The sequence below is a fragment of the Miscanthus floridulus genome, chromosome 7 (genome assembly GCF_019320115.1).
Source record: "Miscanthus floridulus cultivar M001 chromosome 7, ASM1932011v1, whole genome shotgun sequence".
NCBI classification, from domain to species: domain Eukaryota; kingdom Viridiplantae; phylum Streptophyta; class Magnoliopsida; order Poales; family Poaceae; genus Miscanthus; species Miscanthus floridulus.
This window is the reverse complement of record NC_089586.1, coordinates 19,477,303-19,548,407: the sequence shown is the minus strand read 5'-3', so window position 1 is coordinate 19,548,407 and position 71,105 is coordinate 19,477,303. Positions and strand designations below refer to the sequence as shown.

Below are 71,105 nucleotides of genomic sequence, written 5' to 3'. Positions count from 1 at the left end.
ATGACTTGGTCGACGACGAGCTAGGAATCTCCTCGAACGTCGAGGCGTCGGATGCCCAACTTGATGGTAGTGCGTAGGCCATTGATGAGCACCATATATTTGGCCACATTGTTGTTGGAGGGGAAATGGAGACGGACCATGTACCTCATGCGTACCCCGAGGGGCGACACAAAAACTAGCCCTACATTGGTGCCTTTCTTCATCAGTGACCTGTCAAAGTACATCATCCAGTACTCTTGATCGACGACTGCTGGTGGCATTTGGACCTCGGTCCATTCCGCGATGAAATCAGCCAACACCTAGGACTTGATGGCCATTCGAGAGGCATACATAATGCCTTGACCTATCAGCTTGAGTGCCCATTTCATGGTTCTTCCCATGGCATCCTGGTTTTGGATGACCTTACCAAGGGGGAAGGACATCACGACTGTCACCGGATGTGACTCGAAGTAGTGGCATAGCTTCCTCTTGGTGATGAGGACGGCGTACAAAAGCTTCTAGATTTGGGGGTAGCGGGTCTTTGAGTCGGATAGGACCTCGCTGATGAAGTACATAGGGCGCTGTACTTTGAGGGCATGCCCTACTTCCTCCCGCTCCACTACCAAGGTAGCGCTGACCACTTGCGTGGTGGCCGCAATGTAGAGCCGGAGTTCTCTATTGGTAGGAGGAACTAGGATCGGGGCCTTTGTTAGAAGCAGCTTGACCATGTCAAGTGCCACCTGGGCCTCAGATGTCCATTCGAAGTGGTCAGCCTTCTTCAGAAATCGATAAAGGGGGAGACCTCATTCACTGAGGCATGAGATGAATCGGCTGAGTGCGGTGAGGCACCCTGTAACTCACTGTACTCCCTTTATGTTCTGAATCGGGCCCATTCTAGTGATGGCTAAGATCTTCTCTGGGTTGGCCTCAATGCCTCGCTTGGAGACAATAAAACCAAGCAGCATGCCTCTTAGGACCACGAAAACACACTTCTTGGGATTGAGTTTGATGTCGTTTACTCGGAGTTTTGCAAAGGTCTGCTCAAGATCGGCTACGAGGTGATCAGCCCATTTGGATTTGACCATGATGTCATCAACGTAGGTCTCAATGGTCTGCCCGATGAGGTCTCCAAAATACTTGAGCATACAATGCTGGTATGTAGCCCTAGCATTTTTAAGACCGAACGACATTGTGACGTAGTAGAACGATTCGAAGGGGGTGATGAAAGATGTCGCAAGCTGGTTGGATTCTTTTATCATGATTTGGTGGTACCCGGAGTATGTGTCAAGGAAGCAGAGGGTTTCACACCCTGAGGTAGTGTCAACTATTTGGTCTATGTGCAGTAAAGGAAATGAATCCTTTGGGCACGCCTGGTTGAGACCCGTGTAGTCAACACACATCCTCCATTTCCCACTCTTCTTTTTGTACAAGAATGGGATTGGCTAGCCACTTTGGGTGGTACACTTCTTTGATGAATCCGGCCATCAAAAGCTTTGTGATTTCCTCGCCGATGGTCCTATGTTTCCCCTCGTCGAAGCAATGCAGGTGCTGTTTCACTGGCTTGGAGCCTAGGTGGATCTTCAAGGCATGCTCGGCGACTTCCCTCATAATGCCTAGTATGTCCAAGGGCTTCCATGAAAAGATGTCTTTATTAGTGTGGAGGAAGTCGACGAGTGCGCTTTCCTATTTAGAGGAAAGCGTGGTGCCAATGCGCACCACCTTGCCCTTAGGACTGCCAGGATCTATGAGGGCCTTCTTGGAGCCTTCTGCTAGCTTGAAAGACTCGGTCAACCTCTTAGGGTCAGGCGCTTCTTTCCTGATGTCCATGAGCTCCCTGGAGGCAACGATTGCCACGGCATGATCGCAGCACTCGACCACGCACTCATAGGCGCGCTGGAAGGAGGTGCCGACAGTGATGACCCCGCTGGGGCCTAGCATCTTTAGCTTGAGGTAGGTGTAGTTGGGGATGGCCATGAACTTTGCATAGAATGGTTGTCCTAGGATGGCGTGGTAAGTTCCATGGAACCCAACCACTTCAAAGGTGAGGGTCTCCGTCCTGTAGTTGGATGGGCCCCCAAAGGTGATGAGTAGATCAATCTGCCCAAGTGGCATGACCTGCTTTCTAGGCACGATGCCATGAAAGGGCACTCCGATTGGCCGGATGTGTGCTCGGTCAATGCTCATAGCATCAAGCGTCTTGGCATACATGATGTTGAGGCCATTGCGTCCATCCATCAGTACTTTGGTGATCCACTTCATGTCGACGATCAGGTCGACCATGAGCCAGTATCTCCCTGGCTGCGGGACGCTCTCCGGGTGGTCGATCCAATCAAAGGTTATAGCAGACTCTGACCACTGGAGGAAGGCAGGTGTGGCTGGTTCGGTCATATAGACCTCGTGGCGCGCAATCTTCTGGCGGCGCTTGGAGTCATAGGCCTTCGATCCTCCAAAGATCATGAGGCAGCCATCCGGTGTTGGAAAGCCATTGTCCTTCCCCTCGGTGTCATCTATGGTAGGGTCAGGGTCCTTCCCATGCTCCCCTTTGCTAGAGCCTTCGGATAAGAACCGCTTCATGAGGGTGCAGTCCTTGTACAGATGCTTAACGGGGAAAGCATGGTTTGGGCACAGCCCCTCAAGTAGTTTTTTGAAGTGGTTCAGAGTGCCCTCTGTGGGCTTCCAACCACCCCTGCGGTCAGCAGCGGCCATGAGCGAGCCCTCATGCCATTGCTTCTTGTTCTTCTTTTTGGTAGGACGATTGGAGGTGCCTTTGCCAGCATCCTCGTGACTGCCTCGCCTTGCCATTGAGGTGATCGAAGATCGCTCTGACTGCTTCTTCGCTCGAGGCGTGGCTGGTGGTGATGTTAAGGAATTCCTTGGTGGTTTGCAGGCCCTTGCGTCTAAGCTTGTGAACTAGGGACTCACAGGTGGTCCCGGATAGGAAAGCTCCTATAACATCGATGTCGGCGATGTTAGGTAGTTCGTTGCATTACCAAGAGAAGCGCTGGATGGACCCACAGAGGGTTTCTCTGGCCTTCTACCAGCAGTTCTTTAGGTCCCACAGGTTTCTAGGGTGCTTGTATGTGCCCTAGAAGTTTCCCAAGAAGATCTCCTTCAGGTTCGTCCAACTTTGGATTCTATTGGACGGAAGGTGTTCCAACCATGTTGGGGCCGAATTGGCCAAGAATAATGGAAAATTGCGGATAATAAAGTCATCATTATCCGCTCCACTGGCTTGGCAGACAAGCCGGTAATCCTCAAGCCATAGTCCAGGGTTCATTTTCCTAGAGTATTTTGGGATGGTGGTTGCTGGTTGGTACCTTGGCGGGAAGGCAGCGTTGAGGATGTGTCGGCCAAAGGCCTGAGGCCCCAGTAGGTCAGGGCTCAGGCTTCGGTCCTCACCGTTGTCGTAGCGTCCACCATGACGAGGGTGATAGCTGTGGCTAGCTCCCTCTCTTGAGCCATCATAGGTATGCCTATGGGCATTGAGGGTGTTGTGTGCATCATAGTTGTGGCCGAGACACTGACGTACCAGGACCGCAGTGCGCTGCCCATGGCCTTATGGCTCCTGGTGGACCAATGCATCCCTACCGGGGTGCTTTGAGGGCGTGCGCTGGCTGGTGTCGAGCTCGCATCGCCGAGACAACGAGCTTTTGGCCTACTGTGCTACCACACGCTCGAGCAGCGTGTGAATCTCATGGTGGGCTCGACGATCCTTGGGAGTCGTGGCCTCTGGAAGACCATGGAGCAAGGGCGTCGCAGCGGCGATGTTCTGGCTCACCCGGGCGAAGCGAGGGAGGGCTTCATCATTGGCGATGATCCTTCGATTCACATCATGGGCCATGGCACATGCGCACCCACTATCTCCATGGTGCTCGATCTCCTAATCGAGCTCCGTGCATTCCTGCTCGAGCTAGAGTCACACTTCCTTGATCTCTCAGTGTCGGGCTTTTAGCTGCTCCACCCTCATGCGAGGTGGGGCCACTGTCTCCCCCTTGGCCTCGTCGTCGAGGTCATTCGCCGGTGTAGCCTCCTCCTCGGGGATGCTTTCGACATGTCCCTCGAGGGTACCCGTCATGAAGCATTCACGAGAGGGGTGATGGCTCCCCCTACTAGAGTCAGAGCTAGAGGGCGACTCTGGCTCCTCTACGAGGAGGTCATGGAAAGATTCCATGATGTGTTCGATCACCTTCACAAACTTGTTATTCATGGGGGATGGGATCGTGCGATGTGCCACAAGGTGGCCAACGGTCTCTACGACGTTCTAGAGACCAAACGGGAGCATCATCGGGGCGCTCCGGGTGAGGTATTTTGGGGAGAATGGTTCTCCCTGGTAAGCCACAGCTCCTCGAGCATCTCGGTGATCTCGTCGAGGCCAGCGGAGTGGAAGGGTTGAACGACGACGGGCGCTCGTGCCAGTTCTTCCTCCACTATGATGATAAAGTCTAGGTCCTTGAAGCGTAGGTGTGCACCCGAGACCTAGCTAATTCCATGGCTAGCCAACCATGGCCTGAAGTTAATGTTAGAACATGCAAAGTCCCCTACCTAGTGCGCTAACTATCGGTGTTTTAAGTAAACACCAATGAGTAAATTTGTGTTATTGCATGTCTGACCCAGATGGTGTACTAAAAGGCGCAAGGTTTATACTAGTTCAGGCAGAATGTCCCTATGTCTAGTTTGTGGCTGCTGCTCATGTTATTAGCACTAAAAAGTTCATAGTAGGGGTTACAAACGGGTGAGAGAGGGATAGGTCCCAAGTCTCTGATGGAAAGGTCGAATGGGTGCCGAGAGCTTGGTTACTGCTCAACTATGTGGCGTGATGTGTGATCAATCGATCCCATTAGTGGGGTTCCTTGCTTTCCCTTTTATAGGCCAAGGGAGAGTAGGGATTATAGATAGGAGAAAATAAGGAAAGTGAGAGGTAAAAGAAGTCCTTCGAGGACGCTGAGTCTTCCTTTACCTCTGTGTGGGCCCCACTAACATGGCAGGCGACGACAAGGATAGCCCTATGCTGGGTGTCTGTCCTCTAACAATGCCAAGTTCTGGCATGGCCAGCGGGTTGTCATGTCCCATCCTGCCTCGGCGGGCGGCCCGGTGGACCAGCGTGCTGATTAGCGGCCATATAGGGAGCAGGCAGCACAGCGACTGTATGTCTGTTACTATGGGTGATGTGAGTTTCCTCTCTAGACCATAGTGGTTGTAGTGAGCCTCTGTAAGGGTTCGTTCCTAAGGGCAAATGATGGTGCCCACATCACTGTGAAGCAAGTGTCGGTGCCTACAACACTGTTGGGGCTCTAACATGCCTGGAAGGTTGCAAAGCACCCCTCTGACATGGTATGATGATACTGTCCTACAGGTGTATAGGATATGGTCCTCGGTATTGGGGTTGACTTGAGCATCTTGCCTTATTTGCTCTGCCCGATTCCTAGGTCGGTATTGCGGTAATGTCATCATAGGCGTTGGGCGAGGCGGAGCCAGCCCTCAGACGTCGAGCGAGGTGAAGCCAGTCCTCAGACATCAGGCAAGGCAGAGTCTGCCCTCAGATGTTGAGCGAGGCAGAGCCAGCCCTCAGACATCGGGCGAGGTGAAGCCAGCTCTCAAACGTCAGGCGAGGCAGAGCTAGCCCTCAGATGTCGAGCGAGATGGAGCCAGTCCTTGGGGGTTGGATGAGGCAGAGCCAACCCTCGGGGGTCGGACGAGGCAGAGCCAACCCTCGAGGGTCGAACGAGATAGAGTTAACCCTCGGACGTTGGGCAAGGTGTGTAGTCGCGTTCTTGTCTGTTCAAAAGAATCAACGTTGATGGTTATTAGCTCCTCCTCTTTGGGTATCCTAGTATTTGGTCCCTAACAACCTGAAAGGTCCTTGTTTGGTTTTGGTAATTGAGTGACAACTTAGGTGGACTAATTGTGTTTATGTGAGATACATAGGTGATTAGTCCACAGGTACATGTGTGTGAGCAACATATGCCATGAAGGTGAAAATGGCTTGGAGATGTTGCAAAGCTCACACATGTGATTATGAAGGAGCTTAAATGCACATGAGACATGACATTGAGTCATGTGATCAAGGTGGAGAAGATCAAGACAAGACTTGGCCTGATGGACCGGTTGCAAGCGTGAAGGGCAAGTCAAAGGCTTTGGAGTGATGGACCACGTGGCGGTGAAGCTTGAGCAAGACTTGGCACCGATGGACGATGGCAATGGTGAAGAGCAAGTGAAGTTAAGATCAATGAACCAATATGATCATGTGATGATATGAAGTGGATCAGATCATTGTTGATCATGTTGGTGCATGTGTTGCATCGACGTTGGAGGAAATGGAATGGAATGCGCAAGGCAAAGGTATAACCTAGGGCATTTCATTTCACTGGTCATAGGTGTGTAGAGAAGTTTATGACCGGGTTTAGGATAGATGGCCGTACTATCAAGAGGAGCAAACTTATTTGCATATCGGTCATCTAGTGCCACTCGAGTGATCTAACTTTGCATCGTCGCTAGGGTTGAGTGGCGTGGCAAGTTGAGTGGCTAACAACCTTTGGGAAATGATTGTGAAAAGCTAACACACATACACATGGTGGTGTTGGCACATTTACAAAGGAGATGAAGTTGGAGTTGATGTGGATCAACTTGGCAAAGAAAAGGAGTGAGTCGCGCTGGTCAGAGAGTGACCGGACGTGTCCGGTATGGTGATCGGACACGTCCGGTATTAACTGGCGACTCAGCGACCGGACGCGTCTGGTCGCCACACCGGACATGTCCGGTGTGAATCTGTGTGGTCGACGTTCTGTGAAAGGTCGATCGGACGCATCCAGTCGGACCTGGGTGCTTACTGGACTCGACCGGACATAGCGGCTCAGCGTCCGGTCATGTCTGCTTCTGTGTCCGGTGTGAGCGTTCGGTCGGACATGACAGAGAGCCATTGTGGCAACGGCTAGTTTGAATGGGACACGTGGCGATCTATGAGCGACCGAACACGTCTGGTATAGCGACCGGACGCATTCGGTATGCACGTTCGGTGCGTCAGGTGCTGCGTCCGGTGCAGCATCCGGTCAGCCCGAAAAACACCCAGTGAAGGGGTAACGGCTAGTTTAGCCCTTGGGGCTATAAATAGAAGTGGCCCTCAGCCATGACTAGTGCTGAGCACTTCGGGGGACTTTGTGTCCATGCTTGAGAGTGCTTAGGAGCCCTCCATCTCACACATACTTGATAGCGATCATCCGATTGTGTGAGTGAGCGATTCTAGTGCAATTGCATCGTGAGGTTGCATCGAGTGGCACTAGGTGATCGAGTTGCAAGCCGGTGGTGCTTGTTACTCTTGGAGGTTGCCACCTCCTAGATGGCTTGGTGGTGGTCTCTGTCGAAGCCCGCAAGAAGTTTGTGCGGCGCTCTGAAGAAGTGCTTGTAAGGGGCATTGTGCTCGCCCCACGAGAGCCGCGAAGAGCAACTCTAGTAAAGTGTGTCATTGAGCTACCCTCACTCAAGGGGTAGGTTCTTGCGGCGACCGACGTGCGGGCTTAGCGGGTGATGCTAATTAGCCGCCGAACCACCAAGTGAGCGGTCGACACAACGGGGACTAGCGTGTTGGCAAACACGTGAACCTCGGGAGAAAAATCATCCTGTCAACCTTGTTCTTCCCGTTGGTTTGCATCCCTATTACACAAGCTTGCAATTACTTTTATACATATTAAGCTTGTGTAGTTGCTCTTGTAATTAGATAGCTTGTGTAGCTTGCTAATTACCTTCTTGCTTGTGTAGCATAGAAGTAGCTCCCTTGCGTGGCTAATTTGGTTTTAGTAACCTTGTTAGTCACATTGCTTAGTTTGTATAGCTAAGTATTTGCGCTCTCTAATTAGGCATTGGTTGCCTTGTTATTGAGCATTGCTAGTGAGCTTAGTTAGCTTTATGCTTTTGCTTACTAGCATGTGTAGGAGCTCCCTTGTTGCTTAAAGTACTAGTGGCATAGGTTTGTGTAACCTTGCTCCTAGAATTGTTTAGGAGATCTCTAGCTAGCCCGGCACCTTAGTTGCATAATTAGTATCTTTGCAAGGTGCTAGTGAACATATATAGAGGGGTGTAGTCTTGTCTAAACCGATTGTTTTAATTTCGCATTTATATTGGTTAGCCGACGTGATTAAGTTTTAGAAAAGACTATTCACCCCCCCTCTAGTCGCCATCTCGACCCTTCAATTGGTATCAGAGCACGGTCTCTCATTTGTGGTCTTCACCGACCCGAGAGGATGACGTCTAATGGGCTAGATGTTTGTGAGGCACATATTTTTTATGGCACAAACTTTGCACTTTGGAAAAATCACATGCTTGATCATTTTCGTGCAAAGGGACCTAAATTTTGGTGGGTTGTCACTAGTGGTCTCACCCATGTCTTGGATCATAGAACTCTAACCAAAGCTCAAAGAGTCCTCTATGAATTTGATGCACATGCTTGTTGTTTTCTATTGGATGCTTTATATTTTGATTTAATGAAGCAAGTAAACTACAAGGGGACCGCTCATGAGATATGGGAGTCCATTAAGGAAACCTTCGGTGATTCCTCCATATGGGATGATGGCAAATTCAAGAAGGAGGATGGGCCCAAGAAGGAGGTGCATGAGGGTGTCGAGCATGATCACAATTTGGTAATTGTGAAAGATTGCTCCACCTCATGGTCAAGTGATGATGATGATGATCGATCTACTACAAGTTCACTTCACGACGTTGGTGATGATGCCACAAGTGTTGCAAGTGATGATGCTACCCCATGCACACTTGATGGTGATGATGGTTCATGCTCAAGCCATGATGATGCTACTACAAGCCCAACCACCACACCACATTGTCTCATGTCACAAGGTGACACTAAGGTATCAAATGATGATGTGGTTGATCATGTTGATTCATATGATGAGCTTGTTAGTAGACTTGCTAGCATGACCATGTCTTTAGAAAATGAGAAAGCTAAAACATTGAAATTAGAAAATAAAAACTCATTTCTAAAGAACTCTTGTGAAGAACATAAGAAATTACTTGATGCATATAAATCTTCACTTGATGAGCTTAAATTGAATCATGAGACACTACTTGCATCTCATGATGAATTAATAGAACAACATGCTTCTCTCATTAAAGTATTTACAAAGAAACTTAAAAACAATGAGAGTTCATCACATGGGTCAATTGATCAATCACATACTATTGCTAACCCTTGTGATGTAGGCAAGAAGCATGTATCCACCTCTTATGATGATTTATTAGATATGCCATGCTCTTCACAAATAGATGCTTGTTCTACTTCTATATCTTGTGAGACTAACCTTTTGAAGGAGAACAATGAGCTCAAAAGTGAAGTGAAGAAATTGAGCAGTAAGTTAGAGAGGTGCTACAACTCAAAAGTCACTTTTGAGCACATATTGAAGACTCAAAGAAACTATGGTGACAAGTGTGGCCTTGGCTTCAAGAAGAAGATGACAAAGGGCGAAAGAAAGAGAGAAAGAAAGATGAAGAAGCTACAACAAAGAAAGCTCTCTCATACCATGTGCTACCGGTGTCATGAAACGGGACACCTTGCAAATGGTTGCCCAAACATTGAGAAGCTTAAGAATATAAAAGAACAAGAGAGGCTAAAGCATGTCAAGTGCTTCAAGTGCCGCACTTGGGGTCATCTTACCTCAATGTGCCCAACCAAGCAATTGGTGAAGCAACAAGTGAAGCCTCAACCAAAGCCACAAGTTGAGCAAGAGAAGACACCCCAAGAGCAAATCAAGATCAATCATGAAGATGGTGATTTGATGATAAATAAGAAGAAAACAAGGAGTGGAAAGACAAGGCATCAAATGCAAGCTCAAGATGCCAAGATGATGAGCAAGAATGAAGATGAGAAGAAAGATTATGCTCACATCAAATGCTTCAAGTGTGGAAATATAGGACACTTTGCCTCTAAGTGTCCTACCAAGCTTGAGAAGAAGGCTCAAGCAATCCATGAGAGGCAAGGCAATGAGAAGCACCACATGAGCAAAGAAGAGAAGGCTCAAGCAAAAAGAAAGTGCTACTCATGCCGAGAAAGGGGACACATGGCACATTCATGTCCCCTAGGTGACATTTCTAAGCCTATTTCAATTATTGATAATAATATGCTTAGAAAAAATGGTAATGGTACCTCTATGGTTGCTATAGTAAAGTATCCCGCTACTCATACTAAGGCGTTGCCTAAGTATGTTGCTCCTAACTTGAGAGGACCCAAACTAGGTTGGGTACCATCAAAAAGTGGATGATTGATTGTAAGTACCATCGACATTGGAGACTTGATTCAATTGATCTCACATTGTTCATCATATGTTGAATCAAGTTATGAAGCTTAGTGCACATCCAAACCCAATGCTAAGAGAAAATTGAATGAAGTCCAAATGTGCTACAACATACAAGTGTAAATTTCAAGTTAGTGGTGATTCATTGGATATATTTGATGACTTGCAAATAATTGAGTTGAAGCTTGCTAGTTGGATGATCATGAGCTAACCAAGGTATATCTCTTGTTGATCATTTCATTTGGGTGCATATGAGTTGATTGAATTGGATAAATATGCAAAGTTGCTTGCTATAAGTTGATTGAATGGATAATTGCTTAGTAATCAATTTTGGATTAATTTGTGTTGGATAAATTCATGAGATGACATTTAGTAAGTGATTTGAATGGATATATGTCTTATGGAAGTATTCAAACAAGTTAGCTTCAAGTTTGATTCATATTTGATGAAGAATAGCTCAAGTGTTGAAATCTGTCCTATATTGCAAAATCTAAGCTAGCTGTGAACTTAGCCATGTTTGAGTATTGAAAAATTATAGGATTGGTATAAAAATCGGTGTACATGCTCTAGACTTATGGTATAAGATGCTGTACAAATTTCATAAGAATCGGATAAGAAATGCTTCGGTTTTGGAGTAGTTCTTATCAGCTATAGTGCAACTATCTTCAGCATATAGCAGTGGTGGAAGAATTGAAATTTGGCAGCAATCTAGAAGTCAAATGAAGCTCAAATTTTTACAGTTGCTAGATAACTTAGTAAAGAATATCTCCACCAAAATTTTGTGGTATTTGGATTTGTACTTTGGTGGATATGCTTATTTCTTTGAAAGGTACAAAATCTATCAGAAAAGTGACAAATGTTGGATTGATCTGGAGTTACTTTGATTGAAAGGTCCTCAAGTTGGAAACATGTTTACAAGTGTTTGAGGTACCTAAGTTTGGTTTTGAGATGATCTAGAAGCATGACAAGAAAAGAGTACACGGCCATTTGATTATGGAGTGTATTTTGCACATATTTGGTACTCAAATTGGAAGATCAAGATCAAACTCAAGATGAAGTGGAAGGTTAAGTTCTAGTGACTATTGGAAATCTTTTGGTAGAAAGAAAAGAACTTAAACAAGAAGAAAGAAAAGGACTTAAAGAAGGAATTAAGGTTACTCATCAAGTTAAGTCCATCACTTGGATCAATCAAATCATGTTATTTCAAGTGAGTGTCAAGAATGGTTCTTGGAGAGAGGTCACTTCTCCCTAGTGTAGGGACTTGCCGCCTATGTGTAGGTAAACCAAGTGTGGTACTTGGAAGGCTAACATGGAAGTGGTGATCCAAGGAACATTTGAGATGCTTAGTTAAAGCAATCAAAAGGGTTGATCAAGAAAAGCAAGCAACACCCAAAAGAGAGCTAATCATGATATTTCAAGTGGTATTCTCAAATTGATACTCTCATGCAAGGAAAGATCAAAAGATAAAGCAAGTCAACCACAACAAGAAAGTACACTTGATCATAAGTGGTTTTCATTTCATATGGGTGAAGAATGAAATTCAACATGGTATCTATTGGTCTTCACCAAGCTTATAATTGGACTTCACATTGCTATTGGAGTAATGAATTGGAATCTATGTGACTATCCTCTACTCCAACATAGCAAAGGTATCATTGTAATGTGCATGATCATTTCATCTCTTACTAGTATGCGGTTAGTGCATATAGTACATGCTTCATAGGATCATGCATAACAAATGAAATGCTTAAATTCATAGCCTACCACTATTATTTGAATGATTACTTGATCTAGTGGTTAGTATATGAATTTGTTCATGAGCTAGTGAACCTAAGTACTTGACTTAATTTGGATTGCTAACAAGTGACAAGTACAACATTGGCAAGATAACCCTTGCAAGAGGTGTGAAGAAGCTTGTCATTGGTTCAAACCGGACTTGGAAGCTTAGGCAAATCAATTTAGTTCAAGTCAATCATAGAAGCTCATGATAGTGATAAGAGTACAAGCACAAGACAACAATGCAAATGGATATCTAGTTTGTATGTTTCTACTCACAAGTGATATCCTATAAGTGGTACTCATGAAGATAGCAAATGTTCAAGAAATGGTCTTTATTGATAAATCAAACAAGTGGTTCCATACTAGAAGATTCTTTCAAATGATATTCACTTCCTACAAGTGGTATCTATACATAGTATCAATCATGCAAGATGATGGTTCCACAAGTGATCCTCAACTTTAAGTGATCATCAAATGAAGAATGCATCCCTCAACTACAAGAGCTCAAGTATATCAAATGGATGACCCATGCTATCACATAGGGGGAGGTGTCCCACAAAATGACATCAAGATCAAAGATCCTATGTATGGTATCTCAAGAAGCGCTACATAAGATACAAGGGGTACAAGTTACAAGTGGTATATACAAATGGTGTCATTCCAACAATCAAGTGATGTCCATAAAAATGCAAGATTCAAGCCTCAACCATCTACCCCAAACATATACCTTTGCATCAATAAGAAGCTTACCTTTTATGGAAATTGATGACAAAGGAGGAGAGATTGTACAAAGATATGAAAGCTTGATTGAATGGGGAGAGATTGTACAATGGGAGAGATGAGATATAAGAAATAGAGGTTGGACATGAACATGGACAAAGAGGGGGCAACATTGGAGAAAAGAGAAGATATAAGAAATAGAGGTTGGACATGAACATGGACAAAGAGGGAGAAACATTGGAGAAAAGAGATGGATCAAAATTCTTGGACAAGAGAAGCACACAAGTAGGGGGAGCAAGCTCATGAACTTGGATTGATTGCATTTGAAATGTGCATATTAATGTGCTTGCTTGCATTGCATAAGCTTTCAAATTCAATATGCATGCTTATGTGGTGTATGCTAGTTGTAGAACTTGAATGATGATTTGATAACTAGCATGCATAGGATGATAGCTGGATACTTGGTATGCTTTTCAAGTAATGCTAGTACCTTGCTCTTAATGTTGATCTCACAAGGTATCTAGTGTTTTTATTGCCAAGTGATATCTAGCTAACCATGGTGCTAAGGATGAACTTCAAGGTGCAACTCTGATTGGTACACGCTTCAAAGGTTTATTCTATACACCTTAGCATCACTTTGTAGTAATTACTCTCCCACAATTTCAATCTATGCATTTGTGCAAGCTTCATATTAAATACTCTAGCACATATGTAGGGAGAGCTAATACTACCATCTCGGGTTTGTGGTACTTATCCAAAATTATTTTCATGTGGTAAAATTGCTTGGGCAAGCAACATGAATCCAAAAGAGCTTAATTTCCATATCTTTGTAGAGTTGTCATCAATTACCAAAAAGGGGGAGATTGAAAGGCCTTGTTTGGTTTTGGTAATTGAGTGACAACTTAGGTGGACTAATTGTGTTTATATGAGATACACAGGTGATTAGTCCACAGGTACATGTGTGTGAGCAACATATGCCATGAAGGTGAAAATGGCTTGGAGATGTTGTAAAGCTCACACATGTGATGATGAAGGAGCTTAAATGCACATGAGACATGACATTAAGTCATGTGATCAAGGTGGAGAAGATCAAGACAAGACTTGGCTTGATGGACCGGTTGCAAGCGTGAAGGGCAAGTCGAAGGCTTTGGAGTGATGGACCGCATGGCGGTGAAGCTTGAGCAAGACTTGGCACCGATGGACGATGGCAACGGTGAAGAGCAAGTGAAGTCAAGATCAATGAACCAATATGATCACGTGATGATATGAAGTGGATTATATCATTGTTGATCGTGTTGGTGCATGTGTTGCATCGACGTTGGAGGAAATGGAATGGAATGCGCAAGGCAAAGGTATAACCTAGGGCATTTCATTTCACCGGTCATAGGTGTGTAGAGAAGTTTATGACCGAGTTTAGGATAGATGGCCATACTATCAAGAGGAGCAAACTTGTTTGCATATCGGTCATCTAGTGTCACTCGAGTGATCTAACTTTGCATCATCGCTAGGATCGAGTGGCGTGGCAAGTTGAGTGGCTAACATCCTTTGGGAAATGATTGTGAAAAGCTAACACACATACACATGGTGGTGTACACTTGGTGGTGTTGGCACATTTACAAAGGAGATGAAGTTGGAGTTGATGTGGATCAACTTGGCGAAGAAAAGGAGTGAGTCGCGCTGGTCAGAGAGTGACCGGACACGTCCTGTATGGTGAGCGGACATGTCCGGTATTAACTGGCAACTCAGCGACCGGACATGTCCGGTCGCCACACCGGACGTGTCCGGTGTGAATCCGCGTGGTCGACGTTCTATGAAAGGTCGACCGGACGCGTCCGGTCGGACCTGGGTGCTTACTGGACTCGACCGGATGTAGCGGCTTAACGTCCGGTCATGTCTGCTTCTGTGTCCGGTGTGAGCGTCTGATCGGACATGACAGAGAGCCGTTGTGGCAACGGCTAGTTTGAATGGGACACGTGGCGGTCTATGAGCGACCGGACACGTCCAGTATAGCGACCAGACGCGTCCGGTATGCACGTCCGGTGCGTTCGGTGCTGCGTCCGGTGTTGCGTCCGGTCAGCCCGAAAAACACCCAGTGAAGGGGTAATGGCTAGTTTAGCCCTTGTGACTATAAATAGAAGTGGCCCTCGGCCATGGCTGGTGTGAGCACTTCAGGGGACTTTGTGTCCATGCTTGAGAGTGCTTAGGAGCCCTCCATCCCACACATACTTGATAGTGATCATCCGATTGTGTGAGTGAGCGATTCTAGTGCGATTGCATCATGAGGTTGCATCGAGTGGCACTAGATGATCAAGTTGCAAGCCGGTGGTGCTTGTTACTCTTGGAGGTTGCCACCTCCTAGACGGCTTGGTGGTGGTCTCCGTCGAAGCCCGCAAGAAGCTTGTGCGGCGCTCCGGAGAAGTGCTTGTGAGGGGCATTATGCTCGCCCCGCAGGAGCCACGAAGAGCAACTCGAGTAAAGCGTGAAATTGAGCTACCCTCACTCAAGGGATAGGTTCTTGCGGCGCCCGACGTGTGGGCTTAGCGGGTGATGCTAATTAGCCACCGAACCACCAAGTGAGCGGTCGACACAACGGGGACTAGCGTGTTGGCAAACACGTGAACCTCGGGAGAAAAATCATCGTGTCAACCTTGTTCTTCCCTTTGGTTTGTATCCCCATTACACAAGCTTGTAATTACTTTTATACATATTAAGCTTGTGTAGTTGCTCTTGTAATTAGATAGCTTGTGTAGCTTGCTAATTACCTTCTTGCTTGTGTAGCATAGAAGTAGCTCCCTTGTGTGGCTAATTTGGTTTTAGTAACCTTGTTAGTCACATTGCTTAGTTTGTGTAGCTAAGTATTTGCGCTCTCTAATTAGGCATTGGTTGCCTTGTTATTGAGCATTGCTAGTGAGCTTAGTTAGCTTTGTGCTTTTGCTTACTAGCATGTGTAGGAGCTCCCTTGTTGCTTAAAGTACTAGTGGCATAGGTTTGTGTAACCTTGCTCCTAGAATTGTTTAGGAGAGCTCTAGCTAGCCCGGCACCTTAGTTGCATAATTAGTATCTTTGCAAGGTGCTAGTGAACATATATAGAGGGGTGTAGTCTTGTCTAGACCGATTGTTTTAATTCCACATTTATATCGGTTAGCCGACGTGATTAAGTTTTAGAAAAGACTATTCACCCCCCTCTAGTCGCCATCTCGACCCTTCACAACCCTCTTTGCATAGAAACTTGATAAGTGTCTGACGACTTGACGATGATAGTTATGATTGCCATTTTGGTAATTACAAATGTCGGATTATGTATAATAATAAGTGTGTTGGTCTTGTCTTCCGACAAGACAAGCTTTATTTATTATCAATTTCTGAGAATGTGAATGTTGTGAGCACTAAGAATAAGAATACTTCCTCGTCCATGAATGCAACAAATGAGGGAAAGAGAGTGCATGATGTATCTTCGAAATTATGGCACTATCGTTTAGGCCATATTACGAGAGGGAGAATAGAGCGATTGATTAAGAAATCAATTCTTCCGCCTTTAGAATTTTTAGATTTAGAACAATGCATAGATTGCATAAAAGGAAAGTACGTTAAGAAAATAAAGAAAGATGCCAAACGAAGCGCAGGAATTTTACAAATAGTTCACACAGATATCTGTGGTTCTTTTCCTGTGAAAAGTGTGGATGGTTATGATTCATTTATAACATTAATAGATGATTATTCTCATTTTGGCTATATTTATCCAATTAAGGAAAGATCGGAAGCGTCGGATAAATTTAAGATGTTTAAGGCTAAAGTAGAAAATCAGCACAACTTAAAGATTAAGGTAGTAAGGTCTGACTATGGGGGAGAGTACTACGGTCGACACACCTCATATGGCCAAGTTCCTAGACCCTTTGCAAGGTTCTTACAGGAAAATTGCATAGTAGCCCAGTATTCTACACCGAGCGAGCCTCAGCAGACTAGAGTAGCTGAAAGACGCAACCATATCTTAATGGATATGATAAGAAGCATGATAAGTTACTCTACCCTACCAATAAGTTTATGGATGGAGGCGTTAAAAACTGTCATTCATATTCTTAATCGAGTGCCAAGCAAGTCGGTGCCCAAAACACCATATGAGTTGTGGACAGGAAAGGAACCCTCACTTAACTATTTATGTGTGTGGGGTTGTCCAGCTGAGGCAAAAGTCTTTAACCCAAACATAGGAAAGCTAGACTCCAAGATAGTCAGTTGCCATTTCATTGCCTATTCAGAAAAGTCAAAATGTTACTGCTTCTATTGTCCTGATAGACAAACGAAGTTTGTAGAAACAAGATATGTTGTCTTCTTGGAGGATGATATGATCGGGGGGAGCATGGTAGTATGAGAAATTATTTTTGAAGAGAAGCAGGTATACGTGCCCAATCCTATGGTTCAGAAACCATTCTTCACGCTACCTGATGTTGTTGTACCCACATTGCAAGACACTATAGAAACAGCACCTATTGTTAGTTCTCCGGTGGCAACAATGAATGAACATGAGGAACCTATCATTCAGGATCCCTAGAACCCATTGTCACATATGAGGGAGAGCAACAACAGACTCAAATAGAGCAAGCATCATCTAACGAGGCTCCTAGAAGGTCTCAAAGAGTTAGGAGATCAGCCATTCTTGATGACTACAAAGTTTATGAATGTGAGGAATTTTAAATGGAGGGTGATCCCACCCCATTTGAAGAAGTCATGAGAAACGCTCACTCATCCAAGTGGCTTGAAGCCATGGAAGATGAAATGAAATCAATAAAACCAACGGTGTTTGGGACTTAGAAATAATTCCTAAAGGAGCCAAGACAGTAGACTATAAATGGGTCTACAAAACTAATCATGACTCCAGAGGGAATATAGAAAGGTTTAAAAGCGCAACTTATGGCAAAAAGGTTTCACACAAAGAGAAGGCATAAATTACAAAGAGACATTTTCTCCAGTCTCATGTAAGAATTCTTTTAGAATCATAATGGTGCTTGTAGCACATTACGATTTAGAATTACATCAAATAGATGTAAAGACGGTATTCCTAAATAGGGATCTGGAGGAAAATATTTACATGGCACAACCGAAAGGTTTTGTTGTGGAAGGAAAAGAACGCATGGGGTGCCACCTGAAGAAATCCATTTACGGATTAAAACAAGCTTCAAGACAGTAGTATTTGAAGTTTGATAGTACAATAAAAAAGTTTGGGTTTCAAAAAAATGTAGAGGACAATTGTGTTTATGCAAAGTTCAAGAATGGGAAATATATTTTCCTAATCTTGTATGTGGATGACATCTTGCTCGCTAGTAGTGATGTTAATCTACTACTAGAAACAAAGAACTTCTTGTCCTCGAAGTTTGATATGAAGGATCTTGGTGAAGCTTCATTCGTCCTAGGAATAGAGGTTCACCGAGATAGAGAAAAGGGGGTTTTAGGATTGTCACAAAAGGCTTACTTAGAAAATATTCTAAAAAAATACAGTATGCAAAATTGTAAGTCTTCACCTGCTCTCATAATCAAGGGTGACAGATATGGGGAATTCTAATGTCCCAGGAACCAATATGAGATCGATCAAATGAAAGCGGTCCATATAGTTCAGCTATCGGGAGTTTACAATACGCTCAAGTGTGTACTCGCCCTGACTTAGCATTTATTACCGGGTTACTTGGCAAATGTCAGAGTAATCCAGGAATAGAACACTAGAAATTAGTAAAGAAAGTTTTGCGTTACCTGCAAGGTACGAAGGGTCTCATGCTAACGTACAGAAGATCTGATTCCCTGCACATAGAGGAGTATACAGATTATGATTATGCGAGAGACGACAGAAAATCCATGTCAGGATACATATTCACTCTCACAGGAGGAGTTATATCATGGAAAAGCTCAAAGCAAACCGTCACTATATCATCTACAATGTATGCCGAGTTTGTAGCATGTTATGAGGCCACAGGGCAGGTGAATTGGCTGAAGAAATTCATGCACGAGTTGAAAGTGGTAGACGACATACATAAACCACTCAAGTTATACTGCGATAATAATTCAGTAGTATGTTATGCTCACAACAATAAGTCAAGTGGTGGTGCCAAACACATTGACATAAAGTATTATGTTGTGAAAGACAAAGTCCAGGATCATATAATTAGTCTTGAGCATATAAGAACAGAAAAGATGCTCGCGGATTTGCTTACAAAAGGCTTACCACCCAGCATGTTTAGAGAACATTTAGTCGGCATAGGTTTAAGGGAAAGCCTATGATTTCTGGACAATAAGGGCCTAGTTGAGAATCTATTTCAAAACAGAGAGGTGCATTGTAGCTGTTTAATCTAATGGCAACTGACCATGATGATGAGGCACGCTATATGCACTGATCTGTAATGGAATGAGAATAAGATAAAGTAAGTTAAGTTTAAGTCATAAGGTGAGATCAAGGAGGAGAATGTTAGATTGATCTCTTTTAATTGGCCCAATGACCAATTGAACCCTTGGATCTGCGCCCCGATCGGGGGCATCCAACCGCTCCATGGTTGGTGGGCCCCTGTCGCACAGCGCCATAAAAAGGGAGGTAGGGGCCAGGACACAAGGTACGAGGTTGACCTGAGTCGCTAGACGCCCCTCCTACATCCTAACCCTAGCCGATCTAGAGAGGGGGCGTTGCCAACGACGGAAAGCTCTGCCATCGGCCTCCGTCGCCTCTGCACCGCTGCCACCGCGACAATGCCTTCACTGCTGGGCTTCACCGCGCCACCGTCGAGTAACCCCATGGCTAGCTCATCTTCTACGAAGGCGGCCGATGGTTTGCACCTCCGCAACCCCTCTCTCTCTCACTCTATCTGTTAATCTCGTACTGGTACATGTTCTATGACTCGTTATTTATCCCAAATATAAGTATACATGCTAGATCTATGGCTAGTTGATCCTGTATTTTTCTATCAGCATCATCTCCCTCACGACCTCGGCGATGTCTTCCGCGAGGACCATCCCGTCGGCGCCGCGGGCCTGAGGCCTGAGCGCCGCCTGGGTCTCCTCGCACAGCAGCACGACGTTCTCCCGCTGCTCGGCGTACAGCGGGCATGCCACCATGGGCACCCCACTCACCATGCTCTCCATCACCGAGTTCCACCCGCAGTGCGTCAGCATCGCCATGGTGGCGCGGTGCGCGAGGACCCTGCCCTGCGGCGCCCACGATGGCACCACACGGCCCACCGCCTTGGTCCTCTCCACGAACCCGGCCAGGAGGCAGCTCAGCGGGTCGTCCATGCTTTTCGACCCGTCGTAGTAGCTCTCCCCGGGGTCGCCGTCGCCGCCGCCGTCGGTGGGGCTCCTCACCACCCACAGGAACCAGGGGCGGGCTCAGCTATATTCAAGGGTATTCAGTTGAATACCCAATTTTTTTGGCAAGAAAATTTATAGATACAGTATTTATGGTATATGTATTGGAAAGAAGTGACGACGGCCGGCGCGGGGCTGCCGGGTCTGCAGCCGCCCACTCAAGCATGAAGCAGCGTTGTTGACTGCGTGGGGCTGGGGGCCAGGGCATCCGGGGCTGCTGCCTGCTAGCAACTGCGGCCGCACGCGGGGCTGCAACCGAGATATCGAGCAGCGGTGACAGGGACACCGGGAGCAGCCAAGCAACGTGCCCAGCAGCAGCTCACGCTCAATTGCTGAGTTTATCCTTATAAAAAAAATGCTGAGTTTAACTGTATAAGTTTTCTTATTCCTCTATATGACTATATATTTAATATTTTGTCGCTTTGCTATGTTGAACTATTGATATTAAAATAATTTTAAATTATGCTTAAATTCTAAAAATATATGAAAACTTGCTTTACCTATACAGTATCCTCACAAAAAATTGCATATACAATATTATCAATTGTGATGCTAAATATTAAGCTTTGGTTGTAACAAAATTAACACCCTTTTACATTTTAAATATCCCACCTCAAAATCCTAGGCCCGCCGCTGACAGGAACCGTGCCCCGGACAGCTCTAGCCCGTGCGCCAGCTCGCGCGTCTGCGCCGCGGACAGCGCGCCACCGCTGCCGAACGACACGAACAGCACCGACTGCGCGTCCAGCCACTCCACGCAGCCGGTGGCGTCGCCGTCGTCGGCGGTCGTCGCCCGACCGGGTACACCGGCGGGCGCCATGGCTCGGGCCGCCGGAGCACGGCCGCGGCGCCGGGCTCGACGGCGTCGAACGTGTTCACCAGTATGCCGGCCGCGTCGCGGTACCTCTCGCCGTGGTGCACCATCCACCGGCACGAGTCGCTGGCGCGGTCCTGGAGCGGCTGCAGGATGTCGGCGCCGGGCACCGGCACGCAGCCGGGGAGCCTGACGGGCTCCTGCATGTCGCGGAACTCGCCAATGGTGGCGGCGAGTTCCGCGTCGAGGCGCGGGAGGTGGAGCATCAGCGAGAGCATGAGGAGGTTGGACGGGAAGAAGAGGTACCCGGGCACCCCGGCGTCGCACGCCGCCCGCAGCGTGTCGGCGCCGAAGAGGTCGGCGACGAACGCGACGAGGTTGTTGCCCGTCCGGGACCTGAGGTCCGTCAGCACCGCCGTGAGCGCCGGGACAGACCGCTGCTCCTCGACGGAGAGCAGCGTCTCGATGGCGGAGCCCGCGGGGAGGTCGTCCAGCGGGACGGGCGGGAGCGACGCGGCGCCCACGGCCTGCGGCAGGGACGCCAGGAACGCGCGCTGCGCGGCGGAGTCGGAGCTGGCGTAGGTGAGCACGGTGGCGGTGAAGCTTAGGCGGTACAGTGCTCTCGCTGCAAAAATCCACATAAATAATGCAGGAAAAAACACTAACAATAGGAGAAATAAACAAATCTAGTAATGATCTCATTGCACGAGTTATTTTAATTAAACAAAAAGCTGCGCAGGGAGAAATATATACATAAAAAGGAAAACAGTAGCAATTTATTGACGCGGGGAAAATTGGTTTTTAGAGGCAAAGGACCGTGTAAGTCAGGAAATTCACAAGTGGTAAGATTTACCGGCATCCGCAAATGAACTTTAGAAATGCAAAATTGACCATTTGGTGAACCCCCTAGTTGTGGAGGCCCGCCGCGAAGGCCCGCAAAACCCACCGTGGATCCGCTCAAGCCCGCCATTCTCGGTGTGGAAGTCGATGATGTTTACAAACAGTGTCACCAACCACGAAATAAAAAAAATCATCTCCAAAACATCTGAATATGGTTGCAAGGTTTGTCACGTGAGTGGCATAGCCTACCTAGGTCAACTTAAATGAGGGATGTGGATTGGGTGGTCTAGGGTGAAAGGAGACCGACTAGAGAAGGGTGAATAGTCGATTTTAAAACTTTTAGCAGGACCTAGCTAGCCAATAGAGACGTATAATTAAAACTAATGACTACACCCCCAATCATTAATATTGCAATCAACAATGTTTTTCGATAATAGGCGACACATTCGTAGATAATGGCCCTGTTCGCGTGTCCTTAAACATGGCTTGATCCGCTTCTTTTTTCATCCGGAACATTGTTTTCCTCTCACAGATTCCTCCAGATTCATCCAAATTCCTCCAAGCGAACGGGGCCAATGAGGCCTGCGGTGACTTTGTCGATCAAAATTTAATATCTTAACCTCATCAGTCTTTCACATACACTCATCAAGCTAAGTACGAGTGTGTACATTTCTACTATGTAATTTTGAAGAAAAAAAGACAAGAAATATTCTTTACCCTATCTTTGAACTCTTTCCAACTTCGCAATTTTATCCTCACTTTTCGAAAGAGCCATGCCGTTGTGGACCCACCCAAGGCCCAGAGCCAGATGTTCGACAGCTTAACGGGGCTTACTGAGTTCAGAGCCCTTTTCGGGCTAATTAGGCCCACTAACAAAACACAGCCCTCCTAGTCCTAGTTACGAATCCGCGGGCCCGAAAGAACAACCGCCCGGTCCACGTCTATTCATCTTGGGCGAGGGGCAAAAGTGCGTTGAGACGGGGATGGACTCGCGGCGTGGTTCTACGCTAGCACGCCTTGCCCGTCCCTTCTCCATCTCCATAATTTAATACGAACAACAAAGCACAGGCAAAGCGGATCCCCTCTTCCCCTCCGCTGCCTCACTTCCGCCGCACGCGACCGGAGGCGGCTCACCGCGTAGCGCCGCGAGCCCAACCCTAGCCCCGCCCTTCCGTCCATCCGTCTGTCCTGCCGGTGCATCAACCGCTGAACCCCTCAGGCAGGCATGGCTCCCCCCGAGAACCCCAGCCCCGCGGCGCCGGCCGAGCCGTCGCAACCGCCGCCGCCGGCGGCCGCGGCCAAGGGGAAGGGGAAGAAGAAGGACGAGAAGAAGGATGACGATCTGGTGAGTCCGCCCCGCTTCGAGCCCTAGGAGAGGTTGAATTGCGGGGGCTAAAATCTCGCTCCTCCTGTTTCGATCTGGGGTTTTTGCTTTCGACTGACGCGTCGGATGGTGCCGCAGTCGGAGGAAGATCTGGCGCTCAAGGAGCAGCTGGAGCTCTACGTCGTGCGGGCGCAGGACGCGGATCCCGGCGTGCAGAAGCTCGCGCTCGAGAGCATGAGGTACTGTTCGCTTCGTAAATCCGCCCGGTTCAGGTCTAGGGTTGCGTGACCCCAAGGGTAACTCAGCTTTAGTGGTGGTGCTCGTGTGATACTAGTTGTGGGTTTAAGTTTGTCATCTTTGTGAAGATTAGTTGAGCGTCGTGGTGCTGTATGCTTATTGCCTATATAATGTGTAAAGATTAAGATGAGTTTTCTTGTGTCTCTGACAAGGATAATTGAATGCTCCAGCTGCACTCCTGTAGTTTTGTGCAACCAACGGTTTATTTCTTAAGCCTTTTGCTGCCACTAAAACTGATCTGTTTCAGGCAGGAGATTCGCTCCGCCACGAGCTCAATGACTTCAGTCCCAAAGCCGCTGAAATTCCTCCGCCCGCACTTTGGAACTCTCAAGTCCTATTTTGAAACAATGCCAGAGTCCGAGCTCAAGGTATGTGTGAACACGATCACCCAGCTTCGGTATGTACAGATTTGTTTGGTGCAATGCTGATGCCACCATCTTATTGTTTTGCAGAAGTACATGGCTGACATACTGTCAGTGTTAGCTTTGACGATGTCCATTGAAGGAGAAAGAGTACGTGCCTGCCGCAATAGTTCTCTTCCTACTGTCATTTATAAGATTTTTTGTCAAATCTTCAGCTGTTCCTGTGAATCTGAAACTGAGACATCTTGTTGCAGGAGAGCCTGAAATACCGTTTGTTGGGCTCTGAAGGTGATATTGGTTCATGGGGTCATGAATATGTGAGGTATGACTGAACTGAAATAATATGTTTCCTGGCTCCTTCAATCAGCGAAGACTAAAATTTTCTAGTGTGCTGTGTTGGCAATGCTACTCATGCGACGTTATGCAAAAATAAGAAGTTTTAATCATTTATTGGACTGATACACCACACTATATCATGACACAATAAATGAACTCCTACAAGTATACACGGTTTACAAACTTGGTTACATCCTTCTCAACTAATGACAGGGCACAGGCATGACACATGATTCTTTTTTTTACTTACCAAGTTCTATTTCAGAGGAAACTTTCTGAATAGATAACCCCTTCCTGAAATGCTGTTGATTCAGATATGGAATATGTTAATGAGTTTTTCACCTGTTGGATATGCTTCAAATTTTTTTTTAAAATATACTGTTTACATGCTACTTCTTTGCAAAATTGTTGGACTTTAAATGAATAACTGTCTTCTGTGTAGAAATTTGGCTGGCGAGATTGCACAAGAATTCCAAAAGCGTCAGGTTGCACTCTCACTCATGCTAGAATTCTTGAATAATTTTGTATTGTTGTTATATCTACGACTTGTACCAGAGGTTTGGTGTGTTGATTCTTGTACATAACACCTGTTAAAGTTGTATACAACAATTCTTTGGTTTTTTTCTTAGTCTTAGTTAGTTATTTTGGTGTTCACATCTGATTTATTGATTAATATTCTGGTAACATCTTTTTGATTAATACCAGTTTGACTGTTGTAGTATTGGTTGTTCATGTTCAGTAGTTGAAAATTGAAATCACACTATGTCTTTAAAAGGTTGATATGGTAAACAATTCCATTCCGTTCCTTTTATTTATCCTCATTGTATGTCCCACATACCTGGTTACCAAGATCACATTTCATTGTGAATTGCTGCAAATTTTTTATTGCTTGTTCTTGTCTTATTTTCTTCTCATGCTACTGGGCTGCAATAGGAATTAGGTAGTGGGCAGGTTTATACTTTATTCTGTTCCATTCTTTAGTTTTAAATCCTCTTATGCCGCGTTTATTATTTCCAGGATGATGACTTGCCCATTGATGCCCTAATGGAGCTAGTGCAGCAAATTGTTTCATTTCACATGAAGGTTTGCTCTGAGTGGTGTTCATGGTTGAATACTTCTTCAGTTCATCTTGAACTCTGTTTATTTTTTGTTTTGCTAATTTTTTGTTTTGTCATTTTTGTTAGCATAATGCTGAGCCTGAAGCTGTGGATCTTCTTATGGAGGTACACCTAGTTGTTACAATACTTTGCTATTGTCAAGAGTACAACCCCAGTGTATTTTTGCTTGTAATATATTTCATCTTTTGGTAGGTTGAAGACCTTGATTTACTAGTTGAGCATGTGGATGCTACAAACTACAAAAGAGCTTGCTTGTATCTTACTAGTTCATCCAAGTAAGTATGCATCTCTTTATCACTTATTACTGTGATATATTACTTCTGCCCCCTCTTTTGTGGAACTAGATGTAGAACTCAAGTATAGTTGAATTTCTCTGATTAAACTAACGCTTCTGTGTGCGAACATGAAACTTGCAGATTTCTCCCTGCCCCTGATGATAGTTTGGCACTTGACATAGCATATACCATCTACATGAAGTTTGGAGACCTTGCAGGTGCTTTGAGAATTTCTCTGCAACTTGAGAAAGTGAGTACATGATTATCTAACATGACATGCCATACTGCTTTGTTTTAGAACCAAATACAACTTACATATTAATGTCTGTAGTCCCCGCAGTATGTGAAGCAGGTCTACACAGCAACTGATGATCTTCTGCTCAAGAAACAATTTTCATATCTCATCGCACGCCATGTACGCCCACACCCCATTTTCCTTTACATGTCTGCTGTGTGTGTTCATGTGACTGGGACTATGTGTTTATTCATGTACACAATCCTGAGATACATCTTATAAAATTGTTTTTCCCCTTTTTTTTGAACAATCATCTGTCTTCTGAAGGGTTTGGTTATGGAGATTGATGACGAGATCGCTGCTGATGGCAATGACAAGGAGGTTTTGCAAGAAATAGTAAATAATACTAAGTTGAGTGAGGGATATCTTACTCTTGCTCGTGATATTGAGGTCATGGAGCCTAAATCCCCAGAGGATATATACAAGGTAATGTATATTTTACTGCTTACCTTATTGTAATATCACAACTTACCCTCTGTGTTTTACAATATGTAGGTCCATTTGATTGATGGTCGTGGTGCCAGCTCCAGTCTTGATTCTGCAAGACAGAATTTAGCTGCAACATTTGTAAACGCATTCGTGAATGCTGGGTTTGGCCAGGTTAGCTTTTGAGACAACTGTTACTAGCAATGTTTGTGAAAAAATAATTCATCTAAGTTTTTTTTATTACTTTGTGCAGGACAAGTTGATGACCGCTCCATCTGATTCATCCAGCAGCGGGTCTTCTGGAAATTGGTTATTCAAGAACAAGGAGCATGGAAAAGCCAGTGCAGCAGCTAGTCTGGTATAATTACAGTATTCTTTATTTTTCTAACTGCAGTATAGGGTTTTATTAGAACTATCCAATGAATAGTTAATGATTTTTTTTGTTGTTTCCAGGGAATGATTCTCCTGTGGGATACTGATTCTGGGCTTGCTCAGCTTGACAAGTACTTGCATAGTAACGACACTCATGTTGTTGCTGGAGCTTTGCTAGGTATTGGAATTGTCACTTGCGGGGTGAAGAGTGATTGTGATCCTGTAAGTGCTCCACTTTGTTAGCTATTCTCGGACCCTCCTGCCCTGCATCTTCTTTTTTGTTCCTAATATCCTAACCTTTCTGCCAGGCGTTTGCTATTCTCATGGAGTATATTGGCAAGGACGACTCAAACATTCGTATTGGAGCAATATTGGGTCTTGGAATTGCATATGCTGGTTCCCAGAAAGAAGAGGTGGGAACTAGTGCTTATAATTGTGTCTCGCTGCCTCATAATTTGGTGTTATCTTTCTTATCAATGCTGTTTTTAATTTCCAGCTTAAAATGCATCTATCTGCTGTGTTGGGAGACTCCCAATCACCTCTTGAGGTCCTGGTCTTCTCAGCCATTGCCTTGGGATTGGTGTTTGTCGGTTCTTGCAATGAAGAGATTGCACAGTCTATTATATTTGCTTTGATGGAGCGTAGTGAGGCTGAGTTGGCAGAACCCATTATACGGTTGCTTCCTGTTGCGCTTGGCCTTCTATATCTTGGAAAACAGGTAATTCTAAGCATCCTGTAGATATGGTTCGGATTTCGAAGTTTGCAGCTTTGTTGAGTAATTTAAGTAATAAATTGCTGCTAGGCTTTGCATATCAATCCTGAGTACTATTTGTTGCTTCTCATTTCAAGTATCTACGTATTTTGTTCACTTAAAACTGATTAATTGGTTATTATTAAATACCTACCCTTATGTTGCTGATTGCTACTACCTCTTCTGTTTATCATGTGTGCAACATGCCACTTTTCAATGTAGTCTACTTCCATCTTGGAATATAGTGTATATACACATTAAAAATTGTACGCAAATACAGTATTCTTTTTTGGGGGAAAGGGGGGTGGGGGTGGGGGTGTGTGTGGGGGGGGGGGGGTTGGGTGGGTGTGCAAAGCACAATTTTGCATCAATTAGGTGCACAAATTTGGTAGGTAACATATTGTTACTTGGCAGTTATCAATCAATTGCCCTTTAATCACGCAGATGACAGCGTTTATACATGCAGGAATTAAATTGATTATGAAATGTAAGTGAGGGTGCAAATGTCTTTTGTATTCTTTCTTGATCTGTCTTGAATCTCTAGGACACATTATATTCCAGGATGGAGGGAGTAGATATATGCACCTGCTATTTTACATATCACTAGGGATTTTCAAAGATGTGCTTAGCTATCACTGATAACTAATTCCTATTTCAGGATAGTGTGGAGGCTACCGCAGAGGTCTCTAAAACATTTGATGAGAAGATAGGGAAGTACTGTGATGTAACACTTATGTCACTGGCATATGCCGGGACAGGAAATGTGCTTAAGGTATTTGATATTATCCTTTAATGGAAAGTTTTCTAGCAGATTCAGATTTTTAAGACGTTTAAGATTTTTGGTTGAATATATAAATGTTATCAACTCTGTTTGCAGGTTCAGAAACTTCTTGGCATATGCTCACAGCATCTTGAGAAAGGCGAAACACACCAAGGGCCAGCTGTCCTTGGAATTGCTCTTATTGCTATGGCTGAAGAATTAGGAGCTGAAATGGCTGTCCGTTCACTTGAGCGTCTTCTGCAGTACGGCGAGCAGAATATAAGACGAGCAGTTCCTCTTGCTCTTGGTATACTCTGCATATCTAATCCCAAGGTATGCGGATAAATTTGTCTTGTACAAACTAAATCTCTTATACATGAAATCTCCTGCTGGAAACAATGCCTGATCAGTGTAGTTTTAAGAACTTTGGTTTCAAACAAATCTTTATGCCCCATGGGGAATTTTCTGTCCTAGTTGGTATATCGCCCAAATTATGTTTTTTTGTGTAAGAAATGTCTCTCTAATGAGACCATCTGAATGGAATTACTGCATGATAGTGCTAACTATCTGATGCATTTGCACCAGCACACAAGCGCACATGTGCTTGCATTCTAGATAACTGTTTTTTAGGGCAAAAATGTTGACCATTAAACCAATCTACCAAAAGTATAATCTATATAAGCTGATTGTCCCATAATACAAGACTATTTATATCCCTAATACTGTTGGACCCAGAAACCATCAAGCTTTATCCAGTGCCATAGTATAATGATGGGGATGCAAGCAGGCCTGTCCGTGAGGCTGCAAATAACCTTAATTTTTGCGAGTTCTCGCGGAACCCTGTAAAAATTAGGCCTATTTGCAGGCTTGCGGACAGGCCCGCTTGCATTCTATAAATAAAGCATATCATAGCAAGCTGTACTGTAGCAATTTCCTATGAATAGATTCTAGCACACAGATAACTTTGCATGGTTCCGTCGTTATTAAAAGCGTGGCCAAATCATGTTCACTGCAATTTTTACTCCCTCTTAACTCCTTAACTTACATTTCTTTCAGAAGTATATTTTAAATACTCAAGATTATGTACGATGAAAGTATGGACCTTGTAACTTCAGCTGTGTGTTGTCAATCCATCTGACTTTTCATATATAATTGATGGGTCAAGTTAAAATGTTTGACCAAGTAGAATCCTAGAATGACCTACATCTGGAATCATAGTAAGTGTGTTGTGAGCCAAATCGTGATCTACATCGTATATCTATGCCAAAAACTTTGGAGATCCTGATTTCACAACCCAAGTTTGGCAGTTTCTTGTGTATTGTTCTTTCAAACCTCTAAAAATACTCTGTTTTGGTATTATGATAGTTTGAATGTTGAGCATTCATTTGAACAGGTTCCATAAAGTTGGAAAACTGTATATGCCATCAGGCATTCTAATTGCATTTCTAATACTTGCCTTCTCAGGTAAATGTTATGGACACACTGAGCAGATTGAGTCATGACGCAGATGCTGATGTGTCAATGGTATGTATTTATCAATTTTTACATAGCCTTTTCCTTTGTTATCCTATATCTTATATATCTGGTTATTGAATTTCTCCAGGCTGCAATTATCTCATTGGGTTTGATTGGTGCTGGCACAAACAATGCCAGAATAGCTGGCATGCTTCGCAACCTTTCAAGTTATTACTACAAAGAAGCGGCTCATCTGTTTTGTGTAAGTATAGATCCATAATGGTCCTTTGGCATCCTTCATGTACTATAATGGTTCCTTGCTTGTATTTAAGTTCAATGCATTGATTAATTTTATTGTGTCCATTAGGTAAGAATTGCTCAGGGCCTCGTTCACCTTGGAAAGGGCTTGTTGACCCTTTCTCCGTACCATTCTGATAGATTTCTTCTTTCCCCGTGAGTGTCATTCTCTTAGCACCCATTTCATCTGTGAATGCCATGGAACTGTGTTTAAACTTTTTGTTTTTTCGGTTTTTCCCAGGATGGCGCTTGGAGGGCTTGTAACTGTTCTGCATGCGTGCCTTGATATGAAGTCCACCATCCTAGGGAAATATCACTACATCCTTTACATTATTGTCCTGGCAATGCAGGTATGTTGTTTAGTCACTGCGACCACTTCTATGGATGGACTAGACAACTGTTCGATACTATGGTTGAACCTTTTTCTTTCTTATCGCTTATACAGCCCAGGATGCTTTTAACCGTGGACGAGGATCTGAAGCCCCTCTCAGTACCTGTCCGCGTTGGGCAAGCTGTCGACGTAGTTGGTCAGGCTGGCAGGCCTAAGACAATTACTGGCTTTCAGACACACTCCACACCAGTCTTGCTTGCAGCAGGCGAAAGAGCTGAACTAGCAACTGAAAAGTAAGCTGCATACAGAACTAACGAAGTGTCATATACTTTTATAAGTTCCTCAAAGGAAAGGTTAATCACTGTTTGTTTGTGTTCTGCAGATACATTCCACTGACGCCGGTATTAGAGGGCTTTGTGATTCTGAAGAAGAACCCAGAGTACCATGAAGAGTGAAAGACTTTAGTATGCCAGATAGCATGGTGTTTCCTGAGGCTCGTTCACATGGCAGTCTTCAAGCCTGGCACACCTCGCCGAGGAATGGTTCGCCCTTGGATAACTTGCTCAGCACATTCTGGCTTCCTGCGTCCGTTCATCTTTGATACCAGAGTTGTGGCTAACTGAAAGCTGTCTTTGGTTGTGCTGATATACCACTTGTAGGTGTGTCGAGTCTGTTTACTTCACCTCCAGTGTATCTGTACGATTGTATTTATTACTATAGACGTTTTTAGAGCTTACTCTGTACGTGAGGTGATAACATGGAATAGCATTTTTGGCGTTCATCTTGGCCAATCCATAGTCCTTGTTTTGACATGTTGCACCATCATTATCCGTTTTCTGTATTTTGTGGTCCGTTCTGTACGTGTGTGTACACAAGATATTTAAGTGTGCCCCTATGTCTCGATATTCTTGTGTGCCTTAGAGCATGTCAGGGTGGGTTGGGGGAGCGGGGTTGAATCGGGCTTTATTGATAGTTTAAGAGGTAAATCAAATTATAAATATTTTTTCCTAAAAGTATCAAATATTTCTCCTAGAAAATTTATGCGTATAAAAAAAATCCTAAAATCTATTAAAAAATGTAGAGAATTTGTTTTTAGCTCAAAATTATCAAACCCGTTTCAATTTTGTTTTCTAAAATCACACTCTGTCTTATGTTGCCTAAATTGAAATTATTTGAATATTCGATGGTGTTTTTTTATGTTTATTTGGTAGCAGATGCTCTTCTTTTATATTATAAGTAGTCGATGTTGACAAACCAAACTGCATAGAACCAAACTACATAGAAGGCCAAGTAACACGAACTATTGTCGCTAGTAGATACTCACGTTAGTTATTATAACCGGTTGACGTTGACAAACCAAACTACGTAGAAGGCTAAGTGATACGAACTACTCGCTAGTAGATACTCTTGTTATCTATCTTTTTGGGGTTTGTAATATTTGTATTGTATTGCTGGTGTTTGCGATACCCGTGATCATGTTATCCACACTTTAACAACAACACCTTTTGCTTTTTACACTAACATGGTCATAGATAGAATCAAAGTGATACTTATGTTCGTACTAAGGCCCGTTTAGTATAGCTTATAAGCTGCTTATAGATAAAATAGTCTAAAACTAAAAGGCAAACAACACTTTTTTTTGTAGCCTTTTCTAGCCACACTTCTCTCTATAGGCCTGTTCGCACAAAAAAACATATTTTGGCCGCACATTTTCTCCATTTGTGCAACTTCTCAGGGAAGCATTTCTCCCATAGTTGTACCAAACAAGGGTTAAAATAGAATAAATTAGGATGTGATTACATCACTACATGACACTTGTGTTGCCATCAAAGTCATCTGAACCTTTTCATTGTCTGGGCCACCAACATAGACTAATTATAATATATTTGAGAACATCTGCTAGCAAATAAAAAGCTAAATGAATCTATAGAAGACTCAGTTAGCCTTAATTTGGGCACCATAAGATAGAGCATGATTTTAGAAAAACTATAAAATTAGTTTCATATTTTTCTGAGATATAAAGTAACCTTTCTATGATTTTTTCTAAGATCAAATCAGATTTTAAGATTTTTAGTTAAATAATTTATATAGAAAAGTATTCAAATGGTAGTTGTTGTTCGTTTACCTCCCTAAACTAAACTATATAAAAGAAGCCTAATTTGCTCTTTTTTTAACTGACGCACGTCAGTCAAAATTACCGTCACTCATATTGCGAGAACAAATGGTTTAAAAACTTGATGATGGTTGTAAAAAGGCCTGTCACCCAGTGGAAGGGCAGTCTAGTGGGTAGGATGCTACCCAGAGTTCAAATTCTGATTTTGCATATTTTTTTAGATTTTTTCCTAGAAAAAGCAGGTACATACACGCGTGCGCATTCGGTGTTACTGGATTGAAGGTCAGAGAGCCTCCCAATTTCTTCTTTGCGTGTGTACAAACGCGCACGCCTGTGTGTGGGTTGTGTGCGTCCAAGTTGTACCCGATAAAAAAACTTGATGATGTTTTTTTTATATAACTCTAGATGACGGTTAAAAATTCGTTTTCTAAACGAGGGAGGAAATCCAACTACCGCGAAAGTTTTTTTTTTTTATGAACCGCGAAAGTTTTGAGGTTCAAAAAGACGTTTTCGAATTACATTCACCCATTCAGGCCGGAAGCCTAATAATACATTCCTCCTCCTGGGCCGTATCATGTGGAACAGCATCTTCCTTCCTTGGGGCCAGCCTCCTGAACTCCGCTTCCGGTTAAATTAAAAAAAAAAACTCCGCTTCCGGTTCTGGCCCATTGGCGTTGCTCACATCGCCGCGCCTGCGCCGCCCCTCTCCTTCGCGTGCCCTCCTCGTCCTTCTCTGCGGCGGCGAGGGAGCTGCCGTCGCCTGGAGGAGTGGGAAGAAGTGCTGCCGAAGGGGTGATTTACGGAGCGAGAGCTCCTGAGAGTTGAAGCTAGAGCGGCTAGGAGCAGGTTTGGAGCGCTACCAAACAGGCTCCAGCGAGCGCCGCCGCCGCCTGCCGTGATCTCTCCCTGAACCACCCGGTTGCAACCGAGCAGCTAGCATGGGGGAGGAAGAAGATGATCCTGACTGGCTCCGCGCGTTTCAGGTACCATCTCGCTTCATCTCCCTCCTCTACCCCATCTCCACTTGGCTCTGGTCTCCATGGCTAAATCGTGGCATCTGCTGGGGTAAGCTAGCTTTCTTATTCCTCTTGGAGCAAATCTCCTGTTCCGGATGCAGGATGCGACCTCTTGCCTTGGATTTCCACCTCACTTGTACAATCCTGCTCGTGAAACTCTAGCGAAATACAGTAGGTCAGGCCGCACTAACTAAACCCCGGTGGGTGACATACTGACAGTCTGACACGGTTTTCCTGCCACGGTTTCTACATCCTTGTCTCGCCATTAGTTGCTTTTCAAATGTGCGAATTTAAAACTCGGAAGTAAAGGAAACGAAGACAAATAATGTCGTACTAGCGGTTGATCTGTGTCTTTGTGCCAATGGGCTCATTATGTGCCATAAATTGGTTCATGTCCTGCTCAAGAAAGTTCCTGCTCTTTCTGACCCCGTAGGTTTGAGCTCTTTCTGTTGGTGCATTTGTATAAGGAAGTTTTTAGCTATGCTTATGCTTTTTGTAAAACTGTGGTCGTCCACCTTGATACCACCGAGTAATGTCAAGAATGGTACAACAACAACAACATAGCCTTTCAGTCCCAAGCAAGTTGGGGTAGGCTAGAGTTGAAACCCACCAAGAGCCCCAAGTCACGGTTCAGGCACTTCAATAGCTGCTTTCCAAGCACTCCTATTCAAACATAGATCTCTAGGTATATCCCAAGCTTTCAAATCTGTTTTTATTGCCTTCCCCTATGTCAATTTCGGTCTTCGTCTACCTCTCCTCATATTATTAGCTTGGCTTAGGACTCCACAATGCACTGGTGCCTCTGGAGGTCTCTTTTGGACATGGCCAAACCACCTCAACCGATGTTGGACAAGCTTTTCTTCAGTTGGTGCTACCCCTAGGCGATCACGTATATCATCGTTCCGAACTCGGTCCATTCTTGTGTGACCACAAATCCATCGCAACACATTCTTGTGTGACCACAAATCCATCGCAACATACGCATTTCTGCAACACTCAGTTGTTGAACATGTCGAATCTTTGTAGGCCAACATTCTGCTTCATACAACAGAGCCGGTCTAATCGCCATTCTATAAAACTTGTCTTTTAACTTTTGTGGTACCCTCTTGTCACAGAGAATGACAGAAGCTTGTCGCCACTTGATCCACCCCGCTTTGATTCTATGGCTAACGTCCGCATCAATATCTCCATCCCTCTATAGCATCGATCCCAGATACCGAAAGGTATCCTTCTTATGCACTATTTGACCTTCCAAACTCATATCTCCCTCCTCCTGTGCAGCTCCGCCAAAGTCGCATCTCATGTATTCGGTTTTAGTTCTGCTCAATCTAAAACCTTTAGACTCAAGGGTCTGCCGTCATAACTCTAGAATGGTACTAAAGGGCGTACCCACTGCAGAGAGCTCCCGCTCTGTTCGGGGTCTGGGGAAGGGTGTCAGTGGCAAGCCTTACCCTCGCCTGTGCAATGCGAGGAGACTGCGACTCGAACCCAGGACCTTCCGGTCACAGGCGGATAAGTCTATTATGTAGCAGTTACCACTTACCACATGGATTCAAACATTTTTTTTTCTGGGAGCATAGGCACCAAGTGTGGCACCAGTGATGCTTTCTTCTGGGTCAGATGATTCTCGTGAAGCTAGTCCGACAAGAACCAGTGCATCTAGAGAACAAGACAAAGGAGAGAAGCAGGCTAGTCCAGATCATGCAGGTGATAGAGATGGTGCTTCACAAAATAAAAGCAAAATCTCAGCAGCTACTAAAAGAAAAAAACTTGGCAGTAAAAAAGGTAGAACATACCTGTATATTTTTGTACTATAAAAATTCTGAGGCACGAGTCCTATAGGTTTTGATCCATATTTGTCACATTGATTCTTATTGATTCTTTTGGCAAATATGCAGATGGATCAACCATGGATGAAAAGCAAGCTAATACTCCTAGACGCTCGGTATGGATTTGAGTGTTTTAGATTCCCTGTCTCCTATTCATGATATCTTGGTAACTAGGCTGGTGTTGTGTTGTTGCTTCATCCATTAAAAAGGATAATGTAGCACTATGTAATTTCTACTGTACTATTAGAGACTCAGGCTACTAGTTTGGCCATCAATGAAACTGTGCAGGCATCATTTTATTGTACAGATTATCTGTACCTGTTTGTAATGTTCGATTTCTATTGTGATATTAGTGATCAGACATTGCAACTGTTATGTTTTGTTTTAAATTCACTATGGCATAGTAGTTGTAAACTGGTCCTATAGTTTGTAGTTAATTTTTGCACATAATATTTTTTGTAGACTCCAAAGAAGGATATGGTAACACTTTCATCTGGTTCTGATGCTTCCCCGGGAAACAGCCCTTCAAGGGCTGGTGAAGATAATCATGAAGATGACTCACTTAGTACTGCCAAGAGAAAGGATGCTCAGCAAACTAAGACTAGAAAAACAAAGGTTGCTGGAACAAAAGCTGGTCCAGACCAAGCAGGTAGTAAGGCACTTTAATATGACTTCCATTTCAGTTGATACTTGATAACTTATCACTCAGATTTGGAATGACATGTGATACTGTTTCATGGTTCAACATCAAAGACGGAGATGCTGAAGATGATATGCAAGATAAACTTACAGGAAACTCTGTAAGATGCCAACTCACCCATCTCTCCACTTTATTGTTTTATGCTCCTTCAAATTTGGATGTGAAGCTCTAGCCATTTCCAATTATATATTTGCAGCTCTCTGATGGAGTGTATGTACCTCTAATGCCAGGTCTCCCAGAGGTTACCATTAATATTTCCTGATAAAGTTCAATGTTCAAAGGTATGCTCAACTCTAAGAGGCACTGCTTATACGGAGATCACCCATTAAAGTTTCTATGTTTGCAACGAATGTTATCACCATGGCTGTTATCTCCCCCCCCCCCCCCCCCCCCCCCCCCCCCCCCTTATTATATTTATATCATATTCTTATTCTCAGAAGAATTGTCTTCTTAGCATTGCTGTGTAAGGAATATGTTATATAGTGTGTAGAGGTATAATCAGGAGACATGACATGACATTGACACTTGTTTGTGTATGATACATTATGCAGTCCATTTGTAGAGAACAATGATTTAACAATGGGAGCATGGACTAAAACACAATAGCCACACCTTTCTTTTCCTGCTTGAACAACGAATGATGGCATCAGAGCTGCATTTTATTTCCTTAATTGATAGAGGGAAACGATTGACTTACAACTGTTAACCCAATCTCAAATCTGAAAAGCGAAAATTAATGTGCCACAAAGAAATTTAAAAGATGACAAGAACAACACGATGGGAAAAAAGCCCCAGCCTACTTAAATAACAAGCTCTGGATCTTAAGAGCTTCGGCAGTGTACCAAAGAGCCATATACTTGTGGTTCTAATTTCTGAATTGTGTATCTGTATCTGTGTGTTAAATGGAACTGTGAATGACTAGACTTCTGGAGAGTAACTTGGTGAATCTATCATTCCCTGTTATCCCTTAACATATATACCTCCAAAATTCCGACTGCATATCCAAAATTTTATTTCATTAACATTTCCCAAGTTATAATCCTTGTTCTGTTTGTTTGTTTTCTTTCTAGGCATTGATTGAATGTGATGGTGACTCGATAGATTTGAGTGGAGATATTGGTGCAGTTGGGAGGATAGTAGTTTCAAATGGTCCTACTGGAAATCAGGATTTGTTGTTAGACCTGAAAGGTACCATCAAGTAATTTATCATTTTGTGTACTTTGGATACTGAATTGTAACGATGTAAATCTGTACTGAAGCTTTGCTTAAGCATTTGAAACCAGCTCTGTTTTGTCTTAAATCTTGATATGTGCAATATTCCAATACTTGAACATCTTATTTCTTCTCCCCAACTCATACAGGAACAATGTACAAAACAACTATAGTTCCATCCAGGACATTTTGTGTTGTAAGTTATGTTCCAAACCCAAGTAGAGGTTTATTGTTTTGTGTTGGTGTTTTAACCCTCTGTATTTTTCTTTCAGGTTAGTGTGGGACAATCAGAAGCAAAGGTTTATAAACTAAATTTTGCATGCATATTTGAGCTATCCACTATGTCAATTCACACATGTCATAATTTCGAGCATTAGTGTGCCATTTCTGCTTGTTAATTGGGTCATGTGTTCAATTTCTAAACGCCACTTCCATTCCAAGGCAACTATTCACCATAACCCACCCACCCACTGTTTTCTTGTGTGCAGATAGAGGCTATAATGAATGACTTCATTCAACTGGAACCACAATCCAATTTATTTGAAGCAGAGACTATGCTGGAAGGTACATACTTCCGACAGTTACTGCAGGGTGCAGGCTAATATAAATTCAATTTTTCTCCAGAGCATCTCTAATGTATAAAGCTGGCATGCACACTCAAACTTGTAAATAGTGGCATGCTCCTATCGTTCTTTGATTGAACTATTTTTTGGTGCATCTGCATTTGTGGCTGTAGCTTCAGTCTTTTAATGTGCACTACAAGGAACAACCAGGCTTTTCACGAAGCAATGGTCCCATTGTTTATACGATGATAGGCTGCACTGCAATTTTCATTCTCTAATATTGAAGATCTATCATCTGTTTAGGTACCCTTGATGGATTCACATTTGATTCAGACGATGAGGGTGACAAACTCTATGAACCACAGGCTAATCAAAATGATCAGAATAATGAAGATGAAGGTCAACCTAAGGCAAAGACCAAAAGGAAAGCAGAGAAAACAGCGGTGTGTTTTCTTGACTCTGATAACTAACCCGCAACTATGAATAGCTAGAATCTGGATAGTTGTTATGTACAGAAGTTTCCAATTGGTGGTGTTGCAGATTTGCAGCGGTTGCAAATTCTGTATTGGATGTGTTTACTGGGAATTTGCACGAGCTGTTTGCAGTAGCACAGTTCTTATTTTTTATGTTTCGTTGCTGTTGCTGTGTTCGCTGAAGTAATCATTTCACAGAACCATAACAAAAAAAAATGTTGTAAAACATGCTATCAACAAGTTTGTGGTAAATTTGGCAAGATAGCTGATACTCCAGATTTCAGCTTGCTGCTACCTGCTAGTGTGTTGCTATTCTCTCATGGTAGCCCAAGTTACATTGAAAAATGCTTGTCGCAACATCGAAGTGCACCTGATGGGAATCTAATCTGCTTCCTGTGACATGCAGGGGAAGGCACCGAAGAAGGCAAAGGTTACAGGAAAGGGCCCCAAAAAGGGCGCAAGGAAAACCCAACCTACCAAAAGAGGTAGGAAGGCGAAGAAGTGATGACATGTTGATTTCCTCGGAAAAGAAGAAAGGCTATTCAGAACCAAAGATGAGAATTCTTGAACGTATAGCCAGTGCTGTGAGGCTACATGTGGTCAGGCGTTGTCAGTTTAACATCATATATAGTACTTGTTTTAGAGAGAAAGAGATCATGCAAAACTGCAAAGCTGATTTTCTGTAGGTAACATTGTTGTGTACTCTAGGAGCTTTCAGCTTTGGATCCTCATTTCCACATTGAGTTTGTAAACTTGTCTCTGAGAAGGTGTGGTCTGTAGTCTGTACTCTGTTCAACAAATCTGGTTTCTAGATTTTTGTGAAATCTCAGATCAGGTCCGGCCAGTTGCTTCGTTGTATTTAGGGCATGTTTAGTTCCCAAAATTTTTTTGTGCAGTACCTATTACCTCGAATCTTGCGGCATATGCATGGAGTACTAAATGTAGACAAAAAAAAAAAAATTACACAGTTGGGTGAGAAATCGTGAGACGAAACTTTTGAACCTAATTAGTCCATAATTAGACACTAATTGTTAAATACAAACGAAAGTGCTACAGTAGCCAAAACCCAAAAAATTTTGCATCTAAACGCGCCCTTAAATGGTAAATTTGAACTGGATCGGCCCCCAATTGATCACTACCGATGCCCATTCTGTTCCCAACCGGATTTTTTTACAGTCCATCAGTCCGAGGGAGTAGACGAGCTTTTAGCAAGCTTTTAGCACTGGTTTGGAGTCACTTCACTGTACATTCGTGCCGAATTCAAACTTCATTTCACCATGAAAGGAAAAGAAATGCCTTTGTTATAAAAAAAATCTAAAATAGTATATATAGATAATGCCATCCGATTCCTTCCTGTGTAAGGTACGGTTCCTGCCTTGACTGACGAAGTGGCGAGCAATAATTATCCGATTCCGTCCGATCAGCCGCCAAGGACCATCCCAGCCGTCCGTCCTCTGCCCCTAGCGTCAACTGCCAACACAGGAGGCGTGCGCCGCGCGGGGCAGAACTGCAGCGTGCCCGAGACGACGCGTTGCTTCCTTTGCTTTCCTTCCCTGCCCCTTCGCCGCCTGCTCCGCGCTCCCCTTCCTTCATTTCCGCGTCCGCTTCGCCACGCGGTCGGCCAGTCGCAGCAGCAACCGCCGCCCCCCGCTTTGCTCCCCCACAGCCTCCTCCGCCCTCCTCACGCCCTACCGCTCCGTCCGTCCCCCGCACCGGGCTCGTCGGCGGGATCCAGCGCCGCCGTGGCCGGCTGCGGTGCGGTCCCCGCATCTGGGGCGCGTGGGGGCCGGTGGTGAAACGGCCCGCGTCCTCGGTGCCTCTCGACGTCTGCCCGCTTCCTCGCCGGCGCCATTGTGTTCGTACGCCTCCTCTCCCCAGCTTTTGCTCGCCAGCTTGCTAGTGTGGTTTGTTTGGTTGCTGTGTACTAGTTCTGAGGAGGGGATCGGGCTTGTGGGTTTCGCTTTGCTCTCCTCTGTGCTTTAGAACCCAGATCTACTGCCCCAAATGGATGTAGAGGTGTTGCTTCGACTTTTAACCGGCAACATTTCGACTGTCTGATTGGAACCAGCCAAGTTACGACTTACCGCTAGTCCATGCTTCAGATTGAGCAATTGGGTTCCCGTATGCGCGGAAGCGGAACAGCGGAACAGGGCGTGTTGGGTTCCCGTATGCGCGGGAGCGGAACAGTGAAACAGGGCGTGCTCACCTGTCCACCTTGTGACTGTTAATTCCACACGGCTCTGAATAAATGACACACTGCACGTTGCACAATCTGAAACCGGAGTGTACTTGGCAGTTTATTGACTGTAGATGTGTACATACGTAGATTAGTGCTGTAGTTTTCTTAATCTGGCATTCTGATGAGTGCTCTGCGTACATGCATCCGGTGTGCTCAAATGTTTTTAGATGCCTGCCCTATAGGAAATAGAAGTACCACAGTAGGTCAGATCAGCATAGCTTGGTGCAAGATAACACTCTTATTTTTTTTAACATACTATCATTTTGTAGTCTTGTCACTACTAAATTTGTTGTTCAACCTCTTACCATCTGCCTGCTCCTATCTGACACATCTTTTATTGTATTATTAGGTATAAATCCCCTGTGATAATAACCACTGCTAGTGATGCATTCTTCGGAAAATAAACTGGTATCCTCCAACTCGGGAAGATCATCAAAAGGGAATGAGACCTCTATGGAGTTTGTTCCAGTACCAAAAAGACCAACTAGACATGATGCTTCTCGCCAATGCAAATCTGATTCTCCTTTGAAACGATCACCAAGGAAAGTCAGAAATGCTACTCTGGCAAAAAGCATAAAGAATAAATATCATTTTAGTCCCCTCAAACAGCGGAGGGGTTCAGATTCTGTTGCTGGGAAAATTGTGACAGGACTAACTGCACGGAGGAGGAAGAAAAGAAAAATGCAAAATACAGACGAGGCAACTCGCTTGGAACGAAGAGCGAGATATTTTCTAATCAAGATAAAATTGGAGCAGAATTTGCTAGATGCTTACTCTGGAGATGGATGGAATGGGCAAAGGTGCATCCCGTGCTCTCCCTGCTGTAATCTGCTGGTGAAAAGAAAGTTTTCAAATCTATATACATCCTTGTAGAGTCAATGCATTCTTTTGAACTTTGCAACCAGAAAAATGCTGTCTTGTCAGGATGAAGAGGAAAAGTTCAGAGAAATTTATTGTAGCTTTTAAGGCTTGTAACCAACAAGACGCCTATTCTTTTGGAACTTTTACATATGAGATTTATGATGTCCCATGAAGAATAGGTGTATGTGGGCAATGTGACAAATACATGTTTTTAATTTTTTAAAATTTCTTAATTATAGTAATATTACAGGTCCACTGGCTGCTGCCATTTGTAACTTATTAATGTAGCTTTTCATAGTCTAGGAGCATTTAGGTTGATGCAGTTAAAGTCTATTTCATGGAATGAAAGTGCTGTGTGGTACCTTTTATTGATTGGGCTAGTGAGAGAATTCTGTTTTTCTTGCCTGTTGTTTGGATAGAATCATGTTAACAGGTTATATAACTTCTCTTAAATAAGTTCCACAATGTTGCTGTTGTATAATTTACTTCCTCATTTTTTTCAGATGCTTTCATGTGTTAGTACAGTAAAGTAAGGTATGATGGTAAAAAGTACACTAATTATGTTCACTTTTCCAAACAGCCGGGAGAAAATAAAGCCAGAGAAGGAACTGCAGCGTGCCAGGAAACAAATCATAAAATGCAAAATTGCTATACGTGATATCATTCGCCAACTTGGTTTGTATACTTCTACTGGGAGTGTTGATGGCCCAGCAATGCCTCCAGATCAGTCTACCAATCCCGAACATGTATGTATGTATGTTATCAAGTGAAGGCCAGATGTTCTACTTCATAGGATCTATCAACTGATAAATTGTCAATATTTATTTTGCTAGACCATGTGCTCAACATGCAAGTCTCATGAATCATTTCCCAGCAATAAATTTATCTTCTGCGAAGGGCCCTGCAAAAGGGCATATCATGAGAAATGTTTGGAACCTCCCTTGAACAAAAGCGGTAATTATTTCTTGTTTTACTTCCAAATATGTGGCTTTATATTTGTTCGACATGGTTATTTGTTGAGTTTAAAGCCTAACAGATTTGTTTTGAATTCCCCACCTCTCTTCCCTGAAAACTTTGTTTCAGCCTTTCGTGCTATCTTTTTTGTGCTTATAGTGTAATAATATTGTTACATGTGTATGCCAAAACAATGCCTATTTTGTTTGTTGACTGGTAAAAGTTATAAGGCTAATTTTTCCATTTTGAAACCAGTTGACCATTGACAGATAAACAGTATGTTGACATTCTTATTTCTTACATTAGATTTATCCCTTACTAAAGAAGTTATCAGAAGTTCAGGGTAACTTTTGAAAATATCTGTGTTCACTTTATTTTAAGAGTAATATTTCATGTGCCGCCACCCACCAGGGTCCTCAGCAATAATAGTTGGATGCTGCCCTAGTTCCTCTTCTGTAAACCTATTTTTAGAGTTTTGCTTCTCGCTGCCTAACTTTATAGTTTTGTTAATTTTCTTCCTTCTATAACTCTGAATTAAAAAAAAAACCATGTGTAACAAGTTGAGATTTTTGACCTGTAATTTACCGCATAGGATGTACATGGCCAGATGGCCTGGATGTAAAACCAGCTACATTCTGCATACTATCTGCAGTTTGAATGCACTTGTTACTGATGCTGTCATTATTATCATGAAAAGTTTGCTTATCATGATTGCAATATGTAATACAAACATTGATTGGCAATGGGCACATACCCTAGCATAGTTGCGCCAATCATCTAAATTAACTTGTGGAGAAAAATAAATGATATTGCGAATTTATGGAACTGCAGTCAGCAACGTGTAGATTACCTGGTACCAAAATCAACAGTACTAGAGTTTAGGGCCACTAACTCATGATTGTATATTGATTTATATTAATGTAGTCTTTTCTATGTAATAGCTTTCATGTTGTGGTGCTGTTTGGTACGCCTTTGCTTTGGTCTTATATGTAGTAGACTCCTGTGATAGTTGAGTGGCATTTATTTCTAGGAACTACTGCTTATCTTTGAAGTATTATTACCCCTTTACATGTCTGCTTTTGCAATAGTTCTATGCAGATTCTATTCTGATGTTGCAGTGGCATTTATTTTACCATTGATACATTTATCTGTCTTGTTCTTTTCATCAGTACTTCCAACAAGTAGCCATGGATGGCTTTGCAAATTCTGTTTGTGCAAGATGAAAATTTTAGAAACTATTAATGCACATCTAGGAACAAGCTTTACAGTGAAGTGCCCCTTTGAAGTAAGTGTTTATTGTTCTCACACCCATATTATGACTTTCACTTCAGCATTCCTGTCACTGTCAACTCTACTTGTTTTCTGTAGGATATATTCAAGGAAGCAACGGAACAAATAGACTCCGAGGATGCACTAGATGAAGATTGGCTTTCTGAGTATTCAGGTGATGAGGACTATGATCCTGACGAAAATGAGGACAGCGTCAACTGTATGGACAGCGGGGAGGAAATTATGTCTGATGATTCCAATGGTTCAGGAAGCCCCCTTTATTCTCCAAATGACGATATTCCCGACTTCATATCAGCAGACTTAAATGACGTGGAAGGGTTTTGCCACACCAATTTAGACTTAGGCATTGATGCCGTTGAAGATGATTTGGCACAGATCCTTACCTACCAAAGGCCAAGAAGAGATGTTGATTATAGAAGGCTTAATGAGGTATGTTTCACCAGTACAAATTGTTGTTACCAATACTGTTACTCAAAACACTTTGCTTGGCAATATTTTGTAAAAGTGACTCATCAATGATGTGTACTTTTTATCCTGCGCAGGAAATGTTTGGAAAAATAATCAGAAATGAAGAACAGAGTGAGGATGAAGATTGGGGCCATGAAAGGAGAAAGAAAAGGAGGACGCGTTCAGGTGGTGCTGGGGATAATTCTGTGGGTTTCTCAAATGTTATATCTGATGAAAAGAGCCAAAAGAAGGGGAGAAAACTTTTCAGGATTCCTCCTGCAGCTGTCGAGGTAATTGATGGTTAAAAAATGATAGACTACTTTAGAGCTGTATATTATGATTCATATAGGGTCTGTTTGGTTTCCTTTATGGTAGCCTGCATCACATCTAGCCAGCCAGGCCTCCTCTGGCCAGGCTGTGGCCATGCATCATACCATTGTTGTTTGGTTGCCTTGATTTGCAGCGCCAGGCCCTGGGAGAAGTACAGGCAATCAATGTAAGGAGCCTGCATCCCATGAGCCAGTCCAGGCTATATCTGGCCAACCAAACAGGCCCATATGTATTTGCTGTCATGCTGTGATATAAGGCCAACTCATGGCTGTAATTGGATTTAAACTAGCTGCCTGCATCTATGGAACTACCACTTTTACCTTGTTCAGTTTTTCATGGCTTCACGCTTGCTTACATTAATACCCTCTGTTCTTCACCTTGCTAAAACAGGTACTTCGCAGAGCTTTTGCTGAAAATGAGCTTCCACCCCGGGATGTCAAAGAAAATCTCTCAAGAGAATTGGGAATTTCTTTTGAAAAGGTATTCAGTATTGGATTGGATTAATGTTGTCAGCTGTGCATTACTGAGTCCTTGTATGTTTTGATTCACCTGAAAGTTGCTTTATGGTGTTCAATTACCATTTGGCACCTAACTAAATTCTACACTTGTGTGAGAAGAGATTCTATAAATGCCATTCATTTTTAAAATCAGCTAGTGAGGTCCATATCACAGTTGTCACTCTTTCCATCTAACAATATATTTGGGCGGAGCATCTATGAAATATAGATTAATTACAAATTTGTTTTTTCTTAAAATGCCTTAAGATCAGTAACCAATGTCTGTCATCCATATACAGATTGATAAATGGTTCAAAAATACACGGTGTGCTGCTCTCAGAGATCGTAAGGTTTGGATTTCTGTCCCATGGTTATTCATATGATCTACATTATATCATTGAATCGATAGTATTTTATTGCATTCAAAGTTGTTACCTTTGATTCTTGCGCCGCCCCCCCCCCCCCCCCCCCCCCCCCCCCCGCCACCCACCAAAACAACCACTTCTGTTTTCTCTATACGAACCTTTGCGGTGGGCCATAATAGAAGTTCAGAAAATCAACAATGTCATTGCATTTATGCCAGTGAATCTGTGTTTTCTTTAAGTGCACGAGTTACTTTATATATACAGAATCATACATTGGCATGAACTAAACTTCAATCTAACTGTTATAGCTTCGACTATTGCATATGCTTTTATTCTTTGTGTAAATTTATTGAAGGACACATAGCACCAAGTTCTGGTCCTTTTCATTCAGCATATCTTGTGGTTATATACTTAACAATGTTGACATTGGTGCCATCTTTCAGGCTGAAGGGAAGAGTCATAATACGGCTCCCAGCAAAAGCTCAAGAAATAAAGGAAAAGCTGGAATCTCAGGCAAGGTTGATTCAGCAGACAATTCATACTTTGTTTCCATGTCTGAAATCGCCAATGTCCTGATATGTTTGTGAGCAAATGAGAAGAGTTTGGTTCTCAGCTGTCTATTGTCTTAAGGATTCATGTTGGTTATAATAATGCCAGCGCAACGGTTAGCTCCCCAGGTGAGGGAGCTGCCGGCCAGGGATCACATCCTGGTGGCCAAAAGAAAGGCCCCTTGCTGCCAATCCCCGAAAGGTAGTGGCAGATCGCAGGTCTGTGGCAGCCCTATAGGGGTGATGAAGCCAGGGTTTGGTGTCTTTCTTCGGTTGTTTGTCAGTTTATTCTTATTGTAAGACAATGGGGCGGTCCTCCCTCCCCCCCCCCCCCCCCACCCCCCCCCCCCCACCCCCCCCCCCCCCACCCACACACACCACCACCCCACCACCACCACCCACCAGACGAGTTTTTTTTTTTAATAATGCCATGTCCCAAAGGTTTATAGCCTGTGCGTTCCTTGATTTATAAAGTGCTAAATATCACTTTTATGGATTACTTCATTGAAAACCTCATTACAAGTGGCCACGAGCTAAACTGAACTGTATTTTAGGGGTGGGGGGGGGGGGGGTTCCTGTTACACTGAAATATTTTGGTTTCATGCGGAAATTTATTGAAGGAAAGTGTCAAGTTCTTTTTTTCATTTGATCTTGTGTATATAGATATCCAATACAGTGTTTTGTTGATCTCTCTTCTGTCCTGCAGGCTGAAAGAAATGGTCATATTACTGGTCCCTGCAATAACTCGAGAACAAATGAAGAAAAATCTGGTATATTATCAGGGAAGGTTGATTCAGCAGACAACTCGTGCTTGGTTCCCTTGTCTGAAATCATCAATGTGCATACACGATTGCAACAAAATCTTGAGATGAGGATGATGGAATCATGTAGCAGTCCTGTGTGGCTGCACAATAAAGGAGGTAGCTTGTTTCCAACAGGCCAAGCCAAGGTAGAAAAATGACAGTGTTGATTGCATTTATAGATCTTATCTAATTTAACGAGGGCATTGACCCCCACCACCACACACACACAAAAAAAACTGTGATCAAATTTCATCAAGCTGATTGTGTGGTCTGAACATGTTTGCAGGAGAGTACATTACCTACAAGCAAGCCTTGTTTGCAGTCAGAAATAAGCCATCCAACAACTAATGAAGTGGGCACTTTAGTGCAAGCTACTTCTTGGATGGATGCTGGGGCGTGCACTGAGGTGCAAGAAGCCACTCCTTGGGTCGATACCGGGGCCTCAGATTACCAGCCTTTCCTGGACGTGATCGATGAGATGTGCGGACTTGAGTGCAGACTGCAGAGGCTGAAGGAGAACATGCTCTCATCTGGCATAGACGGCAAAACCACCAGTGAGAGTGACATGGGAAACCAGGCTGTGGAGCTCGTGCCGACCGCCGAGCTCAAGGAAAAAGCGCCGCATGGCAGTTTATTTGGGCATTATTACCCATAGGTCTTATATATAGCAGATAGCTGTACAGAGAGCCAAGAAAAAAAGAAGAAAGAAACAACAAACAGACAAGTGCCCGCTTACATACCAATCCAAACTGTCAGCAGTCAGGAACTCCTTTCTTGGGCGTCGACATTACTAATACTGTCAGGTAGTCCAGATGAGCAAGAACCATTTACTTGTGTGCCTCGGAGGTTCATATCATATATGTTGTATATCAGTGTATCAGAAGAGTTGTGCTTAGTAGTAACAACAGTGTACACTCCTAAACCCTAATCCAAATCCAGACTGTGAATCTGGATTAGCTTGTCATGTGGTTGTACCGTGCAGAACAGACAGATCTCAACTGGTCGTTTGATTTTATAGAAGGAAACTTAACATGCATGATTTTGGCCCGTTGTGTACTTGTGTGACAAAACGGCGCACAGCACAGATTTAAATCTCTTTCCACTGTTGTAGACTGTACCAAAAATTTCCAGACCATAGGCAATCAGATTTAAATCTTGGTAGGTAGTTCAAACATCAGAAGACAATCAGATTACACGAGCTACTAGCTGTTTAGTCACTGGTTCATGTTTACATTAGGAAATGGATCCTGCTGATGCTGCAAGAAATACTCCTAAGGGCTCGTTCCGTTCCTAGGGAATCATTCTCTGAAATGATTATGATTCCTACTTGGATTGCTTGGCTAATTTATATCTTTGATCAGCTAGAACGATTCCTAGGTGAACTTTGGGCTAACCAAACGAGCCCTGAAAGAGACTGCTGGATATTTCCCCTTGGCCAGTGAAAAGGATCTCTCCACTCTACTCCAGCGCAAGCAAGGCACAGGCAGCGCGTGATTGCCTGCTCGCATCGCAGACATGTTATCCGGTCCGGTCCTGAGCAGAGGCAAAGCAAATAAACGGAGGATGGGTTAGGGGTCCAAGTGTCTGCGCTGCGCACCATGCAAATTGCAATGCCCCTCTGCCTCTGGCCTCTGTACTAGCAAGGGATGGACACTGGAGTAGTACACTACAACTAGAAGCTGACAGAGTTGGGATAAGATGGGCAGGTCATGGGTTTCTGCTGGTGGGGACGGCAGATATGCTACCCTTGTCGTTTGGTGCAGCGGCCGGCGGGCGGTGGCGGTGGCGGTGGGTGCTCAGTGCTCTGCTCAAAAATCACCAACGTTTCGCACTGCTCACGGGATTTGACGTGGTTGCTTGTTTGGCGACCATATATGTCGACTTCAATTCGGGCTGCTTTGTTCTGATTCGATTGCAGCGGAAGGCTGCCACCCTAGCTTGCTTCAGGGATGCAATCTGAGTTCCATCCCTAGTCAAAATTTCTAAATTTGGAGGCTAAGTTTATTTTAAAATCGTTGGACTTAGGATGGCATAAGAGTGATTGGTAAAATTTAAATTGTCAACTAAAACAGTCCATTTCATGTGTGTAGAAATAAAATCAATTTGTGTGCATATACAGCAGTATTTCTTTCTCTTAAAAAATGTTATACGGTGGTTTTTAGTCTGGTTCGACGGTGTGTGTTGTGTGGTGGCCATTTGTAGGAGTGCGTGCACTGAATTTGAGTTGGAGATCGATAAGGCTTCGTCCTCGTCCGTGTCGGTTTGCATTGGTTCAACATCTACCGTGTGGTACGGTGTGAACAAGAACAGCCGAACACCTTTTTTTTGGTCTTGTCTTGTGGTGTGTGTGCGGTAACAGCAGCTTGCTCTGGTTGCACTGCCGTGTAACACCTTTAGCATCTACCGTAGCTCACACAACGGACACTGGCACAGGCAGTAAAGAGGGCAGTAGCTTTCTCATGCATGCACATATAACGATGTGTAGGAGCATGTGTTTTTTTATAAATGCTTTAAGGGGTAAAAGGAAAAAAATCGTCCCAATAGAGAGAGCATGAAGGCCATATACTGACAATGCAAGGGCAGGTAGAGACGTGCTCGAAATCGCCAGCGACAGTAAAGAGTGTAGGGACGACGAGTATTTACAATCGGCATCTTCAGCTGCAGCGCATTATCTAAAAAATCTTCAGCTGCTGCGGATGCATGCATCAATGCATGCAATGCAACAGGAGTTCCTCGTCCTCGCTCTGAACTCTGGAATTTCTGAACTCCGGACAGGAAGAATTTGTAGGTGTACGGCACCAATAGAATGGCTAACTGCTCTTCTGTACACCAAAAAGTGGCTCTAGCACAGCAAATGCACGCGTGGCCGTTTAATTTGGCACACAGGAGGGCACGACGTGCGGCTCCAGAAATGATGGATTAACAGTGAGCCAGTGACTATTTGTTAATTAGATACGCACGTTCAATTAACAGTGACTATTTATTTATTAGATTAGATATACGGGCAAACATCGTCGTGCAGTCTCTAAAAATCCAAAACTATTATATACTAGTGCGGTGCGTACTTGGGGAGTTGGGGTGCACGGCGGCTTCAGTTTTTCGCGCGGCTACGGCAGTGGGGCCCATGTGTCAGAGACTGCCCGGACGGCAGTGGTGGCAACGGGCAGGGCAACAAGTAACACGGCCCGGGAGGTAGCACTAGCGGTGGCACAGCTAGCGGCTGCTGCATCTGCATGCATGGACCATGCACGTATGTACGCATGCAAGCAAGCAAGCTGCCGCCCGCCGACGTGCAGGTACAGTGGCGTGTCGACGCTGCCGGCCGGCCCCCTGGACCGCACCCGGCCCGCCACACGGCCCGGCCGGCCCTTTTTCTTTGGGCTAACAACCTGCAGGAGAGACGGAGCAACTCGACCGAGATGCCATGCATGTCTCTCTCTCTCTCTCTCTCTCTCTCTCTCTAGGTCTCTCTTTCCCTGTGCTGTGCTGTGCGTGCTTGAGCGGTGAGCCGGCGCGCGTGACAATGCACGCACGACGACGGACACTGTTGCTGATCATGAGTCACATGCACCGGTCGCAGGGATCGAGCGTTATTATTAGTGCAGCAGTACCTACATGTACAAGCCCTTGGTTGCATGCATGTTACATACACACACCATGTATAGGCCCCGTTCAGCTTACCGGCTTGTTTGGTTTTTTTTTCAGCTGGAATAGTATTTTTCTCTCACAACAATTCAGCCAGAACAGTATTTTTCAGCCAGTTTCAACCAAGTTTCAACAAGCCGAACGGATCCTCATCATCGATCCTCGAGATCAAGAGGCGCCATGTACGGACGAAGGTCCCGTCTACATCCTATATGGGCCCCGTTCGCTTGTCTTAAAAATGGCTTATTCGGCTTCTTTTTTCAGCCGGAACAGTGTTTTTCTCTCACAACAATTCAGCCGGAACAGTGTTTTTCAGCCAGTTTCAGCCAAGTTTCAGACCAACGAACAGGGCCATGGTCTAAACTCTAAAGTGTAATCACAAAACATTAGATCATTTTAGCTCTTTGAGACATCAAACAGGAGATCTAACGTTTATCTAACCTTATCAAAACTTTAGAACACACAAATGACCTAAAGTGGTATATAGATTTTTAGTCCTTAAATATTAGTTAACTAAACTTTAAGCCATAGGACCCAAATAGGACCAAACATACCTTGCATTGCCTGCATTCTTATGAGATAGGAGGAGTCAAACGATTTTAATATTGGTTAAATCTATATAAAAAAGTATAATCTCGTATAAGTGTTATTAATTACTCATGAAAAATATCCTCACACGGTAACTATAATATTAAAAGTTAAACTTAGTTCGAATCTCTCGAATTACATCCTTTTGAGACGAGAAGGAAACAAAGGGCAACACGTACACGAGCGTCCCAGTAATAAAGGGGGAAAAAAGGGCGTGCCCTTTTTGCCCTTGATCCAAACGCGTACGATATGATCACAGGTCTGCGTGTATCGGTGTATGCTACCTCTTGGATTTTTCCGGTCAATGGCAAAGCGTATCGGATCCCGCGATGCAAAAGCCACCAGCCGGATCGAAGGCCGGGTAATAACTTTTTACTGCATTGTTACTACTGCTCCTACTAGTACTTTTTTTGTTTTTGTTTTTTGACAAGAAGTACTTTTTTTTGTTTGAACATAGCTCCTACTAGTACGTTGCTCTGTAGTCTGTACCTAGACAAGACTGCCCCCTCAATTCATCAAAATTACTAATGCCTGAAATTATAGATGTTTATGACAAAATTGACATGCATATGGTGCGTACGTAACACTTGACAAAAATTGTATGGGATCGGAGGATCATTTCCTTTTTGGGCTTATTAATATTTTGGGCTCCAAAGGCTTGAGCAGCTGTTAAAAATGTTTCTTTCTTGTGATGTTATGTCCTTTGAGAGTAAAGTTTAGTACGCTCGTGCTCTCGGAACCTAACTTGGGTACCACTAGTCCACTATATATGGAGATTAAACGTTGATAGATCCAAAAAATTATGTTTGACCTTTCACAAGGCCTCACCAAAAAATGTGGACATCCAGGCTTACAATTCTTTCTTAGAAGTTGTTGCCAAACTCCATCTTCATTCATAAGCTTGTATACCATTTGCTAAGCATACATTCGTTTCGAATCTCAAGATTTGTATTTCCTAAGCTACCTTGCTTGATCTTTTGGAAGGCACAAACCCTCCATTTGGATAACCTTTGTTTTCCCCCCTTATGTTTACTCCCTTGCTGGAAAAAAGAACTCGATCTACAAAAGTCTAACTTCTCCAAAATACAGTTAGGTAGAACAACATCATTTACGTAGCAGGCTACTTAAAACAAAGTTCATTAGAACTAGTCATCCAACTGCTTTGTTTTTTTTTTGTGGAAACGGTTTTCAATAGCTTTTCCCAATCTTTATTATTGAGCTTTTGTAATGATTCATTGGGATACCTAAGTATCTAAAAGGAAGTTGACCTATACCACAACCAAAGATCTATAAATGTCTAACTTCTTCAAAATACCCTTAGGTATACCATATACCACAACCAAAGGGAATTGACCTATGCCACAACCAAAGATTGACAACATATACGTAGCAGGTTACTCAAAAGACCTTATCAAAATTAGTCGTCCACCATAAGTCAAACACTTTTCTTTTTAGTTGCTTAGATTTTTTTAAAAAATGGTCTTCAATAGCTTCCTAATATTTGTTTCTATTTTTTTTATTATTCATTGACATGCCTAAGTATCTAAAAGGATGTTGACCTATACCACAACCAAAGGTGCGCGAGTACTGGTCCTGAAGTTCTTGGCTTCCCCATAATAAAATAACTCACTCTTGGAAAATTGGTTTTAAAGTTTGAAAGTTGTTCAAAGGTGCAAAGAAGAATCTTCATATTCTTTGCTTGTTGAACAGATGATGATTTCCATAAATAGGATTGTGTCATCGCTCTTTTACAGAATCGAGAGGCCATCATCTATCAAATGCCAAGACAAGGTGATTCTCTTTCACCAATTCTCTTAGCTCCTAGAGTTGGCTCTTTAGCTGATCGGCAAACACTTTCTCTTGCAGGAGTCCATCTTTTGTAACATGGCAGAGTGAGGCCAGACCCGAAATGAGGTTTGTATCTTAAGATTAACTTTCATGAAATTGAAGTTTACAAGTTTTGGCTACAATGATCAAGCCAAGAAATTAGAGAGGTTGTCCAACATGTTAAATCAAAGATTGGGGAGCTGGCAATGAAGTGTCTTGGCATGCCAATATGTGATAAAGGCATAGGCATATGTCTTTAACAAAGATGATTAAGCACCTGGACTGATTAACACTTGCTTAAGTAGCATTACAATCTATATAATGGGGTTCGTTCTTCTTTCAACTGGGGCGCTCTCTAAAATGGATATATACTATCAAATCTAAGTTTTTTTTTTCCTGGATGGGAGTAGACAGTGATTCAAATATGACATGGTAAAGTAATATCAAGGAGGTCTCCGGGTATTATCAACACCAAAACTATGAATGAGTGCCTTTTGGTGAAGTGAATTTGGAAGGTGACTCTTGGCTCTGAGGAAATTCATTTTTACAAAGTGTTGAAAGCCAAATATATGACTAACAGGATTCTTTATATGTTACGGGGAATCAAAATCCAAGCGTTCGTATGAATATTTTTTTTTTGTCAATGTTCCCCAGATTTTTTTTTTAAGTTTGGTAGGCAAGAATCGTGGAGTGACATATTCTGCATATAATGGAGGGAGTAGGTATACAAATAAAAAGGTTTGACAAGCAACTTTTGCAAACCGAGCTGTCCTCTTCCGAAACCCCCCAAAAAGTGTACTCCGTATGTGTACAGTGTACGCCATATCGCTGACCTACGTCCTGTTCGCTGGTTGGTTTCAGCCAACCCAAACCAGTCAGCCAACAGTATTTTTCTCTCACAACAAACCAGCACCAGCCAGCCTAAACCAGCTCAGAAACCAACCAGCGAACAGGCCGCTGGTGACCTTGTACAGAAAGAATTGAAGTGTACAGGATGACGATGCAAGTAGTAAGCCTCCGTACGTACATGCAGAGAGCAGCATGCAGGTCGCCTGCAGCCCTGCACAGGCCAACTTTTGCTAGCTACTCCTGCATGGCAGTGCCACGTTGCCACTTTCTCTGTATGTATGGTATGGTGTGGGAGTATTTTTGGGCAAGCATGGATGGATGGGAAATTTGGGGACTGTGATTGCATTAGTGGACGGGTGGTACCTCCTACGGTCGCCTCGCCTCCATCGTGCATCATGCACACACACTCTCTCTCTCAGCACCGGCACTTGCACTGCTGCCTCATCTCGCAAACTTTTTTCCCATCCCAGAGACTTAGCCCTTGTTTAGTTCCTCCGTCAAAATTTTATATCATATCATATCGAATGTTTAGACACATATATAGAGTATTAAATATAGACTAAAAAATAATTAATTGCACATATTACGACTACTTTGCGAGACGAATCTTTTAAACCTAATTAACCCATGATTTGACCATAAAGTGCTACAGTAATATATGTGCTAATGCTGAATTAGTCAGGCTTAATAAATTCGTCTAGTGGTTTACTAACGAATTATGTAATTTGTTTTTTATTAGTATCTGAATACCTTGTATAACACTTAGCTAATATTTGATGTGACACTCCGAAACTTTACGCCGTGGATCTAGACACCGCCTAGCAGAAAAGGGTAACTGTCACAGCTCGGCAGCAGGAAGCAGTCAAGCAGAGACAGACAGAAAAAGATGGAGGTTGGAGGCAGAGGTAGCAAAGGCAAAGCAGAGGCTAGTTGCAGTGCATGCAGCTGCTTAGCAAGCATGCATGGGTGCATGGCTTGTTCAAAAGCGTGCTCTCCTTTGAGCTGAGCCGACAGCCGAAAAAAGAGAGCGAAGGTGTAGTAGCTAGCCTAGGTGTAGTAGCTAGCTAGCTAGTAGCACTCCTAGCAGGTACTAGCCCATACTGTGTACGAGGAGGAGTACATTTCTGAAGATGGAGCTAGATTCAAACTGATGGATATACACGACTCATCAGATCAGATGGTGAAATGCATAACATAACTGAATTGATTCCAAAGTTATTCACATTATATTTAGAAGTTAAGTCTATTTCCTTAGTTTCCTCCTTATTTTTTCTTTATATAGTTTTCTCGAGACAGTGGCGAATCTAGCGGACAACATCATCAGGGTCAACTTCGGTGCCGTTTGAATTCCACTGGATTCTAAGAATCTGAATAAAAAAATGACAATAATTTTATTGGATTTTAGGATTATAAGAATCCGAGTTAAATCCCTCTAGAATTTAGACCGTTTAATTGAATGATATACCAGGATTCTGGAATCTTTTTCATCCCCCTTCTTAGAATTCCATGGGATTCAAATTAATTGGGCCTCTATTAACACGATACATTTTTTTTTAAATTTAGTAGTACTTCGCTAAAAGATTAACAAATTTTATCGGGGTCTTCAGACACCGACAAAACACCTTGATCCGCCCCTGTCTCCAATCCAGAAGATCTACCATACATCAATAATCTAATTATTCTCTCAGCATAACGTTGTTTTTATTTAGTTTTGTAAGGCAATCCAAATGAATATGAGCCTTTAATTTCACTCCGAGACATGCCCTCATTTCATTCTTGTTTTCTTATTATATGGCCCCATCGTCGCATTGCATTGGTACCACCTTGATTGAATAGGGCAATGTCTCGTGCTACCATCTTGGCCATGCCACACATCTTATATTAATTCGTTTTGGCACTATATATAATATAATAACATATATGTAGCGACAATGTACAATCGAACCGCCACCATGCATATCATCAGCTTATCTTGCATGATATTTTCCGTATAATCGAGATCTGCGTTGTAGCGTTACTGGCCAGCTAGCTTCAAATATCTATTCTGCTAGACGGTACATATACCGTCCAAGAGTACATACACGTGGTACATGTCCTCGTCATATATATGTGGATAAGTACGCACGCCTACAAAGTACAAACTCTCTCTAGATGCATGTGTTCTTACCATTTAGGGTAAAAACACATTTTTAACCCTCTAAGTTGCACGTAAATTTGATTTTTAACTCTGAACTATGAAACTAGCTACTGAGTGCCCTCCAACTATTAAAATTGGACAAATTAAAAAAAAGGTAGGCGTCAAAAATAAGATTAAAAATGTACTTTATTATTATTTACTTCGGTGTGCGTGAAATATATATTGGGCATGGATATGGCTTTTGATATTAATCTCTCTCTTTCTATTTTTTAAACATATGACGTCTACGACATGCTAATTAAGTAGGTTTGAAATGAACTGCTTAGTTCTAAGACGTTCTTATCTTTCTACACTTTGTTGGAGTACATTTGTACAGTACTCCAGCAAAGTGTACAAATTAAGATGGAGAGATGTAAAACACCCCCATTGACTATATATCTCTTGTCCTATGATAACTCGATGAAATGATTTTTCTTTAAAAAACCAAAAACACGATGTTTCTATTCTTATCCTTCAAATTTCGTGACGGTCGGCCCTTCGAGAAGACGCATGTTGGCACATACACGTCGACATTACAGAGCAAATAAAGGAGAGGCATAAAATTAAACAAGCCTAGCAAGTACGACCGTGCACCATAATAACCAGACAAAAAATCTCTCAAAATAGCTGGCCACAAATGCAACACACATCTGTTAAACACAGCAGCTAGCTAGCGGTTCTACCCACCAAATTTTTTACTTTCTAGCTCTTTTTTTTTTTGAAAGTTTTCCTAAATACCGGAGGAAAGATTTTAGAATCTGGATCCTTAGCTTGGCGCCATCGATGCTGGCGCCGAGCTAACACGTCTCGGCGCCAGCGTCCCTGGCGCCGAGCTCCTGGGCTCGAAGCGGACGTGGAAGGTGACATGGCAGGAAGCTCGGCGCCGTAGATCTTGGCGTCGAGCTCGGCGCCAGGGTGACTGGCGCCGAGCCTTTATTACGTATGGGCCCCGCCCCTCTCTTCCTCTCCCTCTCTCGCCCTAGCAGAGCAGAGCCGAGCTCCGTCGCCGCACGCGCACGCGCCTCCACCGGCCGCCCTCGCCCGCACGCGCCTCGTCGAGCCTGCGCACGGACGCCTGCGCCCGCGCCCCAAGGCCACGCCGCGCCACCGCAGACGCCCCGCGCCACGAGCCCGCCGGGCACCACCGCGGGCGCCCTAAGGCCGTGCAGGAGCGCCGCGCCCCACGGCCGCGCCACCCCCCCCCCCCCCGCGCCGCACCGTTGCCCGTGGCTGGCCACCCGCGCCGTCGCCGCCGCGCCGCGCCCAGCGCCCAGCGCCCACGCCTCGGTCCCCTCACCGGTTCCTGCGCCCACGTCGCGCCCTCTCCTCGCCTTGGCCTCGCCCCACCTTGCCGCCCTCCACCGCCGGCCTCGGCCACGGCCGCCGTGCCTCCCCGAGTTCACAAGTTCAGCGATCTTGCTCATTCCGATCAGGCGTGTGCAAAAGGACATGATGATGAGCTCCTAGAAGCTCCCGAGGCCGGTCCTAACATGGTAACTGAGAATGGGAGGGTGTTCAATGACCTCCCTGCATTGAAGAGATGGTTGCAGGCTTTTGCAGTGATACGAAAGAGACCTTACAAGGTATTGCATTCATATGCGGAGCGCCGTTACACAGTTGTGTGTGACAAGGAACGCTGCCTATGGAGGGTTTGTGCAAGGAAGCAACGGATCACCGAAAAATGGAAGATCACAAAAGTTGTTGGGCCACACAATTATGCTGACCATGAGCTGACACTAAAGCATCGGCAGTTGACATCTACCCTCATTGCCAAACGGTTGATGGGAATTTTGCAGGGAGAACCCAACATGAAGGTGAGGACAATTATCAGGACCGTTGAGGCGTTGTATGGAGGTTATGTGATAACTTATGGTAAAGCATGGAGGGCTAAGCAGCGAGCATAGAAGATGATATATGGGGACTAGGAGGATGGGTATGAGCAGCTGCCAATTCTTTTCAATGCAATCAAAGCGGTGAATCCAAGCATGCATTATGAGTACATCCCAAAACCAAATGCATGGAAGGATGGGAGGTAGATATTCTTCCGTGCTTTATGGTGCTTCCCTCAGTGTGTCGAGGCCTTTAGACACTGTCGTCTCGTCTTCTCCATTGATGGTACGTTCTTGATTGGCAAATACCAGGGCACACTTCTTATAGCCATATCCTGTGACGCGAACAACAAGTTGGTTCCTTTGGCATTTGCTTTGGTTGAGGAGAACAATGATAGTTGAGGATGGTTCTTGAGGCTAGTCCAGATACATGTGGTTGGGCCTGGTAGGGAGGTTGACGTCATATCTGATAGGCACCAGGGCATACTTAATGCCGTGCGAGAGCAGATAGAGGGGTATGCACCTTTACACCATCGTTGGTGTACTCGGCACCTTGTCGAGAATCTACTCCAGAAGGATGGTGTGAAGGGTAACTTTGATCTGTTCCAGGAGGCTGCTCGACAGCTTGAGGACAAGTACTTTTAGAAAAAATTAGAGCAGGTCAGAACCGCATCAAATGCAGAAGGTAGACAATGGCTCATAGGTTTGATGAGGGATTTGGAGAAATAGATGAGAGCTCACGACACCGGTGGATGGAGGTACGAGTTTTAGTGCAACAACATGGCGGAGTCATTCAATAAGTTGCTATTAGGGATACATGGTATGCCTGTGAATGCAATCGTTCAATTCACCTTCTATAAGCTTGTTGTCTGGTTCAACGATAGACACGCCCATGCATTGTAGTTGCGGAGTGATGGAGAGATATGGGCTCCGAAACCAAAGGCACACCTAGAGAAGGCAAAAGAAAGGGCTGGCACACATGAGGTTACATGCTTTGATCACGCCACAGGGACTTATCAGATCGAGCATAGGGGCGGTACAACGTCCGAAGGTGAGGTCTGAGAGTCGAGGATGCATGTGGTTGTCCTCCAAGATTTCAAATGCACTTATGGTAAACCAAGGCAGTACCACTTTCTATGTTCTTATTTGGTGGTAACAGCTAGGTATCGCAACTATAATATCGAGAGGAAGATACCTCACGAGTTCAGTGTCGACACGCTTGTGCACACATGGAGCCCCCGCTTCGTGCCTTTTCGGGACCCTAGAGAGTGGCCTCCATATGATGGGTCAAAGTACATTGTGGATCCAGCTTACCATTGGAACAAGCGTGGATCAAGGCAGAGGACGAGGTACAGGATGGTTATGGATCAGATACCTAGAAGAATGAGGCATGGGAGAGGAACTCCATTTGTTACTGACCCCGAGCAGTACGAGTGCAGCAAGTGCGGTAGACTTGACCACAATTCACGAAGTTGCCATTGGCAGATTAGTGAGGTGCGACTATTGGTTGATTTTATTATTTTATATTTGTCGTATTCATTTAATTAATTATGCATGTCTCAATTTATGCTTATATTTGTGTCAATTACTTATACATTTCTAAGTTCATGTTTCATTGTATATTGAATTTCTAATTCATTCACTTTTTTTGTAGGATGGCACAATTCCACCTGCTCAACCCGATGTACGAGGCGACCCACCGAGGACGTCTCATAGCGCTGGAGCAGGTAATAATCTATAAGTTTTGTTCAAAATTTGGTTAGCGTACATGTGTTCGTGAAATAACAGGAGACTATATTTGATTCGATGCAGGACCTTCTGCTCCTTCGTCCTAGAACCCACAGTGGGTTCTTGGACATGCGGTACGATGATAGGTACACTCCTTTCCTGCAAAGAGCTGGCCTAGATGTTATCTCTTTTTAGGTTCGTCGTGGGTTGCCCAAGTTCAACTCAGCGGCCATAACTGCGTTGGTTGACAGGTATTAAATTAAATTATTGCCTCCATTCATGGCCATTTGTTTATGCGCTTGATTTTTTGACAAGTAATCTTGCTTTGTCTAAAATATAGGTGGCGGCCGGAGACTCACAACTTCCACCTACCTTTCAGGGAGATGATAGTCACACTCCAGGACTGTCAGAAGATGCTAGGCCTAAGAATTCACGGCAACCCAGTCACCGGGCAGTGCAAGTCAGAGGGCTGGAGAGCACGAGTGGAGGCCTTCCTTGGGCATGAGCTTGGCGAGCAAGGGGCTCGCACTTCTGGAGTTCTCATCTCCTGGCTATGGGAAGAGTTCGCACAGTGCCCCGAGAAGGCAGATGAGGAGATAGTTGGGTACTACTGCAGGGCGTGGATCCTACACCTGTTTGCCGGCTGGCCGCCTGGCCCCAGCCAACGGGCCCTGCCCTACCCTTAGTGGCTGACTGAGTAACTAGTCACTGGTAGGTGCTTCTGTAGTTCTGTTCCCAATTCCTATATCAACTTAGGTCTTATTTGGTAGTATTTTTCAGATGTAAACCATTTTCACATATAATTTGTTGTGCACAAGGATACTACTATATTTTTTACACATGAAAAATGTTGTTTGGGCAAAAGCTTCTGCCTGCATGATTACATATGATGCGTGGTGCTTATATCTGTATTGTGCTGATCCTTCAATTATGAATGACACATCTGCAATTGTAGTTTTTTTTGTAAGACCTTATCTTATGTATGATCTATTTGAGTAAGTTTCGGACCTATTTATGTAAGTTTCGAACCTTTTAAATGTATTATCGTAATTTGGTTAATTTATAGCTATGTTTGCCGAATTTTTTGTTTGGATTTTATAGTATTACACATGAATTTTTTTTACTAGGACTACCCTGGTCTCAGATCCTGGGACCGCCACTGTTATCTAAGTGATCAAGACTTGGTATTATGAGCTTTTGAATTATGTAATGTCTCATGTATTGTGCTTTTCTGATTGGCCATACAATTTGTTTGAGTTATTCACTTATTTAATTACTACTATGTTGCTGGGACATTTATATGAGCACAAGACTTGGCAGTCTGATTCATTAATAAGAACTGCAATATTCTTGTGGTCGTTTTACAACTGACAATGATTCTGTTCTCGCAGAATGCATACTTCTGGATTTACATGGAAGACGTGCGCGACATTTACTGCTGCTCCATATATTAGGTGCAATTTTGAATAAATCTAGTGTAACTTTATGCATCTCATGGAGAGAATTGTTGAATTTCAGGTGCCATTTGATTGTTACAAGAAGACTTGGAGAATATTGAGGCACGATATTTTAGTTAGTTTTTTTTTGCAAGAGTTTTAGTTAGTTGACATACTATTTTTCTTTTGGTAATATGCATCCAGTCGAGTTAAGGGTTGTCTGAATAAACTAAAATTATATCACTCAAAGCTTTTGATGTGCTACATCAATTTTAACATTAATCTATATTTTCGGAAAACTAATGGATGGGTGAAAATGGTAATTTTACCAAGTAGCAACCATAGCATAATAACTCTGTCTTACAATTTGTGCAATTGTCCTTTCAAATTGTATTTGATAGACTGATAATCCTAGCTCTGATTTCCAACATGCTCTCACTCAGCTACACGCTTGTTCTATATTTTCATAAAATTTAGATTTTTATTCAGAGTACATAACTGAACTCTTAACTTGTTAGGCCTTGCGTTATGGAGAAGAGGCATTCTGAGGCTAGCCATATCAGGGAGAAGTACTTCAATAGATATCTTACAGTGACGTCTTCTATACTTGCATTACATTCAGAAGTAGATATCTTGCAATTACAATTAATGAGGTTTTATGTGAGAAATCAGACTAACATTATTTCAATTTTTTTTGCAAACAATGGCTAAACGATAAGAAGTTGGAACTAATAGTAAATTAGTAATACTAGGAATAGTATTACTTGTTTTGGCCTCGCTGCATAAGTCTTCAAATAGTAGAAACTGTAATCCATAAGAGAGAAACACAAGCTCCCTAGAAGGCCATTTTGATCAGCACCTTTATATAGACAAGTCACAAGTGCATGCTTTCAATCATATTTGGTCCAACAGTTCAGAATGGGTGGCTTTTGAAGTGATACACACAGTGCTTGCCTAGATTATTTTTCTGCTAGTAGAACTACGTAGGCGACTAGCAATATTAGTAATTCGGGGTTTTTGAAGTGATATTGCGATGGTCGTATTGTAGGCTAATTAATCAGGCAACTTAAAAAAAGCTAGACTTGTAAGATATAAAACAGAGTAAATTAATGAGATTGCAAACATAGCTTAGATTGCATCCTTATTTGCATATGCTTGCATCTGGTATGGATCCATTAATATATTGACCTGAGGTGTGTACATACATGCATGTAGAAAAATCAGGGCACTGCCAACTAGTGTGGTTTAATACTAGTAGTTCTTTTTTAATATTCTTCCCTTGTTTTACATAGCATCTCAGTGTATAGTTAACATATATGTCTCTTCATTATTTTCATACAATCATTCATCTATTTGTGAATCTAATCAGTAATCAAACATGATTCCTGTATTAGATCTTGAATTGTGAAAATTCTTTTGAGCTTAGAATAAAATAGAGGTGTACATCATGTACTAGAGCTAATAGTTTTATCAGCATTATTTATCCTCTTTTCTCTCTCTTTGTTTTTTTTTGTGCAGATCCAGGCGCTCGCCATCTGTAACACCCCAGGTGTTTGCCACCAGTTAAGCAATGGGTTTGAGCTAAAACATGATATATTAAGTGATGATGAAGATGTCAAGGTCAAACCTATAGAAACGAGCCCCAACCTAAACTTGGATATTGCACCTTTGCTCGCCTATAGACCCCTTTTCAAGATATATGCTTAGGTGGTGTTATTGGAATATCTTCATGTGTCTCACATCAATACCCATCTATATTGATCCATGGAAAAGTTTCATGAAGTTTGGAATCAAAAAGTCACATGAAATGATAAGTTATATCCTTATTGGAATGACTTTGCTAAGTGCTTGAATTGCACTATTAAGTGAATGAGAACATGAGATGTCAACCAAACCTTGCAACCTTGCCAAAATGACTCTAGATGAACTCTACAACAAAAGTCATGAAAGGTTCATGTTGGGCAAATGCCAAGAAAATGCTCCAATGGATCAAAAAGGATAATTTAAACTTCATCGTGATCCTACTTTGGTCAAAGTAGAACAACAGGTTCTATACCAGTTTTGAGGTTGGACCTTAAATGAAAGTTGTAGTCCATATTATGTAGAACAAACTTTGTTTTTGGGCTAAGAGCTAGATCATCTTGGAAGCAAGTCAAATTGAGGTCACAAGATCAAATTTGCTGCTGATTTCAGCACTTAGAAATATTCTAAGTCTGGAATTTCGCTAAGCAACGACGTTGGCATTCCGCGTTCTCCGAAATTCGTTAAGCAACTTGAGTTGGTCCAAAAATAAAAGTTGAAGGTTATATTATGGAGAAGAGCATGCAAAAAGTTGCACTGAGTTTGACCGAGTTTTGACCTCTGAAGGTGAGTTCCCGTGACCGTTATCAACATGTTGACACTGTCATTTTGAGGCTTAATTACCCGCTGTTGAAGAGCTCTAATGACCTTGGTCTCTAAATGAAAAATGTAGAGCAGCTCGCAGGCTTCAAACTTTGTTTTAGGCCCAGTAACTAATTCGGCCTGTAGCCAGCCAGAACTGACGCCCCCTCTGCTCACTTCTACGCGCACCACGTGTTCGACGATATGCCGTGTGGCCTTCTTGCATGAACGCCGCGCGCCCTCTCCATCGCCACGCGCCGCCCGGCCCCCTGCACCCCAAATGCGGATGCCCGAGCCTCCTCTGCTCACTCGCCGCTCTCCATTCGCCTCCTGCCTGCCTTCTCTCGCTCCCGCCGCGCGTGCCAGAGCGCGTCCGCCATGGCCGAGCTCCAGAGCTCGCGGCCACGCTGCTGATTCTCGCTGTTGTATTCGGTTGCAGGCCAAGCTAAGCACCACCGCGTCCGCCTTACCGTGTTCCTCCTCCTGTGCGCACTCTCTGGGCCCATGGAGGCCGAAGCCGCACCAGCGTCGGGCCGCAGCTGTCATCACCATGCGTGCATGTGGGTGAGCCTCTTGGGGCAGCTTCCGGTGGAGCTGTCCCCTCCCTTGAGTGCTCCCAGCGATGGGGATGCTTCACCGCGACTCCACGGCCGTCGGCGCCGCCTCAGCCGGCCGGAGCCGTGAGTCCAGCCATCCTCTGCTATGTTTTCCGACCAGGGGCTTCGTGCTAGAATTCGACGAAAGTCAAGGTCCTATCTGCAATGTCATAGACTCATGTGAATAGTGCTGTAAGGACTGGTTTGTAATTATTTTGCAGGAACTTTGGAAATTCATAGTAAATCGTAGAAAATTCGTAAAATAGTAAATGAGGACTTTTTGGAATCCTTGTGAAATTGTCTATGCAGTGGATCTATAATATGGCATGTTTTAGTTTAAATATTTTGCGGTAAAAATAGATTTGTGCAGTAAGGTTGTAATGCTAGTTGAATTTGTTATTTTTCATAACTGTAGATCTAGGGCTCCAAATGAAGTGAAATTTTTGTGGCATGCTACTCATGTGATAGTTGATGTGTGGTAAAAATTTCATGAGTATTGGATGAAGTATGAGTGAGTTATTGGTTTATCTTGCTCTCACATGAATTCTTGCTTTAGCAACTTGTCTTTTTCATAGAGGTTGCTATACATATCCAAATGGAGTGAAATTTGTACAGTAGACTATTGAGAGGATATGTGAGCCACTATAATTTTTGTAGAAGTTATTGTGCACTTTTGGTATATGTTCATTAAGTCACCTTGTTATCTAAAATAAATTAAGAAATGCATTAAAAGAATTTATTTGGTCATGGACACTAGGTTTTCTGGTGTTCTTTAGTCATGTGTGAAATGTTGGTAAAGTTGATGTTGCCCAATTATGTATTTGCAACATAAGTTAATAATTATTTTCTTGCCGATGTGGTTTATGGACAGATCTGGGAACTTAGCAAAGTTCTTCATGATAATATGCTTTGTTGTGAAACTTGTTTATACAAAAGTTGTAGATAATTCATGTATCTAGCTTCTATTAAAATTTGGTGTCATTTGGCCAAGTAGTTTAAGAGTTACAGCTGTTTAAAGTTGGGTTTCAGAAATGGCTGTTTTCTGTCAATTGTGGACCAGTTTCTGTAAATGGATATAATTGACTTAGTTAACTTGAGAATCAATTTATATAAGATCAAGTACGGTTGTCCCCGCTAACACGTTGACACACCCATACTTTCACTCATATAAACCCGGTAGTCCGCCGAGTGTCCCGAAAGACCTCGGTAAATCAACATCACAACCAAGATCACGTGATTAAACAAATACACATCACATACATCGGGTTGCAGCGGAAATAATATTACAAAGGGGTTAACAAATAATAGTACAAGTTTGGGGTTTCAAAACCGCTTAGTGAAAACAACATAGCTTTCAAATGATTACATTAGTATAAGTTCCAAATATATTGCTAGCATAGTGACATCATCCGACAAAAGCATATAGATGAGAAGTAAGTATAGAATCACCGAGCCCACTGGCGGTTAGCCACCATCATCAACAGGTCGAGAACATCACCTGCAACAAGGTGGGATAAACCCTGAGTACTCGAATGTACTCAGCCAGACTTACCCGTCGTAAACCAGAAATAAAGTGACACCAAGGATCATGCAAGGCTTTCTTTAGTGGGCTAGCTGACTCGTTTGCGAAAAGCATATGTTATCATGAATAAACCATTTTTAAATACTTTGCATCATCTTTATTATAACCTATCCATCTAGGTAAGCACCTATACTATAGCAATCACTTGATTAACCAATAACATCCAGTTACCAATTTAGATTTAGCATATCCCGTACCATCCAGATAACCATCATTGTTCCATAATAATTACTACGATGCAGTAACTCGAGTCAAGTGCTCACTATCCAGGAGCGATGGCGATTCGAATCGATTCCTAACCAGCTGGTGATTTATTCCTTACACAAACCTCACTCACCCGCTAAAGTGAGATATTGATCACCGAGTCAACTTTCCAGGAATCTCGAGTTTGCCAGGAACCATATGTACCCGGGGGCCGACCGACTGCACTTTGGTCTTATCATCTCGCCCCCGTGTCCTACCACACCTGCTCCGGCACAGTGCGCTGCGGGCAATCTACTCGGCTCGAAAAATCTCCTAGCTTCGCGGTCGGAAGGTACTTTATCCGGCCAGCTAAATGTAAGGCATGCGTTCAACATGACTCGAGGGCCAACAACGGTCGGTCCTTAATCAACATAGACGGAAACTAACAGCACCCCAGAACCCTGTCTGGTTGCCTCCAACTTTTTCCGTCCGGTCTCCAATTATCCATCACACATGATTAATTCTAGGATATCATTCTTTCCATAGCTAAATTCTTCCAGTAACCACCTATAATGTAGGTGACAGGATATCACCGATCGCTACCGGTCTAAGCAAGGCTAAGCAGTTATTCAATCCTGACCTAACAGGGTAACAAGGTAGTAAGGTAGGCAAGGATAGTAATAAATGCATCAACGGTTTCAATCAACTCCTACAACTTAATGCAACAATATAGATAAACTCATATGTATAGAAAGAATTGCTTTTATAAATTAGGAGACTTATTAATGCTCCGGGGCTTGCCTGGGATCCGACACAAGTCAGTTCAGTTAGCTTGCACCATCCTGGTGACATCTCAGATCCTAGCACTCGCTTAGTCCTTCCATCTCCGGGACAGATCCATCAAACACCGTCTTCGGGTTTGGCTCCAACATCACATCCTTCACGTGGTTCATCTAGCGTACCTAGATGAGATGCAATATGCAAGTGCATAAATATGAAGAATAGTACCATGAGACACATCACAAAATAGCAAGCAAGACAAGCATAGTTTACACTAACACACTTAAGTACTTTGCGATGCTTAACTTAAACATCACACAATCAATCATGATAAGATGATTAAAGATGAATTGTAGAAAATTCCATAAGCTTTCCAGATTGTCTTGTTGCATGTCTTTTGGATTTGTGTAACTCCAGTTATAGCTAAATCTTGTAGCTGCTGTTTGCATGTCCAGAAATTGGCAGATTCCAATTATAGTGCTTGCTTGTATATTGTTAAGTGTGACGTATGCCTTGAATGATGACTGAGTTAGAGCACTTGAGATCTTGGGAAACTTGTGTCATGATTGGTGTTGTCGTCTTCTTTGCCATCTTAGCATGATAGATTGTGTGATGTTTAAGTTAAGCATCGCAAAGTACTTAAGTGTGTTAGTGTAAACTATGCTTGTCTTGCTTGCTATTTTGTGATGTGTCTCATGGTACTATTCTTCATATTTATGCACTTGCATATTGCATCTCATCTAGGTACGCTAGATGAACCACGTGAAGGATGTGATGTTGGAGCCAAACCCGAAGACGGTGTTTGATGGATCTGTCCTGAAGATGGAAGGACTAAGCGAGTGCTAGGATCTGAGATGTCACCAGGATGGTGCAAGCTAACTGAACTGACTTGTGTCGGATCCCAGGCAAGCCCCGGAGCATTCTAAGTCTCCTACTTTATAAAAGCAATTCTTTCTATATATATGAGTTTATCTATATTGTTGCATTAAGTTGTAGGAGTTGATTGAAACCGTTGATGCATTTATTACTATCCTTGCCTACCTTACTACCTTGTTACCCTGTTAGGTCAGGATCGAATAACTGCTTAGCCTTGCTTAGATCGGTAGCGATCGGTGATATCCTGTCACCTACATTATAGGTGGTTACTGGAAGAATTTAGCTATGGAAAGAATGATATCTTGGAATTAATCATGTGTGATGGATAATTGGAGACCGGACGGAAAAAGTTGGAGGCAACCAGACAGGGTTCTGGGGTGCTGTTAGTTTCCATCTGTGTTGATTAAGGACCGACCGTTGTTGGCCCTCGAGTCATGTTGAACGCATGCCTTACATTTAGCTGGCCGGATAAAGTACCTTCCGACCGCGAAGCTGGGAGATTTTTCGAGCCAAGTAGATTGCCCGCAGCGCACTGTGCCGGAGCAGGTGTGGTAGGACACGGGGGCGAGATGATAAGACCAAAGTGCAGTCGGTCGGCCCCCGGGTACATGTGGTTCCTGGCAAACTCGAGATTCCTGGAAAGTTGACTCGGTGATCAATATCTCACTTTAGCGGGTGAGTGAGGTTTGTGTAAGGAATAAATCACCAGCTGGTTAGGAATCGATTCGAATCGCCATCGCTCCTGGATAGTGAGCACTTGACTCGAGTTACTTCATCGTAGTAATTATTATGGAACAATGATGGTTATCTGGATGGTATGGGATATGCTAAATCTAAATTGGTAACTGGATGTTATTGGTTAATCAAGTGATTGCTATAGTACAGGTGCTTACCTAGATGGATAGGCCATAATAAAGATGATGCAAAGTACTTAAAATGGTTTCTTCATGATAGCTTATGCTTTTCGCAAACAAGTCAGCCAGCCCACTAAAGAAAGCCTTGCATGATCCTTGGTGTCATTTGTTTTGGTTTCCGACGGGTAAGTCTGGCTGAGTACATTCGAGTACTCAGGGTTTATCCCACCTTGTTGCAGGTGATGTTCTCGACCTGTTGATGATGGTGGCTAACCACCGGTGGGCTCGGTGATTCTATACTTACTTCTCATCTATATGCTTTTGTCGGATGATGTCACTATGCTAGCCATATATTTGGAACTTATATTAATGTGTTGTTTTTACTAATCAGTTTTGAAACCCAAACTTGTACTATTATTTGTTAACCCCTTTGTAATATTATTTCCGCTGTAACCCGATGTATATGATGTGTATTTGCTTAATCACGCGATCTTGGTTGTGATGTTGATTTACCGAGGTCTTTCGGGACACTCGACGGACTACCGGGTTTATATGAGTGAAAGTATGGGTGTGTCAACGTGTTAGCGGGGACAACCGTACTTGATCTTGTATAAATTGGGCGGTTCTGTCACACCATCAAAGCATCCTCCATCTACTCCCCATGATTACTCACATAGGTAGTTTCTTCTACTATTATTGATTTGTTTGTGTGGCTAATTATGCTTGAAGATTTACAAGAGTATAAATTTTGCATTTGTTTCCATTGGAAATTAGCTTCTTTTTTCAGCCTTGCTAATTTCCAATTTTACACATTTAATTTATGGCTATTGTAGCTTCCAAATCATTAACACTAGTTATGGCTGTTTTTTTTATCATTTTAGTTAGCCTTCCACCAGTAGGAGACGTCGGCTTCTTCTGCACTCCAGCAACAGTGGAGTGCCGTTAGCACGAAATAGGTATGCTGGAGACACTTGTTTGGACTGATCACTGTCTCCTGTCATAAATGTGGCATTGATTTTATGAATTATCTAGATCTATGTATGCACTTGTTGATATTACAGATTTACTGCACACGAAGTTATGCTATCACCATACTTCGTTTGCTCATAAAAATATGTTACTGCTTCTCATATACAGTTCTGATATTTAGTTATTTACCATCTTTTGTTGATTGATATGTGTCACCTGTAAAAACAAGCATGCTGAAATTACTGGGACATGTTGCAGTTGCAGATATGAGAAGATTATTTGAGATAGCACGTGTGACACGCATTTAAGATATACTCAACTGAAAGAGACGTTTTGCATATAATATTTTTCTCTATGAAAAGATGAGACACTCCATGGATGACATGCATTTTTACCATATTCATCTGAAAGAAACAATTATTATAAGTATTTGTAATTTTCAGCTAGCTAAACAATCTTAAGCAAAAATATATTAGGTGGAGATTGTTGTACTGAACTAATTGTATTATTACTTGTGATGATTTTGATCATGCAGGATGCATTCAGGGTTGTCTAACCAGCTTTCAAAAGGGTGATTCATGCTTTGCTTCTGCTTCTGCTCCCTATGCAATGCTACTGCTGCAGCATAACCGATAATGGCACTTGCAGCTGTATATTCCTTGTACATGGGCATGACCGCATGATACAACATACATAGATCAGTCAAGTAGTCAGTAGAATTGAATTAAATTTACAAATTTCCATGTTACTTTGGTAACAGATAATGTTTGCAAGACTGGGAGTTTTTTTTAACAACACCATTTGTCATGAAATTACTTTTATACATCCTAGACAAGAATAAAGAAATGCTGCACATTCTTTCATTTGCCAATTTTATTGTTCTTGATACAAACATACTTATAACAATTTTTATAGTTAACTATAAAAGTCACTGTTTTGTTGGGATACGGGGATTAATAATTTAAAACATAGCATAAATTGAATAGATAGTATGGCCGCGAGCCCTACTAACTGACGCATTGCACATGAAAAAAAGTTCGCTTCTCTACTGTCCATGCAAAAGAAAGGAAAAAACATTGCTTCTCTACTCTGTCCACGCAAAAGAAAGAAATAGAAACTCAGTCAAAGCAAAAAAAAAAAAGGAAAAAAGAAACTCAGCCAACGAAAAAATAGAAATTCAGTCAACGGAAAAAAAAGAAAACCAGCACGGCAAACACCCATACGGAGGAAAAAAAACCTACGCCTACGGTCAGTGTCTGTGAGCGGGGCGTTGGTGGGACTGGGTACCGAATAACTATTCAGTACCGGGTACCAAATAGGGTTGTCCTATATATATATATATATATATATATATATACACACACACACACACACAAAATTATTACTAAAGGTTTTTTTAAGGAACGATTGCTACTACACCAAAAGCATATTATCTATATATATGCAATGTCTCTCTTGTTATCATGCATTTATATTCAAGCGAAAATTATAGTTTTTAGTTGAAAAAAATGAATTAATGTATTGTATATATGTTGATGATTTCACAATATCACAGTGATTATGTATGTATAAATAATTTCCTCAAAAATTGAGGCACCAACCACGCAAAAAAGACGCTTTTGGTGCGAAAATAAAATATCTTGCTGAAAGATCCTGCCTGGCCTACCATATGGGCAGAGGAAAAACCTCATCCTAAACAAAGAGCCAAGATTAATTTGGTTGGCTAGAAACGGCTCAATTGGCCCCTCTCCTCTATCATTAGTGGTTGAACCAGGGGACACAACGTATGGGGCATCGCGACCACACATCCTAATTCGCAAATAAAAGGCAAGTCCAAAAGCGAGAAGAGTTTGATGCTACGCGCATACGGAGAAAACTCTGTTCATGCTGCTGCTGTCGCTGACACGAAATAGCACCGGACGAGAAACTCCTGACTCTCACTGACACGAAGAGCGTGTTCAGTTCCAGGAAGTTGAATTTTGGGTTACTGTAGCATTTTTATTTTTATTTGGCAATTAGTATTCAAACATGGACTAATTAGGCTCAAAACGTTCGTCTCGCAATTTCCCACCAAACTGTGCAATTAGTTTTTTTCGTCTACATTTAATGCTCCATGCATGGGCCGCAAACATTCAACGTGATAGGTACTGTAGCACTTTTTGGATTTTGGGGTGGAACTGAACACGCGCAAAATAGCACTAGCTACCGGTTGCAGCACGTGGCCCGTTCGCGGTCGAATGTTGTGACACAAACTTCGGATCCGGTGACTAAAATTTAGGAGTTGTCACGTAAAGGTATTATACGGGGTGTTCGAATATTAATAAAAAAATAAATTATAGAATCCGTCAGTACTCCACGAGAAGGAGAAGAATTTATTAAGCCTAATTAATTCATCATTAGC

The 71,105-nt window shown here is 43.2% G+C and overlaps 3 protein-coding genes and 1 pseudogene across 5 annotated transcripts; 3 read left to right on the top strand and 1 right to left on the bottom strand.

The window, feature by feature from the left end:
- Positions 1-19,688: 19,688 nt before the first annotated feature.
- Positions 19,689-21,895, bottom strand: LOC136465184 (UDP-glycosyltransferase 72B1-like; annotated as a pseudogene).
- Positions 21,896-22,793: 898 nt separating this feature from the next.
- LOC136466676 (26S proteasome non-ATPase regulatory subunit 2 homolog A-like) lies at positions 22,794-31,069 on the top strand. 2 transcript variants are annotated; one of them, XM_066465156.1, is made up of 25 exons: positions 22,794-23,110; positions 23,228-23,328; positions 23,634-23,754; positions 23,839-23,898; positions 24,003-24,070; positions 24,527-24,569; positions 25,102-25,167; positions 25,269-25,307; positions 25,395-25,477; positions 25,619-25,727; positions 25,818-25,892; positions 26,040-26,198; positions 26,268-26,372; positions 26,452-26,556; positions 26,652-26,792; positions 26,879-26,983; positions 27,067-27,288; positions 27,980-28,093; positions 28,199-28,414; positions 29,546-29,605; positions 29,685-29,798; positions 29,904-29,989; positions 30,075-30,183; positions 30,279-30,457; positions 30,547-31,069. In XM_066465156.1, exons 1-25 carry the CDS (start codon positions 22,991-22,993, stop codon positions 30,617-30,619), a joined length of 2,673 nt encoding a protein of 890 aa, XP_066321253.1. In that variant the 5' UTR covers positions 22,794-22,990; the 3' UTR covers positions 30,620-31,069. The 2 variants fall into 2 exon arrangements, with proteins under 2 accessions (XP_066321253.1, XP_066321252.1); XM_066465155.1 differs by having other exon boundaries at positions 25,809-25,892.
- A 1,836-nt stretch (positions 31,070-32,905) lies between these two features.
- On the top strand, positions 32,906-38,722 carry LOC136462733 (DNA-binding protein BIN4-like). The gene is made up of 12 exons (XM_066461787.1): positions 32,906-33,260; positions 34,874-35,078; positions 35,192-35,238; positions 35,585-35,771; positions 35,876-35,922; positions 36,053-36,103; positions 36,893-37,010; positions 37,184-37,230; positions 37,307-37,333; positions 37,523-37,598; positions 37,901-38,040; positions 38,477-38,722. Exons 1-12 carry the CDS (start codon positions 33,216-33,218, stop codon positions 38,573-38,575), a joined length of 1,089 nt encoding a protein of 362 aa, XP_066317884.1. The 5' UTR covers positions 32,906-33,215; the 3' UTR covers positions 38,576-38,722.
- Positions 38,723-39,576: 854 nt separating this feature from the next.
- On the top strand, positions 39,577-47,440 carry LOC136466675 (pathogenesis-related homeodomain protein-like). Of its 2 annotated transcripts, none has more exons than XM_066465154.1 (12): positions 39,577-39,925; positions 40,659-41,109; positions 41,751-41,916; positions 42,004-42,124; positions 43,294-43,409; positions 43,493-43,843; positions 43,957-44,151; positions 44,582-44,671; positions 44,988-45,038; positions 45,497-45,571; positions 46,308-46,550; positions 46,691-47,440. In XM_066465154.1, the coding sequence occupies exons 2-12, from the start codon at positions 40,694-40,696 to the stop codon at positions 47,057-47,059; spliced, it is 2,193 nt and encodes a 730-aa protein (XP_066321251.1). In that variant the 5' UTR covers positions 39,577-39,925; positions 40,659-40,693; the 3' UTR covers positions 47,060-47,440. The 2 variants fall into 2 exon arrangements, with proteins under 2 accessions (XP_066321251.1, XP_066321250.1); XM_066465153.1 differs by having other exon boundaries at positions 39,577-39,929.
- Positions 47,441-71,105: the final 23,665 nt, after the last annotated feature.

Excerpts from the sequence above, each read along its gene's own strand:
- LOC136466676 (XM_066465155.1), top strand. The coding sequence starts at position 22,991 with ATGGCTCCCCCCGAGAACCCCAGCCCCGCGGCGCCGGCCGAGCCGTCG. Across the intron at positions 25,168-25,268 it reads TTGTTTCATTTCACATGAAG|CATAATGCTGAGCCTGAAGC; the intron begins GTTTGCTCTGAG and ends CATTTTTGTTAG. Across the intron at positions 25,308-25,394 it reads CTGTGGATCTTCTTATGGAG|GTTGAAGACCTTGATTTACT; the intron begins GTACACCTAGTT and ends ATCTTTTGGTAG.
- LOC136466675 (XM_066465154.1), top strand. The coding sequence starts at position 40,694 with ATGCATTCTTCGGAAAATAAACTGGTATCCTCCAACTCGGGAAGATCA. Across the intron at positions 43,410-43,492 it reads CAGTGAAGTGCCCCTTTGAA|GATATATTCAAGGAAGCAAC; the intron begins GTAAGTGTTTAT and ends TGTTTTCTGTAG. Across the intron at positions 43,844-43,956 it reads ATTATAGAAGGCTTAATGAG|GAAATGTTTGGAAAAATAAT; the intron begins GTATGTTTCACC and ends TATCCTGCGCAG.
- LOC136462733 (XM_066461787.1), top strand. The coding sequence starts at position 33,216 with ATGGGGGAGGAAGAAGATGATCCTGACTGGCTCCGCGCGTTTCAG. Across the intron at positions 37,231-37,306 it reads CATCCAGGACATTTTGTGTT|GTTAGTGTGGGACAATCAGA; the intron begins GTAAGTTATGTT and ends TTTTTCTTTCAG. Across the intron at positions 37,334-37,522 it reads TGGGACAATCAGAAGCAAAG|ATAGAGGCTATAATGAATGA; the intron begins GTTTATAAACTA and ends TCTTGTGTGCAG.